Raw genomic sequence first — 71,089 nt, 5'->3', positions numbered from 1 at the left:
ATCATGCTCAGCCTCTAAGGGGAACATTTTCCAGTGTTGCTGTGTAAAAAAATCGGTTCCTCACATCTAACCTATGTCTCCCCTTTTTAATTTAAATCCATTTCCATTTGTCCTGTTATCAACAGACCATCCCATCCTTATTCTAGCGTTAGGCATCTCATCCTCAGATGGAAACCCTGGGGCTGAATTGGGATCAGTTTTTCAAAGAACCATGGGAGCTGCAAGTTCACCTAGCTGAGTTCAGATGTGCACAGTGAGGTGTCTGTGTGTGAGTCCCTCATCTGAATCCTTGGTTTTTATTCCACAGGGACTGCACTGCTCGTACACAGTCTCTCAGTGATGCCCAAGGTGCCTTGGGTGATTATAGTTTTGTGCTAGTGCTTGTAAACTGTGACGGAAAATCTATGAGATAGACACCTCCTTCTGGAGCATCAGCTGAGGGCCAGAAGGGAGGTATTCTTGGCCATCCTAAATACCACCTCAGCCCCGTGCTTAGGGCACCCAGTGTGTCTTTTGCACCTGACCCCATGGAGTACGTAGTGATATTCAGCTTATCAAAAGGATGAGCTCAGAACAGAAGAGGCAGATTTTCCTCTCTGCTCCATCTGTGGCATAGTCTGGATTTCAAGGCATTGCAAAGCTATGGCACATCTACGTTCTTGCACTGATGACACTTTAGCATGCTCTGGGCTCGCATTTCAATGGCATCTAATAAATCTAGGGTCATACCAGTTGACAGGAAGCTGGCAAATGTTGTCTCATTGTAAGGAAGAGCAAGAAAGATGACACGGGCAACTATGGACCTGTCAGTCTCACTACAGTGCTTGGTAAAATTATGGAGAAAATGATGGTGGGAGTTATGGAAAAACAACTGAAGGACAGGTCACAGACAACACAAGATACAGAGGGGAAGGTCCTATTTAATTTCAGGTCTTTTTATGATTCCTTTATCCATTGAGCTGAACAAGGGAAGGCAGTTGATGCAATCCTTGAAGATTTCAGTAGAGCTTTTGATACTATTTCTCCAGCACCCTTCTGGATAGAAATTCCTGCATACGGCTAGACAGAAACAGAACGTGGTGTGTTGTAATATAAGAAGAATTTTACAGAGCAGCAGCCATGGATTGAGATAAGGAGTTCACAGAGCAGCAGCTGCGGAGCAGGATGAACAGCATGAGAACAAAGGACATCTCTAGGAAAAGAATGAATGGCTCGTGGCTTTGAAGGGGGGTTATAGGGTTGTTATTGCAGTAGCTTTCCTCCAATTAGCGTGTGTGATTTTTGGACACCCTTGTCTGTCTCCTTTAAAATCATGGCTTTTTGGGCAATAAATTGATGCAGCTATATGTAACTATATTGGTGTTTGTCTGTTTGTCCCTGCACGCTGACATTTTGCCTTTCAGGTTCACCAGCAGTGGTGGGTGAACAGTTGGCCAGCAGTTCTGTCCCAAAGGATTATAGTCAGTGGGTTCCATCAGGCTGGTAGATGGTCACTTCCAGAGTTCCCCAGGGTTCCATTTTAGGGCCACTTTCCTTTCATGTTTATGCAGATGACTTGAATGCAGGACTAGAAGATGTTCTGAGCAAGTTTGCTGATAAGACCAGATGAGGAGGTGCTGTTGCCTCCACTGAGGGTGGAGAGGACTTGCAGAGAGATGTGGACAAGTGAGAGAAGTGGGTATCAGTTGGTACTAAGCACCAAGTGCATAACGTATAACAAGAACAAGTGCCTGATTGTGCACCTGGGTATGGGCAACCCTGGACATAAACACTGTCTGTATATTGGACACATGAGAGACGTCTGACTGAAAAGGATTGGGGGTCCTGCTCAACATAAAATTTTAAGTGAGTCAGCAGTGTGCCCAGCCAGCCAAGAAGGCCAACAGTCCCCTAAAGTGCATCAAGCAATTTATTGCCAGCTGGGTGGGAGAAAGGTTTGTCCCTCTCTGCTCTGCATTGCTACAGCCTCACCTGAAGCACTAGGTGCACTTCTGGGCAATGCAGAACATGAAGGACATCAAACTATGGGAGAGTGTGCACAGGAGGGCACTGGAACTGAGAGATCTGAAGTTCAGAGTTTCACTGGGATTGACTGCTTGTTCAGACTGGGCCCTTCTCACACCCCACATCCTGTGATGAGACACAGGGCGCATGTGGGATATGAACTTTAACAGCATCCTTGCACCACATGCAAATGCTTTTCCCAGTGCTTCAGTGTTCCACCACCCATTGCTTTCAACATAGTTTTCAACACCCCATTGTATCTTTTAATTTTACCAGAAGCTGGTGCATGGTAGGGGATATGATAAATCCACTCAATGCCGTGAACTTTGGCCCAAGTATTTATTAAGGGAATTTTTGAAATGTGTCCCATTATGAGACTCAGTTCTTTCTGAGGTGTCATGTCTCTATAGGACTTGTTTCTAACAACCCAATATTGTGTTTCTGGCAGCAGCATGGGGTACTGCGTATGTTTCAAGCCACCCAGTGGTTGCTTCCACCATGGTAAGCACAAAACGCTTATCATTATGAGATCCTGGTAAGGTGACATCATTCACCTGTCACTCCTCCCCATATTTATACTTTTGCCTTGGCCTTCCCCCCAGAGAGGCTTCATATTCTTGGCTTGTTTAATTATGGCACATGATTCACAGTCATGAATAACCAGTGCAATAGCATCCATAGTTAAGTCCACCCCTCAGTCTCTAGCCCAATTAAATGTTATGTCCATTCCTTGATGGCCTGAGGTCTCATGGAACCATCAAGCTTGAAATAATTCACTCTTGTTCTGCCAGTCCAAGTCTATCTGAGCCACCTCAATTCTGGCAGCTCGATCTACCCGATGGATGTTTTGTTGTTCTGCAATAGCCCGACTCTTGGGCAAGTGTGCATCCACGTGACACACCTTTACAATCATATCTTTTTTTTGAGCAGTTATGTTTTTCTACAGTTCAGCAGCCCAAATAGGTTTACACCTCCGTCGCCAGTTATTTTGTTCCCACTGCTGTAACCACCCCCATAAGGCATTTGCCACCATCCATGAGTCAGTATAAAGATAAAGCATTGGCCACCTCTCCCGTTCAGCCACATCTAAGGTCAGCTGGACAGCTTTTACCTCTGCAAACTGACTTGATTCTCCTTTACCTTCAGTGGCCTCTGTGACCTGTCGTGTGGGGCTCCAAACAGCAGCTTTCCATCTCCGATGCTTCCCTACAATATGAAATGATCCATCAGCGAAAAGAGCATATTTCTTTTCATTTTCTGGTAGTTCGATGTATGGTGGGGCCGCTTTAGCACATGACACCTCTTCTCCTGGTGATGTTCCAAACTTTTTATCTTCAGGCCAGTTCATGATCACTTCTAAAATTCCTGGACGATTGAGGTTCCCCATCCGCGCTTGTTGTCTAATCAGTGCAATCCACTTGCTCCAGGTGGCATCAGTAGCATGATGGGTGGAGGGAACCTCCCCTTTCAACATCCGGTTCATCACTGACAGTCGAGGTGCCAGAAAGAGCTGCATTTCAGTACCAGCTACTTCGGAAGCAGCCCGAGCCCCCTCATACGTGGCTAAGATCTCCTTCTCAGTTGGAGTGTAGCACTCTTCAGACCCCTTGTACGCTCAGCTCCAAAATCCCAGGGGTCAGCCTTGGGTCCCTCCTGAGGCTCTTTGCCACAAACTCCAAGTGGGACCTTTCTCCCCAGCAGCAGTATAGAGGATGTTCTTTACATCCTGTCCAGTCCGTACTGGCCCCAGGTCCACGGCACAGGCTATCTCCTGTTTAATCTGTTCAAAAGCCTGCTGCTGCTCTGGGCCCTATGCAAAATCATTCTTCTTCTGCATCACCTGATAAAGGGGGCTTACAATGAGGCTGTAGTTTGGAATGTGCATCCTCCAAAAGCCCACTGCACCCAGGAAAGATTGTGTCTCTTTCTTGCTAGTTGGTGGAGACATGGCAGTGATTTTGTCGATCACTGTTGGGATGTGATGACATCCATCCTGCCACTTTATACCTAAGAACTGAATTTCCTGGGCAGGCCCTTTTACTTTGCTTCACTTAATAGCAAAACTGGCTCATAGAAGAATTTGAATTATTTGCTCTCCAGCACAGCAGCACTCAGTGGGGGTGTGACCTCATTCAGGCCATGGTAGTCTACTGTCAGCCTCCATTCTCCACTGGCTTTACGCACTGGCCATATGGGACTGTTAAAAGGTGAGTGAGTTTTACTGATCACTCCCTGATTCTCCAACTGGCGAATCAAATCATGAATGGGGAGCAAGGAATCCCTGTTGGTGCGATACTGCCGTCTGTGCACTGTCTTTGTAGCAATCGGTACCTGCTGCTCTTTTATTTTTACTTGTAGCAGCCTCACAACAGACGGGTCCTCTGACAGGCCAGGTAAAACTGACAGCTGCTTAATGTTGTCCATATCTACAGCAGCGATTCCAAAGGCCCAGTGATACCCCTTAGTATCCTTGAAATGCCCTCTTCTGAGGTAATCAATATGATTACCTCATATTAATGTACATTAATATGTACATACATTAAAGTATGAAAGGAAACCCTGGGCCACTCACATAGGATGTTTTTTCCAGTCTTTACCAGTGAGGCTTATTTCAGCCTCCAACACAGTCAATTCTTGAGAGATATCCAGAAATATGGATTGATTCTGTCCCTTCATGACTGGAGGGCATTAGGGTGCACTGTGCACCGGTATCCACCAGTGCCTTATATTTCTGTGGTTCTGATGTGCCAGGCCATCAAATCCACACAGTCCAATAAACTCTATTATCCCTTCCACTCCCTTGACTGAGGGCAGGGCCCCTCTATTGGTTACCTGTGATAACTGGAGCAGCCGTACTGGTGGTTGGACTGTTTTGTAGTTCCCTCACCCGTGCTCATAGTACAGGAGTAGGCTGGTCATGCCACTTCCTCATGTCTTCTCTGTGGTCACGTAGGTAACGCCACAAGGAAACATGCAGTGCAATTTACTGTTGTTCCTTGCTCGAGCTCGAAAGCGCTTGTGTCTAATAGCTGAGATTTTTAATGATACACATGAAGGCTTTATGATCGTTAATTTCTTTACGATCTCTCGCCTTCAACTGAAGCAGCAGCTAGGCCAATTACCAAGTGACACCAAGGAGATGAAGTGGCAAAATGGCGATTTATTGAAACAGACACATCCCTATATATATCCTACGCCTTTTTGTCTACACCCAGTGTATTACACTAAGATTCTTCCAGAATATGGGGAAGGGCCTGTCACATCACAACAAGCTACCGTCCCAGCTGTCCCAACAGCGAAGCAACCAGGTAACAAGAGATTCATTCTGGTGCCGTGTGAACTCCTTTCTTACGCCTTCGATTTCAGTCATCTTCAGGGGTCGACAAACAGTAATAGAGATTTCCTCCTCATCACTCTCTTCTTCATGACACTTTTCCTTTTGCCTTTCTCGGTACTGATCCAGACCTGTCACCTGGATCTTCTGTTGCCTCCTCCTCCACTTCTTTTTTCCGTTCTAGACGTGAGGACATCCATTTCCATTTCTTGCCTTCCGCAGAGGCAACTGATATTGTTACTGGTGCCTCCTGTGACTGATCAAAATTGACTTGGGGATTTCCCTTTTTGGCTTGAACCTCAGCTCGGAAACTCTCTCTTTTCCGAACAGTGTTATATAGAGCACGGTAAGCACAATTCAAGCCCCAAATAAGTCATACCCCCTTAGATCTATCTAGGCTGCACCATCCCTGACTCAAATACTGGCTTAGTTTCTCGGGATCCCACAGGTGTTCAAGAGTTAAATCCCATGACATTGCAGGCCCCCACGTGTTGGGAACCTGAAGGTAAAGGTCAGCGTTCTAGGACAAACAACCACACACCAATATAGTTAAATATAGCTGTGTCCATCTATTGCCTGAAAAGCCGTACTTTTATAGCAAACAAACAAGGGTGTTCAAAAATCACACGCACTAATTGGAAGAAAGCTTCTGCAATAAGAACCCTAAAACCCCGCTTCAAATCCACGAGCCTTTCATTCTTTTCTTAAAGGTGTCCTTGGTTCTCATGCTGTTTATCCTGCTCCGCAGCTGCTGCTCTGTAAAGTGCTTATCTTGATCCATGGCAGCTGCTCTGTAAAATTCTTCTTGAATTACAACAGAATGGCAGTTCCCTGGGGTCTCCAACAAACCTCCAGCCAGCTGGCAAATGCCACTGAGGACCTTTAGGAAAGACATGCCCTGGGTAGTGACAATGTCCACTGGACAACTGTGAGCCCCACAATGGGTCTCGTACCTGTGTGCCATCTTCTGAACACCAGTAGCATGGTGTAGATGCAAGGCCCAGCAAGGCAAAATCAAAACATGCTTCTGGAAGGGGATGCTTTCTGAAGAGTCTTTACACTAATGAGAGGACCACAAACATTCACTCAGCTAACTCCAAATCTCTGTGCCTTTGCAGGCCTAGGGTCTTGTTTGGTTCACAGAGACATGGTGGGTTGATTCTCAGCTCTGTACTGTAGCAAATGGGGTACAGATTCTGCATGACGGATGGGCAAGGAAGAAGAGAAAAGGCTGCTGCCATCCATGAGAGGGCACTGAGCTCTGCCTGGGGATGGCAGAGGAGCCAGCTGAGAACTGATGGAAAGGGCTCAGAGAGGAGAGCAGCAGATTCTGTTTGCTTCCTGATCAGGAAGAACAAGAAGAGGGGACAGGCAGGAATCTGAGTTACAGCTGGGATGGAATTGTTTTCTTCAGACTGTCTGCTGTAGTGCAGTGTTTTGGTTCTTGGAGAAAACCATTGATAACACTCTGATGTTTACAGCTGCTGCTAAGCAGTGTTGTACGGAGCCAAGGCCATGGTCAGTGGAGGGCACATGGAGCTGGGAGGGAACAGAGTGAGGACACCTGACTGATAGTGGCCAAAGGGACGTTCTCTATCAGCTGACAGCAAGCAGAAATTGTATTGAAAGGGGTGGGAGTTCATCTCAGTCTCTTCACTGCCCAGGGTCCAGCTGAGCATCAGTCAGGTGGTGCTGAGCAAGTGCTTATGCATCAGTTGTTACATACAATTCCATATCAACGGATATATTGTGATAACTATTACTCCTCTCCTTTTATCTCTCTTAGTAAACTGCTTTGTTACAACCCAGAAGTTGTATTTTTTTTCCCAGTTCTCATCCCCATCCCACTGGGAATTGGGCAGTGCACAAAGCACTGTGTGCTGCTGAGCCACATGTTGGGTTCAACAACCACCATCATTTTGGTGCCTGATGTGAGACTACAAGGGTTGAGATAGCAGCACATCTGTCCAGAGCGGACAGGGCTTTGTGGGAGCTGGAGAAGTGCAGGCCATGGTGCTGATATGTGTGGATGTGCTCCCTATGTGTGGAGCTTGTTGAGTTTTCTCATGAAGCTTCACTGCCCAGCTCCTTACTTGGTGCTTGGATGCTGTATTAGGGTATTTATTTTGCTATGCTGTTTGACCTCAGTTTGTAGCATAATAAAATTGACAGCTGAGAAAGTGAAGTTTGATGCACATTCAGCTCTGTGGTCATCTTTGGGTTTTAGAAGTAATATTGTCGAAATAATAAGGAATTACACAATTTACGGCCTCTATGAGCCCGGGGGTGTTCAAGGAGTGACTGGATATTGTGTTGAGGGACATGGTTTAGTGGGAGCTCTTGGTAATAGGTGAACGGTTGGACTGGATGATCTTTTAGGCCTTTTCCAGCCTTGGTGATTCTATGATTCTAGGATTGAGGTTAAACAATTATTCAGGAATATCACTGAGATCTGCCCCAAGGTGAGAAGGCTCTGCATGGCAGGGGGTGTGGGACAGTCTGGGCAGCTGCCTGGAGCGGTGGGCACCCCCAGGGCTTTGGAACTTCATCTCTGAGCAACTGCAGGATCCTGAGAAACTGGTAGAATATTGGGGGCAGGTCTGCTGTGGCTCTGGTAATCCCCAAGATACACACATGACTGCAGTGTGCCATATCCAGAGAGCTGGATCTGCTGACAGTGCTGCAGCCTCTGCAACTCCTGGCACAGACCCTGCAGCAGATCCAAGGTTTTGCTACATGCCCTGCGGTTGCTCCAAGCTCTGGGACAGATCCCACTGTCACTCCACCCCTCATAATGAGCTCTGCAGTCACTCCTGCTACAGGTCCTGTAGCTGTTCCAAGTATTTTGATAAGAAAGTGAAACAAATGCCTCCCAAGGGAGCTGCACTGTGCCAGGAGGTTCAGCCCTGTGGTTACTCCAACCCCTCCAATGAGCACAGTGGCTGCTCCAACATAGTCACAGGTCCTGTGGTGATTCCAGCTCTGGCAATGAACTCTGAGGTCGCTTCAAGTCCAGCAACAGCCTGAAAGTCAGTACAGCTCCTACAGTGAACCCTATGGCTGTTAAAACCCCTGCAACTAGTCCTGGACTTGCAAACAGATGCACATAGGGATTAGTTCATATATGTTTGCAACTGCATATGTTGTATATGCGTGAAAATACACTAAGTATAATATATATATATATATGTATAAATACGTTTGTCATGATTATTATCTTTTTCTTTTTCTCTTTATCTCAACCCATAAACCTTAAACCACAGCACTGCCCGAAGTCACTTACTGATCACATTGGGATTATTCAGTCTGATCCGGTCATGCACTGAAGAGCACCAGAAGATCTTGAGGACTTCTCAGGGAGCAGCTCCTGAGGTATATTCCTTACACCAGCTTTGGAAGAGACATCCAGTTCTCTGGTCCTGACCTGAAGGGGCCCTCTTGTTATGGCAGTGCCAGCAAGGAGACCAGCTCTGACAGACCTGTTCATATTGCTAACAACTGACTGCAGCCCCAGAGTGCTGCTGTAGAGACAACAGGACTGTTGTGAGACACACAGGACCTTCAGGCCTGCACAAATGAGAGGACTTGAGAGCACTGTGGCAGTGTAAATGGAGCAGGAATGAAAAGAACATGTTGTGCTGCTATCTGCGGCTCTACCTCCCCCAGTCCCAGAGAAGGTAGGAAGACAGAAGAGCTAAGGAAAAGTTTACTTTGAAAGTATTTATTTATCTCTTAACCTATTGAGGGAATCTGGTTCCACATTTACACGAGTTATTGGAGTGCAAAAATGGAAAGGAGGTAGGAAGGAAGTGAAATAATTTGCAACATTTTTTTCAGAATGCTGTATAAAACACAATCAAACAATCAAAGATGCATAAAACATAAATAACCATCACTGGGAATCCTGTGAGAAAGTTGTGCATTTTATGGAAGCTGGAATAGTGCTTATTGCAACACCTTCCTGAGAGCGTGCTTGATCTCCTGGTTCCTCATGCTGTAGATAATAGGGTTCAGTGTTGGAGGCACCACCGAGTACAGAACTGCCATCATCAGGTCCATGGTTGGGGATGAGAGTGAGGGGGGCTTCAGGTAGGTAAAAGCAGCAGTGCTGACAAACATGGAGACCACAGCCAGGTGAGGGAGGCATGTGGAGAAGGCTTTGTGCCGTCCCTGCTCAGAGGGCATCCTCAGCACAGCAAGGAAGATCTGCACGTAGGACACAACAATGAAAACAAAGCACCCAAATACTAAACTGACACCTAAAAAGATAAACACAACTTCCCTGAGATTTGATTCTGAGCAGGAGAGCTTGAGGATCTGGGGGATTTCACAGAAAAACTGGTTCACAACATTGCCTTGGCAGAGAGGCAGTGAAAACGTACTGGCAGTGTGCAGCAGGGAATAGAGAACCCCAGTGCCCCAGGCAGCTGCTGCCATGGTGGCACAAGCTCTGCTGTCCATCAAGGTCCCGTAGTGCAGGGGCTTGCAGATGGCAACGTAGCGGTCATAGGACATGATGGTGAGAAGGGAATACTCTGCTGAGATGAAGAAGAGAAAGAAAAAGAGCTGTGCAGCACATCCTGCATAGGAGATGGCCCTGGTGTCCCAGAGGGCGTTGGCCATGGCTTTGGGGAGAGTGGTGGAGATGCAGCCCAGGTCGAGGAGGGCCAGGTTGAGGAGGAAGAAGTACATGGGGGTGTGCAGGCGGCGGTCGCAGGCTACGGCTGTGCTGATGAGGCCGTTGCCCAGGAGGGCAGCCAGGTAGATGCCCAGGAAGAGCCAGAAGTGCAGGAGCTGCAGCTGCCGCGTGTCTGCCAACGGCAGCAAGAGGAACTCACTGATGGAGCTGCTGTTGGGCATCTGCTGTTCCTGGGCTTGGAGTCCTGCTCAGAATACAGAAGATAATGACAAGTCCAGACCATTCTCAGACACACTCCTCCTGCTATACTATGAAATGTTTTTATTCTCTTACAACAGTGTACATTTAGCACCATTACTTGCATTTAATTTCATGTATTTCAACATTCCTTAAGCAGAAGCAGCATATGGAGCTCTAACCTTCCTCTTATTTTCTTATGCCTTCTCCCTGGATATTTTCATCTGTTTCATGTCTCATATCTTTACCCCAAGTGCTCTTAGAGCCCTTTACCCCAGCTTCTGTGGCATTCAGTTTCAGTTAGAAAATGCTGCCTGTTTGTAGGATAAGTGAATTATTCATGCCTACAGAAAATGATGATAATTCCATCCTTCGAGAAAGGGGAGACTGAAAGCATATCATGTGTGACTGTTCACAAAACAAGCAATTGATTGACGAAAAATTCTCAGAACTCTTATTGCCCCTTTTAGATTTCTGACTCCAAACCTCTTTGCCTCAGAACAGGAAATGGAAACCCCCTGCCTTGGCTCTCCTCTTGCAAAGTGCCCTCACAAACATTCAGTTGTGCAGTGGAGCTGTGATCCCCCTGCCCCAGGCAGCAGCTGTGGCAGCACAAGCCCTGCTGGGGGGCTCCTTTCCCCCACCCGTCTCCCCGCAGCGTCCTGGGCAGCTCCCCGGGCAGGCTGAGTGCTGAGCCTGGCAGGCGGCAGAGTCCCATACCCGGCACACAGCCCCTGGGACACAGCAGGGACCCTGCTCTGCAGGACAGCCCTGGGCACCCGTCGCAGCTGGAGCAGAAAGCTTTTTCCACAGTAAAGAAACATGCAGTGCCTGCAGTCAGATCTCCTATGGGATGTCCCAGTTATAGTTATCCCTTAATTAAAAGCAGCTCATGGTCAGCTGTGAGACTTACCCTGTCATGGTCTGTGAGCAATGCTCCTGCAGTGAGCTCACAGCCCGCTCACACCACACACATCCTGCAAGCTCTCTCCAATTTCTCTCCTCTCCTTCTGTCACCTGCAGGCTGTGCTGTGCACAAGAGCTGCTCCTGGGCACAGCTGTCTCTCTGCAGCCCTGCACACTTTTATGAGCTCCCTGTGTCCCAGGACCCTGGACAAGCAAGCAGCAGATTATGTCATTTTTATCTTTCCCACTTGTCTCCCCTGACATGTCCCTGGGTCCTCATGGCCAACAGCTCCTGAAAGAAAACAGCATCATGACTGTGCTTTGAAATCCACTCAATTAACCACCACATGTCCAGTGGTCAGTGACTGATTGGAGACATATGGGGAGTGCTCCCAGAGTTCGTTTGATGAAACAATAAGGGCACCCAGACAAGGAAGGCGAGGTTTGTACTTTCTCTGTGCAGGACAGTGATCCAGCTGAGGCAGTGCAGGAGTCTCATCCGTTGACAGAAATCCTGGAGCTGAAATGGGATTCAGCTCCCTACACACCCACAGGAGCTGGGATTCCTCTGGTTCAGTTCAGAAGTGCACAAGGAGTTGCCTGCATGTGAGCTCCTGCTCTGAGTCCTTGGTCCTTCAGCTGGGAGGCAGCTGCTCACACACAGACACTGGGTGATGCCCAAGGTGCCTGGGCTGCTCCTGATGTGTGCCAGTGCTTGTAAACTGTGTAGGAAATCCCTGAGATAGACACCTCCTTCCTGGGCTTCAGCTGAGGGCCAGAGAGGGGATAGCACCGGCTGTCTGGTGAATTCACATGCAGCTACAAGAGCAGTACAGGGCCTTCAGCAAAGCCATGCCCATGGTGTGTCCGTGCTGCTACGTCACCTCCAAGACCCACGATCGGTCTAATGTTTGTGTGCCACCTTCTGCACACTGATACCATAGATGAGCTATCCAGTCAGGCTATGTCCAGTGATGCTTTTCAATTAGGATGTTTACTTCTGTGCTTTTGCACTAATGCAAACACCAACACACAAGAAGCTCGAAATCTTGGTAGAGCTGCAGGCCTGAGCTCCTGTTTGGACCATGGGGACACAGTTTAATGGTTTCCACAACTGCACTGTAGCACAAGGGGGATACCGAGTCTTTAGGATGGATGGGCGAGGAGATAAAGAAGGGCGACTGCCCTCTGTGAGAGTGCACTGAGCTCTGCCTGGGGATGGAAGAGCAGACAGGTCAGAGCTTATGGAAATGGCAAACAGAGGAGACCATCAGTGTCTTTTCCTGTCTTCCTGATCAGGGACAGTCAATGGAAGGTGCCCTCTGCAGACAGATGGGAATCTGATGTTGTCTGTCCCTTGTCCCATTTGGTGGCCTTTGTCACTCCATTATCTGCGGCAGGGACAGCACAGCAGGGCATGTGGCATCCAGCAGATCCATGGAGAGCACAGATGGCAGCTTCTTGACCAAGCCATGGAGGAACCAAAGAGGAGAGGTGCTCTGCTGGATCTCATACTCTCCGGCATGGAAGGACTTGTGGGAACTGTGAAGGTGAAAGGGGCATCAGGCCATGTGCAAGATGCAAATGTATCTCTTTTAATTAATTTATTTATTTTGAGGCTGTAAGATTAATAGTTGATCATAAATGTCAATAACACTGAAACAAAGAATTGAAGACAAAGATGGAAATCAATGAAAATGTGTTAACCCTTCTCAACATGAGAAATTCTCATGAGTCTTGTTCCATTTTAAGTTGTATGTATGAATCTTTGAGGTGATTTGATGTCTTTTTTTTTTCTTTCTTTCTTTTTTTTTCTTTTACTGAAACTACAATGTTTTCCAGAACTGTGTTCGCTGGACACAAATGCCTTCAGGTTCAGAGACACAGACAGCGGTGCCAGTGCCAATGCCCTGTGACTATAGCCTGGTGCCCAGCACTACTCTTCCCTGCTGCCTATTTGATGTGTCTCATCCTCCAAGTGTTTTCAGCTCTCCTAAATAAATGGCCATGGTTAAGGGAATGTTTTCAGCAGGCCATTTGGGCACACACTACTCCCACTGCCCTCCAGATTTCTCCATCCCTTGCTCCTTGTTAAGTCAGATACCTCCCAATTATCTGTCCGATTTCTGACTTTCAGGGGGATTACTGGAATTTGTTCCATCTCCCCAAATTCTGAGAATCAGTGAGAATGTGTTAACCCGTCTCAATGTGTGAAATACTCAGAAGTCCTGATCAGTTTTAAGTTGATACCTCTCAACTACCTGGCTGATCTATGCCAGGAAGATTACTGGAATTTGCTCCATCTCCCAGAGTCTGATGGCCTCTGTTGTCAACTACTTCACTGTGATTCAATCTATCCTATCCTATCTCAGTCTAAATCATTTCTTTTAAAAGTATTCCATATGAAAGACAAACTTCAATAGATGCAGCTTGAACATGGCATGCAGTTGATCACTGTGTTTTACTGTTCATTCAATTGCATCACCTTTCTTTCCATTTGCTGGCCAGATAAAAAAGAGAAATCTTTCCTTTTCCACGTGCAGCTGGTTCTCTGAGGAAAGCCAGTGGGAGTTGGTGCAAAGCAGTTTTAACACTGAGCGGATGAATGCAGAGGAGAAGAGTGATGTGAAGAAAAGTGATGCAAGTCCCATAGGTCCATTGTGAGCAGAAATTGGGTGGGGAGGTTGAGAAGGACCTTTGTCAACACAGTAACAGTACAGAACTCATTGGGACATCCTGGATTGGTATCAGTTGCACAGTGCTGCTTTAAACCCAGCTATAAATAAAGAGACAATAAATTTATAATGGATTCTTTCTCTTTAAGCTCTCTCCAGATATCCCTCCTTTTTGCTGAACAAGTTCTGATAACCTGAAGAAGATAACAAGATGGCATAAGGCACAGGAGATTCTTTAGGTTATAATGGGCCACAGGGCACATTTGATGCTGAGTCGATCAACCTCCAGTGCAGAGAGAAGTTTGCACAGAGTGCTCAACAAGACAAAGTCAGAAGTAACAGTGAGTATTGACATGGAGTATTAATGGGCCCACTGAGGAACATTAACAAGCAAGCTTCCCAAGGGACTTGTTAGAGAAGATAACTGGAAGCCATGACTAAAGGCAGGCAAAGGCACTGGCATGCTAAGAAACCTCTCCTTTGCCTTACGAAGCAGACAGGTCAAGCCCTGATTGCAAGACCAGTGGTAGAGAGATCCTGTATCTCATGTTGGCTCCTGGCATTTCCTGGGGAAATGGGTTGGAGGTCTGTATGATGTTAAATGAAAGACGTGGGGACAGAAGATCCCAGGCTCTACATGTGGTGCAAGGACGCTGTGAGGTTCATGTCCCATATGAGACCTATGTTTCATTGCAGGATGTGAGAAGGGATGTGAGAAGGGCCCAGTCTGAACAAGCAGTCGATCCCTGTGAAACTCTGAACTTCAGATCTCTCAGTTCCAGTGCCCTCCTTTGCACACTCTCCCATAGTTTTATGTCCTTTATGTTCTGCGGTGCCCAGAAGTGCACCTAGTGCTGCTAGTGAGGCAGTAGCAATGCAGAGCAGAGGGATGATCCTTTCCCTCACCCAGCTGGCAATAAGTTGCTTCATGCACTCCAGGGGACCGTTGTCTTTCCTGGCTGCCTGGGCACACTGCTGACTCACATTCAGTGTGATGCTGACCAGCACCCCAATCCTTTCCAGTCAGACTCCTCTCCAGTGTCCCATATCCAGTCAGTGTGTATGTCCAGCGTTGCCCCTACCCAGGTGCACAATCAGGCACTTGTTCTTGTTATACTTTATGCACTTGGTGCTTAGTACCAACTGGTACCCAGTTCTCTGACTTGTCCACATCTCTCTGCAAGTCCTCTCCACCCTCAGTGGAGGCAACAGCACCTCCTCATCTGGTCTCATCAGCAAACTTGCTCAGAACGTCTTCTAGTCCTGCATTCAAGTCATCTGCATAAACATGAAAGGAAAGTGGCCCCCAAATGGAACCCTGGGGACCCCGACAGTGACCATCTACCAGCCTGATGGAAAAAACTGACTATAATCCTTTGGGACTGACCTACTGGCCAACTGCTCACCCACCACAATGTGTTTCTGTCTAGTCATATGCAGAACATTCTGTCCAGAAGGTTGTTGTGAGAAACAGTATCAAAATCTCCACTGAAATCCTCAAGGATTACATCAACTGGCTTCCCTTGGTCAACTAAACGGATAACTGTGTCACAAAATGAGCTTAAATTAAACAGGACCTTCGCCTCACAAACTTGTGTTGGCTGCGACCAATGACAGAATTGTCCTTCAGCTGTTTTTCCATAACTCCCACCATCATTTTCTCCATAATTTTACCAGGCTCTGGACTGACAGGTCCATAATTGCCCATGTCATCTTTCTTGCTCTTCCTTACAACGAGACAACATTTGCCAGCTTCCTGTCAGCTGGTATGACCCTAGACTTCTTTAGATGCAATTGAAATGAGAGCCCAGAGCACACTAAGGTGTCATCATTGAAAGAAAATAGATGTGCCATAGCTTTGCAATGCCTTGAACTCCAGAGTATGCCACAGATGGAGCAGAGGGAAAGATTTGCCTCTTCTGTAGTGAACTCATTCATTTGGTAAGCAGAATAACACTACCTGATACATGGGGACTGTGTCTCTGCTCTGCTCTGCTCAGCTCACAGGGCAGCGGTCTGGCAGGGTGTTGCTCTCATGTCAGTGCAGGTAAACTCGCTTTAACCCTTTTTCCTCTGTAAACGCTTCCTCTGTTTCTATGCTCAGATACACTTCCACATTCCCTCAAGTACACTTTCATATATATTTAACAATTACACTTTCTTATACCATCAAAACAGTTTGTCAAACAGTACAGTTCTTCAGTTCACATAAACTCCCTTAATACAGTCTGTATTCTTCAGCTATAAACACTGTGCCACAGAACCAGCACTGATTGAACCACCTCCCTCACACACTTCCTCACAAGCAGTACATAGTATTACATAAATGGGTTGACACTCATTGGTCGGGTGGAATGTACACCTCTCCTCAGGACCATCTTATTAATCTACAGAGTACAAACTCCTGTCTTCTTACATACAAGCAGAAAGTACATATGAGTGGACAGACAACACAGTCTTTCACTTTGTCCGTGTCTGGCCATTTCCCTCACAGGAGGAAGGAAACATGGATCGGGACTCGGCACTCACCCTGCAGATGTACTGTGTCTCACTCACACCACACTCACTCTGACATTTAGATCAAAAACCATGGTTTATTCATACTACACAATGCTGACAACGTTTTCTAGCTGGAATCTTAATAACACTCATACTCTGGTCGACCAGTAGCAAACAATGTTTTTCCCAGAGTCGGCTTGACACACGGTACCAAACACTTAAAGCAGATGATAATATTGAACATACAACCTATAAGCCCCATGATTACACCTTGGAGAACCCAGGCTACCATTTGACAGGCTATCCACTATATCCCATACCCGTAGGAGAGACCAACCTAGGTCCCTCCTATTGTCAACTACCTGGGAGAGAGTATTTGTTCTTGTTTCCATTCATATGACATACAGTTCCCTTTCATAGGAACTCACCCAAGGAGTCTTCCTACCCCAGCTGGCAACCAAAGCCATGAGCTCACCTCCCTGGGAGCAGCACGTATGGCTGTAAACTGTGTAGGATGTCTCCTCAAGACATATGGGCTCCACTTACCATACACATACCTGGTCCACCTATGGGTGGTCCTTGTCTGTCCCTGCAGTGATCAGGTGAGGAAGGGAGTCCTTCAGAGAAATCTCAGGGTGCGCCAAAAGTGTCTCCCTCTCAGCTGGTCCTGCAGCGAACAGAGCTGGTCCCACCTGGGCCGCCAAATTGACTACAGGAATTGAACTCTATAACCTCTATAACTGATACAGTCTCCCATGACATACTTATAGCAAAGTTGAGGAAGTATGGGATAGGTGAGTGGACAGTGAAGTGGGTCGAGAGGGACCTGGGCGTCCTGGAGGACGACACATTGGCCATGAGCCAGCAGTGTGCCCTTGTAGCCAAAAAAGCCAATGGCATCATGGGGTGCATTAAAAAGAGCGTGTCCAGCAGGTCCAGGGAGGTGATCCTCCCCCTCTACTCTGCCCTGGTGAGGCTTCATCTGGAATACTGTGTCCAGTTCTGGGCTCCCCAGTACAAAAAAGACAGGGATCTCTTGGAAAGAGTCCAGCGGAGGGCCACAAAGATGGTGAAGGGCCTGGAGCATCTCCCCTATGAGGAGAGACTTAGGGAACTGGGTCTGTTTAGCCTTGAGAAAAGAAGGCTGAGAGGGGACCTGATCCAGGTCTATAAATATTTGAGGTGTGGGGGCAAAGTGGTGAGGCCAGACTCTTTTCAGCAGTGTGTGGAGATGGGACAAGGGGAAACAGACAGAAACTGGACCATAGGAAGTTCTGCACTAATGTGTGCAATAACTTCTTTATGGTGAGAGTGACAGAGCACTGGAACAGGCTGCCCAGGGTGGTTGTGGAATCTCCTTCTCTGGAGATATTCAAGACCTGCCTGGATGCCGAGCTGTGCGACGTGGTGTAGGGAACCTGCTTTGGCAGGGGGGTTGGACTCAATGGTCTCTGGAGGTCCCTTCCAACCCCTACAATTCTGTGATTCTGTGAATATCATGGGGTGGTTTGGATGGGGAAAGACTACCCCTTTGAATGACCTTTTGTCAGGGCATGTCCTGGGATTCCTAGGATCCTCAAAATGCAGCACTGCTTCTGTCACTGAAAAATGGGGCCCTGTGTGGGACGGAGGGAGGGTCCATGAGTCCCTGGCCCACCTGACTGAGTATTTCCATGGTCTTAGCAAAGACATACTTACAACTTGAGAATGACAGTTAGCTGCGTCCATGGTGGCATGGCCACTGCTGATGGCCTTGAACTGTCTGAACATAACTGAAGAGGCTCAGGCTGATGCAAATCAGCTATTGAATGACAGTGTTGAAAAACTGGAAAGACAGGTGGCAGTTTTGATGGGAAAAATCCTAATTCAATCATTCTCCTATGGAAGATCAGTAACATCTCTATGGAGGACCATGGGGACCCTGTACAAGGGAATCTGTATAAAATGGACTCTGTAAATGAAGGCACTAAAAGGTCAGATTTTGAGGTTCCATTTGGACTACATCTATTTGAGATCTGACTGATTGTAACCCAAAAATGAAAAAAAAAATAAATAAATGCAGGATAGGCTGGTGGGAGTGCCCTGACCAGTGTCCAACCCCCCAAACCCTGCTGCCCATAATACAGCAGCTGAACTGATGGATGTAGTACAGTGGTTTAGACAGAAACCAAGAGAGCATGCCAGCATAGCTGCTCTGGTTATGGGACATGGAGGCAGAAAGCGCTGTGGTGAATGGACTGGAAATTTCAAAACTGACATCCATTACTACTCACCCTGCCCTCAGGCAAAGACTGTATGCTCAGTCCAACATAATGAGGATAGATGTGTGTCATATAACATGGCCAAATAAGAATGACATACCATTAAATATGAGCCTGTGGTCCTCTATGGAGGACTAACAAAATTATATTAGAGAATTAGGCATGAAAGAGGCAATCTATGAAGATGATTTTGAGAGCCCAGTCAATAAATTTTTCATCAGGAACGAGGGATCTCATCCTACAGCCATCACCTTTACATCAGTATGGGTCTATGTTATCCATACTGAACCCCCCAATGGCCCTCAGATGCTGTAATACAACAGGCTGCCCAATTGATGGGGAGACAAGAGTGCCTACGGCCAGATGCAGGCTCTGAATGGTGGTGAAAAGGTCAGAGAACCATCTGCTGCCATGACTTAGGCGTCCAGCCCCTAAGGTAATCCAGTCTGGACCCATTAGGGTCTTGAGACAACAAATGTTTAAAGACCAGATTAGAGCAGGAGTTCAGTTTAAAAAGATCGATGGACAGCATAATCAGGAAAAAATATCTGTTAAACAGGCCCAAGCACTGAGTATTTATAGTCCAACCTTTTCAGCCAAACTAGATGTGAATGTAACTCAAGAAGGGTCTGGATGGGGGCTCTGGCAGAGCCGGAGTTCTTTGTGAACCCCTATGAGGTTTTGGTCACAGGTTTAGCATGGAGCAGAATAAAGATACATCACAGTTGAAAAGCATTTATTGGCTACCTATTCTACACTACAGGTGGTAGAACCAGTAACTCAGATTTCAGAGGTTATCGTTAAACAACAAGGCCAGTCCAGGGGTGGGTAAAAGATCTAACACACATCTCTATGATGGGGGTGGCCAATCACAAGCAGTGGTGCGCTCAGTTGTTCTGCTTGCCTGCTCCTCAAGGAGTTACGAGAAATCTATGCCTGCTGCGTGTTCGAGTGCATGCGCGATGCCATGTGGAGGGCTTATCACAATAAAGATTGGCGGATTTGCTGCGTAGACCGGTCAGAACTCAGATCTGCGTTGTGCTTCCTGCGGCACCAAACGCCCAACAGTGGCAGTTCCGTGTATTGGCCAGCAGGTGGCAGCAGAGACCACGGAAAGAACGTCTGCGGGACAGACCCTGGGGATTCGTTCTCTTTTGATTATAGGGGAAGAACACAAAGATGGATTAAAAAAAAAAGGGGGGGAGGGGGGAGGAGGAGTGGGAAAAGAAAAAAAGAAAAAATCAAACCACAGCAAACAAATAAATCTTCTCCAAACGTAGCAAACGTGAATGTCTGTCAATAAATAAATGAGTAATTGAATTGATGTCTGTTTCCCCTCTCCCCCGCCCCCCCAACTTCCGAGATGAAAAAACACCTGGTATCAATTGGACAGATGCACACAGTGAAGCCAGGGATGGTCTGAAACGCAAAGCAGCTGAGCAGCTTTTAGAAGAAAACAGAGTAGTAACAACTTCTGTACCTACATTCACCACTCTGAGATCCTGTCTGGGTCACCCAAGGCTTGTAAATAACCACTGGGTCGGTTCTGATGTCGAGTGATTTGTTGTCAGTTCTCTCATGGTTCTCCGGTCAGTTCTCCGGTGCCAGGATCTGCCACAGGGCATTCTGACCACGGGCATCATGTTTCTACGCTGCCGCCTGCATTTAACAGGCAATGGGACTGCCCAGCATGTGCAAGGCAGCACCTCTTTCACACCACCAGAATGTTTAAGGCTGTTGGGATTGTTGTTAGCGTCCCATTAACACTGAGGCTAGAGATACCCTTAGGATTCACATTACTATTAGCATTACTTTGATGGTGCCCTATCTGGGTCATCTTCAGGGGATGTCAGGAGTAAGGCATAGTGTCAGGAGAAAAAGAACAGACTCTGTTACTTTATAAACATGATAATAGAGAGAGTTCATTGGAAAAAATACAACTCTTAAATAATACAAAGCATGCTTCTGATTGGATGCAGGCATCATCTGGGCTCTGATTAATATTACTCTTAAGGTAAAGATTATTGTTACCTTAATGATTGTTTTTTGGATTATGATCAGGGTTAAGGTTCCTTTTGCTACAAACTTCTAGCATCATTTTTGTTGTTACATTTGGAGTTAGAGACGATTTTAGAATCAGGGTAAGGGTTAGGATTAGAGTTACATTGCAGGTTAATGCTGTTATCTCTACAGCTCCTGTGAGGGTTGGGGTCTGGGTCAGGTGTTTAAAAAATGAAATGAAAAAAGAATAAAAAAAAAATATATTGAAAGCTTCAGATTTCATTAATCTTTGTGGGAATCATATAATGTGCAACTCAGATCTACCTCTTCGTGCAGTGACTGCCTGTAAATTTGCTAGAGCCTGATATAATATGGCCTTGTGCCATAGTCCTCCAGATTGTTGCTAGGATTCCTTTCCATATATTGAAATTGAATTGACCTAATATATAGGTCAGTTACCAACCTCTTGTTTTTAGGTCTGCCTTGTACTTTTCTGCGGACAGAGAAGGGCAATGGTTACAAAAGTCAGTACATTCATTCTGTGCTGTGCTGGTCTCTACCCACCCTGTGTATTTATCTTGTGCTTGTCTCAATTCTACCCATGTCAGAATGCCCCCAGTCTGAACTTAACTCTGTTCAGCAACTTTCTTGGTGGAAAAACTACTTATACAGCTGTTCTACAAGAGGGTTATACATTCAGTTAGGGCCTATACTATGTACTGAAAATACTGGAAACTTCCACTGCAAAAACACGATCTACCTCTCCCATCTGTGCAGCCTTGCAGACCCAGAGCATGCCAGGTTATTTCTGCTTTCATAGCATTTGCATGCTGTAGGGTGAGCAAAAGGTTCTGCTGCTTGATTCTTCTGCAAGAGCTGCCTACCGGCAAATGGTTGCAGGGATGAAGGATGTGACAGAAAGCATTTGTCTCCACAAGAGCAGAGTTACATTCAGTGCAGAGTGTGAGAGTCAGGTTGGTGTGGAAAAGCACTGACACGCTGGGGATGATGCAGTGCTCACATGTCTAACACTCACAGACATTACTGTCAGAAGGATGGTGCTGTGTTGTGCTTCTACCTTTGGCAGCCCCTGCAGAAATGCTGTGGCACACAGAACACCTTTGTATTGCACTGACTGCTGCCATGCAGCATGGATTTAACACACCAAATCCAGAGGAGCATGACTGCATCTAACTTCCCTGAGAAAAACTACTGTAGCTGAAGAGATGAGGAGGCAGCTGCTCATCTGCAGAACAAGCAGTACTGCCAGACATTGGGCCAGGTGAGCACCTCCTGCTGCAGCGTGATGATGACAGGGCTGGAGATGATCTGCAAAGCCAGCTTCAAAGTGGGAGACATGAGTCAACATGGCAGGAGGACAGAGGTGTTAGGGAGCAGCCAAGGCATCAAAGAGTATCAAAAGGCTTTGAAAGGTATCACAAAGCGACAGCCAGGAAGACTGGGATTATCATGAGCAGCAACCTGGATGCTAGAGATTATTTGCTGCCATACAAAATGGTAGAGATCTTGCTGCTGACATCCCAAAGCCAGGCAAAATGGGAACCCAGAGCTCTGCCTGCACGAACCCCACAGCCAGAGTGTTGCAAGCTGAGCTGCCTTGCTGTTTGTTGCATTCATCCCAATCCCTGTGAATGAAGACTCGGAATGCAGCCAAGGCGATGATTGAGCATGAGAGTGACTTTATTCAATAAAAGACAGGAGGGCTTGAGAGGTCAAGGGTGAAGATAGGACTCCTCTTGTCAAGATGAGAGTGGCTCAGAGCTGGTGCTGCTGCCTGGTGCCTGGGACTGGCAGCCTGACTCTAAGTCCCCATCTAAGATGCTCAGCTTCACCTCACTGATGCTGACCTGCTCCTGCATGGTGGTGCTGCTGTTGGGGCACTCGGGCTGTGCTTGGGATGGGCAGCACTGCAAAGGCGCTGGGTCACAATCCAGGCAGGTGACTGCTGTGTCTGGCAGGCTCAGGTCAGGAGCTTCAGCAGAGCCAGGAGATATGAGAGCATGAACGTGGATGAGCCCCTTGTGTCCATCACTGTTACCATGTGGAAGGCTGTCATCCGAATTGCAGCGATTTGTGCTTAATAAGAACTCTCCATTGATGGAAACACACTGCACGTCACTACTTGGTTTGGATCTTTGGGGTTGACAAGGGCTCGAATTATCTAGGAAGGCACAGAAACACAAGGGTTAGTGTCAAACGTTTGCAAGTTGAATCATGCAAGAGGTTGTTGATACTTGGTAATAGAGTGGCGGCAGGACGAGGCAAATAAGCTTGAAGCAACAGAGCCACTGTCTTGAAAGTGATCCTCATGCAGGTCCATAAGTTTTGACTCTGCCTGGACTTCATATGGGGCAGTATGACATCACAAAGGGGTGATATGATGTCACAAATGGGCATTATGACGTCACAAATAAGCATTATGATGTCACAAAGGGGCACTATAATGTCAAAAAGGGGCATTATGACATCACAAATAAGCATTATGACGTCACAAAGGGCATTATGACATCACAAAGGGGCATCGTGACGTCAGAAAGGGGCATCATGATGTCAGAAAGGAGCATTATGACATCACAAAGGGCATTATGACATCACAAAGGGGTGTTACCATCACCCTGCGCCCAACTCCTCTCTCCCTCCTATTGGCTCCCTCTCCCACCAATCCCCGATCTCCCCTCCCCTTAGGCATTGAATTCTCTTCTCACTACCTCCTCCCAGTCCTCCCCTAGGAACAGAAACCATTCAGATTCTACAGCAAACTACAGCATCTGCACTGCAAGAGCTCACTGAACCACCTGCAACAATGAAACACGGTTTTGGAGAGTGGGTTTGAAAACACACCTTTAGACAGCTGTCTCCCTGTAGCCAAAAGGAAACCAAGCAGCAAAAGAAGAGTCCAGCCTGAAACATGCCCATGCTACTAGCCCAGGTTTTTCACAGTCAATGCAGAATCCATCCTGTTCATGAGGTGACAAATGACCAGTGGGTCTCCCCTTGCTCCACCCCTTCTCCTTCAAAGCCAGAAAAAGAAAGAAAAAACAAGCTTCTGTACAGCTGCCGTTATTTCTGACAGCGAGTGTAATCACAGAATCATAGAATGGCCCGGGCTGGAAGGGACCTCAAGGATCATGAAGATCAATCACCTCCCTGTCCCTGCTGGCCATCCCCTCTTCTGATGGAGCCCAGGGGACCATTTGCTCTCTGAGCTGCAAGAGCACGCTGATGGCTCACGTTCTGTTTTTCATCCACCAGGACCCCCAGGTCCTTCTCTGCGGGGCTTCTCTTAAGGACTGCTCCTCCCAGGCTGTACAGATGCCTGGGATTCCTCCAGCCCAAGTGCAAAACCTTGCACTTTGCTGTCTTGAACCTCATTAGATTCACCTAGGCCAACCTCTCGGTTGAGCTCCCTCTGAATGGCATCCCTTCCTTCCACTGCATCAGCCGCACCACTCAGCAAACAGCAGAGGGTGCACTCCATTGCATCATTGGTGTCACTGATAACCATGTAAAAAAGCACTGGTCCCAAGACAGACTCCTGGATGACACCACTTGTTATTGGCCTCCACCTGGACACAGAACCATGAATCACCACCCTCTGTCTGTGGCCTTTCAACCAATCCCTTATCCACCAGGTGGTCCACCTGTCAAATCCACATCCCTCCAGTTTAGAGATAAGGATGTGGTGGAGGGCCATGTAAAAGATCTTGCTCAAGTCCAGGTCAATGACATCAGTTTCCTTCCTTTTGTCCACAAATGCCGTCACTCCATCATAGAAGAGCACCAGATTGGTTAGGCATGGCCTTCCCCTGCTAAAGCCACGCTGACTGTCTTGGATCACATGCTCATTCCTTATGTGATCAAGCATGTCTTTGAGGTGGATCTGTTCTTCACCATCTTCATCACAGTTCTACATTTGAATCAAATAATTGGTGTTGCTGTCACCAAGAAAACCTCTTTGTCTTCTACTCCTGCTGCACATCTGTGCTTTCACCAGAAGCAAAGGGAGAGGCCACCTCCTAGATCCAAATTTTAAGAAACCAACACCCAATAGGTGTCATCTGAAGTAAAATAGGACAGAAATTAAGATGACTCTTTTGCATCCAGCTTGGATCACTCCCTCACTCAGGCACACCACCATCAGATCAAGGAGATGCTGCCTTCAGCTTAGAGACTGTATGGGAAATCACAGCTTGAACCTCTGATTAATCAGCTGAGGCAAGTGTTGGGCCAGCTGCGGGAGCACAGGTGAGAGTAATCTAGCTGTGCTCCCAGAAGGGGTGGACCTCGACTCCACCTCCTCTGAGACCTCACCTCATTTAAACGCTGACCACCACTAAGGCAGAATCTCTTGGAGACTGCTCCCCAGTTGAGACTGCCTCAGCTTTCTGGTCAAGGCATCAACATTGGTCAGTTTTCCTTTGCTAATAATCTTTGACTATTTACCACCATCTTGGTTAACATCTTTTTACTAGCCACCCTTACAGAGACCATAAGGGCTTGGGCTTCCAAACTCTCAGCAAGCATTTGGATCAGACAGCTTCCTGCTGGGGAGCCCCCTGCATCACTGCTGCCTCCTTTCGTACTGGACCTGCAGATGCTTCAGAGCTCATTAGCATGGACTTCCTTCCTCCCCTCAGCAGCTGCTCCTGCACTCACCTTCATTCCTACTCAGATACCGGCCGCTTCCAGCACCAGCTGACCTGCAAGACACAGAAAGGAAAGGTGGGAGTCATGCAAACGCAGAAGCCCAAGGCTGCGTCACCACCACGTATGGCAGCCTCGGGAAGTCAGCTGCAACTACATCCTTTGTCAGAATGGAAACAGGCACCGTCAATTAAGTGTGACCTCTGAACTCATTGCCACCATCAGAAATAGGCACTGAAATTGCTCACTTCACTGCAGCTGGTTACCTCCTGATTTTGGGTAAATGCGGACACTGTCTTGAGGGCTACCAGAAAAACGACATCAACTTCATTGTAGGTGGTTAAGCTTGGAAGCTGGACTTGAGCAAGAAAAGTTTCTCAGCTCAGAATCACAGAATTATCAAGGTTGGAGAAGACCTACAAAATCATCTGGTCCAACCATTACCAATACTTCCCGGATAAATCATACCTCTCAACACAACATCCAAACGTTTCTTGAGCACTCCCATGGTCGGTGACTCCACCACCTCCCTGGGCAGTGCTATCCAATGCCTGAATACCCTTTAGGGGAAGTAATATTTCCTAATGTCCAGCCTGAATCTTTCCTGGCACAGCTTAAAACCATTCCCTCTAGATCTATAACTGATCACACGAGAGAAGAGGCCAAACCCCAGCTCACTACAACCTCCCTTCAGGACGTTATAGAGAGTTATAAGGTCTCCCCTGAGCCTGCTCTTTTCCAAGCTGAACAATCCTAGTTCCCTCAGCAGCTCCTCGTAAGGTTTGTGCTCCAGACCCCTCACTACCTTCGTAGCTGAAGACGTTCCAGAACCGCAAGGTTTTCTTGCAGGGAGGGGCCCAAAACTGAATAGGTCAAACATCCTTCTCTCCATCATTGCTGTCACGTGGAAGGCTGTCCTTGGAACTGCAGTGACTCATGCATCCTAACTGCACTCCATTGATGGAAGCACAACGTGCATCATTGCAACTTGCTGGTGGGTTCCTGTATTGGCAAGGGATCGATTCACCTGGAAAGAGTAGATACACAGCATTTAGCGTCAAACTTTCACTGTCCAAGGAGGCAAAGGCTTGGTGCTGCCTGTCAAGCAGGTTTCAAGCAGCTTGTGAGACTCATCTGGGAAAGACAGGAGTCAACCAAAGATGTCAGGCGCGGGCTTGAATGCCAGAAGGAGGTACAAGCCCACTGAAAGCATGAATTCTACCTGTGTTGCTGACAAGCAGTGTTTTGAAAGCTGGATTTGCACCCTTACCTGCCAGGACCACGACTTCTGCTTCAGAGGGCTCCCTGGCACTGCTCTGCAGTTGGTGTTTGGCCACAGGGGATGGTTTGCCCAGGCAGAAGCAGGAACGCCAACTGCCAGCTGCTGACTCTGCCCTCTTACTGGGAGAACTCAGTCTGGAGAGAAAACAGAGCATGCTGTCAGTCGTGGTGCAGGGTGAGGGAAGAGCTGCACCGAGCCCTGGCCAATAGTTGCCTGTTCCCGCCACTGCCTGCTTTCTGCTGAAACACAGCCTAGAAACACCCTCTGTTTCAAACAGCAGAGGATGCTTCCATTCCTACAGCTCAGCCCTCAAGTCCTGCTGGCTACATTCCTCTCAATGATTTCAAGCAAGATTCGGAGCATGTGAGCAAAGGCTCCACAGCCGGACAGGAAAGGAGCTGGCAGGCGTAACTGCTTTCTGAGGAACCGTACAGTTATAAGGGAAGTTCAAAAGCATCCCTGACTCTTACGTTAACACCTCCTCGGCCTCAGCTCACTGCCACCTTTAATTTCTAGTGCCAGCAAGTCTGACCAACAGCTCTGCTTACAGGAGAAGCACAATTGGTTTCAGGCACATGGCCCTGAAATCTGGAAAACCCCAAGATTTCCATGTACAGCCAGCACAGAACAGGATAGACGCCAGCATGGCTTTCTGCATCTTGTGACTGCCTGCCCAACCAGGAAGGAAAGGCACCTTGTGTGGCTCCACTGAGGCCATAGGGCAACTGTGTGTTAGTTGAATCCTCAAAGATATAATGGACAAAAAATAAACCAATAAAAATCATCCGAACAATGATGGTAGGGGCTGGAAAGGGAATTCCTCTTTCTTTATCTTTCAGATGGAAAATCAATGATTGCATCCAAGTTCCTCAGTACAGCTGCAGGCCCTTCCTCCACTTGTATCTTGCTGCTCCGTGTTGCAACAGGAGAGCTGCTCTGGCCTCTCCTCTCAGCCTGTGCCGCCTGCATGGTGAGCAGCTTTGTGGATGGAGAGACCCACACAGACTTGGGCCCAGGCAGAGAACTGTGCCCTGCAAGGGAAAAACACAGCTAAGACAGAAAACGAAGCAGCAGCACAGCCATCCCCATTCTGCATATCTCTCAGAATTGCTCATCCGAGCCACTGGAAGAAGAGGAGCTCAAAATAACTGTGTGCTCAGAGGTATGCTTGTGGCAAAGGACACAGCCACAATTAAGAGCAGCTCACTGTATCTTAAGAGGCAAACAAAAAGCCTAGAAAAACTAGGGGCCAGAGATCTCAGAAAGCATCACTGCCACACTTCAATCAAGTTTTACCTGCTTGCAAAACATCTTAAGAGCAGTGATGGTTTTCTCCATGTAAGGCTTGGACACTCTCAGGACCCATCAACAGGGCACCATATTCTAACCTAAGCCCAGAAGCCTGCTGTCTCCTCAACAGTAACAGAATTTTCAAAGGTCTTGGAGAAGCCCTGGATTGGATGAAGCTGTCAGATTTAGATCAAGCTAATGGAGGAAGATGCTCACCTACTCCCTCTCCCATGGCTGGTGTGGATTTGGAGCAGAAAAGGACGTCTGTGTAAATAGTACTGTTGAAATATCAACTGGTAGAGCAGTGTTGCACATTGTACAAATCACAGTTGGACATCCATGGACAGCTGATGATAAAAGTAATTGTAGGGGAAGTGCTGGATGAAATATTGTTAAAAACAAATAATCATTTTAGCTGCACGTTTGTAAGCATTTCTTTTCATCCTTCTCAAAACAGTTTCATGGCAGAATAAAGAGGACACGATCACACAGACTTTTCCACAGCCAGACTAGGGAATAATCAAAGAATATCAACCTAAACGTGTTTCCTACCAGTTACATGAATCTTGAAGGTGAGTTTCTAGCCAGCAGCCTCGCAGCTGTACTCCCCTTTGTTGCAGTAATTCATTCCTGGATGTAAATCACATGTAGAAAAGTGTTGCTATGATACTAGATGACCAAGAAAGTCCTATAGCCAAAATGTTTTGCACCAGAGAGGCTGTCAGTTGATCCTCCAAATGCAAGACACACCAAATGAAGCGTTCCTTTATCTCTGGGATTCCAAGCATTTTCTCACCTCTGACTTTCACTTGGAATGTTGCTTTGTCATCTTTTGTTTCACAGCTGTAGCTCCCTTGGTCTTTCAGGGTCACATTTTTGACCATGAGCTTGCGGTGCGTCCCCTGGGAGATGATGGTTGTCCTCTGGTCCTGCTTCACCTCTGTTTCATCTTTCTTCCATACGACAGCTCCGCTTGCAGCTGACACCTCACACACCAGCTCCAGGTCTTCAGAAGGACTGACTGATATTTCTGAAGTGGTTTTGGCCTTGCTGACAACATTAATGGCTTCATCTGAAGAAAAAAAGAGAAAGTGGTTTACATCCTGACTCAGGCTTATTCAGCACAGCATGAAGATACAGTTAGAACTGATTGTAATGTCTCTGCTCATTACATTTGGGTGATTGAGTTTCACCTCTGGAGGTACTCACATACAAACGTGTGCTTGATTCTCCTGTGTAAGGAAAGAGTAAGTTCTATGCAGACAGTTCTTATTTCTTTTAATCAATTCTGTATTCTGCACACGTTCTTCTCAAGCTAAAATGAAGGCAGATAAGTAACGTGTTTGCAATGCATGAACAAACCTATTCAACACTTTGTCTCTAAGCTAACAAGCAGCGTTTGAAGAGCACATCAGTATTTCATGCCCTTCATTCCATCCAGACAGAACCTGCCTGAGGAGCAAGCTGATGGCTGTCAGCTACAGGCAGACCTAGCTTAGCATTGCATTTCTTAGAGCAACAACTGTTGCTTTCAGTCACTGAATATACCAAGGCCAATTGCTATGCCAGGCACATTTATGGCATCAGTGAACAAATAATGAGTTAAAAATTGTAATAGACAGGAGTCATCTATTCTTGTAAAACTAGGTGACCAAAGAAGAACAGTCCCTCTAGAGTCAAGCTGTTTAGAACTAATAGCATCAATCAGTATCACATAGATAGATTACTTCCCTGCCCTAAGACCATCTTGTGACCATTTGGTGCTCCTAATTAAGCCCTCTTGATGGCATTTTGTCTGAGCCATGTGACATTTTGTGATAGGAGTTACTGCTAGTGTTCCCTTCACCCTACACCAAAGTAGGAGGTATCCATTCTCAGGGAATCATGCAGGCTTCCTCTGTATTTGATGCTCAGAGACAGCCCCAGAACTTTTTAAATCTTAGCTTAGCTCTCATCCAATAATGTTCATCAAACAGTGCAACTTGTCCTTTGGGGATGCCTTTGTTCTGCATCCACCAGTTCCAACGGAGTCTTCTCGGCTTGTTTTAGATCAGTTTTTTAACAGATAAAGAAAGGGGCTTTGAATTACAAAGTGAAATTGCAGAATGCATGATTCTCAACCAAACAGAACGGGAGGTGGGATGCAGGGTGAATACCTGAGCCAACACCACCTGCAAGCAATCCTTCAATATCATAGGAATCTCTAGCCATCCCAAATCCAGTGTTGTGCTTGATCTATCATCTCTGCTGAGTTTTTAGCTAGCTGATGGTGAGCATCTTGGTGGAGATGGGTGAGCAGTCGGACTAGAGGGTCTTAATCAACCTTAAGGATCCTGTGATCAGAGGAACTTGAATGTGCTGTTAAAGGTCACAAGAGCTGCACTGCAGCATGAGCATACACAGCGAAAGGTTTTCAGTAGAGCTTCGGTTCATAAATGAGGACTGGGTTATGGAAAATAGGCTCAAGAAATAAACCAGAAAACAGATCTTAACGCCAGGTTCTGTGAATGCAGCCAGCTGAATTTCACAGATATTGAATTTCAATGACAATTTCTTGTGTTATTTTACCCTCCAGCTCCACCCTGAACAGGAACAGGTCAGTGACAAGCATTACTCCTCCAGGCTTGACCTGACAGTGCTTTACTTGTACTATGAGCTAATGCCAGGAAGAGCAGGAAAAGAGTTTCATCCACGTGCCTTCTCCTTCCTTAGTAAAACCAGTGTGAAACTGCAGCCACGTCAGGCTGAAGGAGACGTCTCAGATGTCCTGCCTGGATGCAGGAGCTCACGTGTCAGAGGATGTCTGGCACGTCAAGTCTCATGGCAGTGCAGTGCATGACAAACTGCAACAACACTTTCCTGTGGGCTCCTTTGGGCACGAGGCCCAGCGGGTGACACACCTCTGGCTGCAGCTCTTCAGAGCCTCCCAGCAGCCACGTGATGCCCATGGGAGAGACACAGCTGACCCGCACAGCAGATGATTTACCAGCTCGCTCTGATTTACAGCAAGAGAAGATACAACTGGTGATGCTGAATGGTGAAATACTGCGAGTGTGTGGCATGGGTATAAGATTGGTGAGCCTGAGGATGTTCAAAGTCAGGATGGACAGGGCTCAGAGCACCTGATGGAGCTGTGGTGCCCCTGTTCATTGCAGGGGAGTCCAACTAGCTGACCCTTAAGGGTCTCTTCCCTATCTATGAGATACACGAAAGCTGATTCTGCAGTAACCAAGCTACCAACAGCAGCTGTTTGTCTTACAGCTTGCCAACACAGATTTTAAAATAACAGCATTGATTACTCATTTGATAGTCACATTACAGTGCAAAGCACATGGAAACGTCCATCAGCTAATTCATTTAATTCTTTGGGCAGACCTGCCAGTATGAAATATTATGCTAACATGACAGAGAGAAGAAAAGCAAAATTAAGACTAGCTGACAAGCCGTGGCAGGAAGTTCTGCTCTCCATCAATTTAGTCCCATTATTCAATTCTGTTTGGAGATGTCTCCATGACTCTCTGGAGTTTGTTCTTTGAGAAGAAGCAATTAAGTAAGCTCTCCAATGCCAAAGTGCATACACTACTCTAGGCCTTTCTTGTTTCTCCATGGATCAACAAGGGTGACAAGCCAGCAGAAGATGATGAAGAGCCTCATCATGCAAACTCATGCATTTTATCCCCCTCACAGATGCACTGACAACTTACAGCATCATCCATTGAGACGTTGTGAATTTTCAGGGTGTGTTTCTTCCCCACAATGTGCAGTTCATATTTTTCACTGGCCTTGAGCTCCTTCCCATCCTTCATCCACTCCACAGTAGCGCCTGTGTCTGAAAGCTCAGCCTGCAGTTTGGCTTCCTCACGCAGCCGAGCGGAGATCTTTTCTACATCTTTGCTCTTCTTGGTAAATCTCACTGCAGCACCTGTCAGGAGCAAAGGCCTCGTTAGTTCAATTGATATCAGGCTAACGTGGTAAATGTTTGCTGCAACATCTCTGAAAAAGTATCACCTTCTGTTCCTGCACTCATCATTGTGTCAGTGCTGAGCAATTCAAGATATTTCATTTGGTCTTCTTGCCGGATTTACTAAGTAAAAATCAACCAAACATCTCCTTCTACTGATTAAGAATGCTCTAAACATGCTTCTGCAGAGGTTTCCACCCAATGACAAACAGGTCCTCCCATCATGAATGTTTATTTGTTCTATTTTGTCATGCAAAGCTGATTGATAGAGATATTATTGGAATGATTGCTCCCCTACTTCTAAACTATTCCAGTGCAATCAGAAAGGCTGTCTGAACCTGGAGCTGAAAGTACTGCTCTATGGTGATGCAGTGGTAAACCTGGTGACTGAATGCACTGGCCAAGAGCTGTGAACTGCAGACATTCATCAGCTGGCATGAAGCAATCTGGTTCAGATACCAAGCAGCTGGGTAGACTGGCTTACCCTACACTCAGTGCTATCATGTTTAGGTCATTACCAGGACTCACATCAGTCCATGGGATGCAATTTCAGGTATTTGGTACAGGCAGTGAATGCCTGCAGCCCCAGTTCTAATCATCAGATCACAGCAACTATGCCTTGACTGTAAGAGGAAAGGAGAAGGATCAAAGCAAATACCTCTCACTCTCATCTTGGTGCTGACATCAACATTTTCGGCAACAAATTTCACTTCTGCTCCACCATCATTCTTGGTGATGTTCTTTATGATTAGGCTGTGAGTAGTTTGGGTTCTCTTGATGATGCAGGTCTCGCTTTCCTGTAAGACTTTACCACTGAGGTACCAAGTGCTGCAACACATTGTTGTAAGATCAGTAGTAAACATGGCATCCCCTCCAGGTACAGCTTCACCAGCTGTTAGGGGGGATTTCACAGCCAGGACTGGTTCCGAGGAAGAACAACATGGATGTCTTAATGCTCTTTAGATGCAAGTCTGGTATCTCATTTAGAGATGGAAGATTAAATCATAGGTACATTTCTACTTCTCCCTTTGCATGAGTGCTGGAAGAAGCACTTCTATGCTTAAGATCTGTTACAGAAAGTTCTGCCTCTTGCACATGTGTGATATCAAAAGATAAGGATATTCATGTCTCTGTCACAGAAACAGAACTTGTATCACTTTAGTGGTAGCTGGAGGTTGACAGGAGAACTAGTAATAAAGGAAAGCCTTTGGTGTGTTAATGCACTACTATCCTTAAAGTCAAAGGAAACATCTTTAGGGAACCAACACAGCTGCTCAGCTCACACTGACCCATTTCCATTGGGGTTTTTGTGCTTACCAAGGTGCACGCTCCCTGGGAATTCCAGAGACGGGCTCTGTCCATGCGCATTGACTGCAGACACTCGGAACTGATCATCAGCCTCTTCAGACAGATTGCTCACCGTGAACTCTGGGACGGGGACATGAGACTCGTGGCACCTCACCCACGTGAAGCCAGTTAGTTTATTGCCTTCCACAATGTAGCCATCGATTGGAATGGGGCGTTGCATCTTCGGAGGGGACCATGCCAGCGTCACTGAGGTTTCTGTTTTACTTTTCACCACGGGGTCAGCTGGGGGCTGGGTGGGAGGTTTTCGGGGAGCTGAACAGAAATAAATACAGAAATATTAGCATAAGGTCATGTAGGCTGGAAAAGACCTTCAAGATCAGCAGACTCAACTTTCAGCATGACCTACTGAGTCCCACCATTAACTACTGTGGTACCTGAGGACATACATGACAAGCTTATTCCTGCAGGTATTTGCATAGTGAATATATTCACCCTCTGGTTGCTTTGGAACATTTTAGAGGTTAAAATCCCATCAGACTTTTTCTGGTTTAAGTCATCCATCTAGACTCCAATTATAATCATATGGAGAACAGCGCATTTAGGAGAACTCATCTCATCTTAATAAACCTGAATGAAATCACAGAATCATAGGATCACGGGAGGGCTTGGGTTGGAAGAAACCTTCAAGATCATCCAGTTCTAAACACCCTGCCATGGGCTGGCTGCCCACTAACCAGCTCAGGCTGCCCATCACCCATCCAGCCTCGCCTTCAACACCAAGGACAGGCACCCACAGCTTCTCTGGGCAGCCTGAAATGGAAGCAATGAGCCACATGTTGAAGATACTCAAACATTCATGACTGTAGAGAGAGCCAAATACTCCATACATATTGCCTGCCTGGTCAATGGTATTAAAATGCCAACAACAGACTCATCCAGCTCATTGAAAATGGTGTGAACATGGCGTACAGGATTCTTCCAGCAGCTAGTTAGATCTTAAAAGAGTAAAAATAGGAATTCTCAATGCAATGCAATTTTCCCTCATAACATAAATAGACACATAACTGTTTTGGGGTGCACTGTTACCAGCCTGTCAGTTGCTGTTGGTCAGTGCTAGATGCCAAAGGTCCCACTAACATAGCATGAAGCCGAAAGCTAGACGCTGGAATCAGATCTCCTGACCTTACCATCAGAAATCGAGATGTCATATTTTGCTCAGAGGTGCCTGCTTGTAGGAGGGACAGTTTCCGAGCTTTTTCTACTCCAGGATCCAGCTCAAGATTCAGAATTTAAACAGCAGTCAGAAATTAAACTGAGCTTTGTCACCTCCATCAAATAGAAGGAGTGGTTGGGTTCTACAGCTTTCCAAATCACTTAGAAACTGGCACAACAATCAGATGCCTACCTTTTCTTTTTGAACTTGTTAATACATAGAGCTTAATAGCATCAGAATGCCCCAAGCACTTCAGATGACAGCTGTAAACCCTTCTTTAAGGATTCCTTTGTTTAACCACTGAGTAACTGTAATTCAGTGGTGCTGGTGGGAGAAGGGAAGTCCTAATCTTCCCAGATGGTGAATAGAGTTGATGTTCACATGCAGACTGGTGCTGCAGCAGAGCCAGAAACCACTCATTTGGGAAACACAGCACCAAGAAAATAATGGGAATAGCTTCATAAAATCAGGCAGCTTCACCCAAATTTCCCTCTGATCATCACAGTGGCCCTCCTTTGGACCCACCCCAACAGCTCCACATCCTTCCCAGGCCTGGACACAGTGCTGCAAATAGGGCCTCACAAGAGCTGAGCAGGAGGGGACAATCACCTCCCTCCTCTGCTGGCCACCCCTTTTTCAGTGCAGCCCAGAATACACATGGATCTATCTTTTTCATACAGATATTCCCATAGATGTACATATATATACCACACCTACACCCCCTTAATCTGCTACAACTCCATTCTCCTGCTCCTGGGATAACGCAGAAGGGCTGAGACCTTCCAGCTGCTTCCACCCAGGGTCACACAGCAAAGCCGAACCTGCAGGAGTCTGCATCATTCTTTGCATGGCATTGCTAAGAGGAAGATCCCCCCCCTACCCTTGGCTCTACACTCCAGCTGCTGTCTGCCATCTGTAAAGCCACCACAGCTCTCCTACTGGAGTTCCCATCTGCACAGTTACAGCTTGGTTTCTTCTTACTGTCCAAACAGCCACAGCCTCAGTGCTTCTCAAATCTCCCCTTTTCAGCTGATTTCCTCTTTCTAGTGGCTGGGCAATTCCTCCCTCTCACAGTCATCCCTCTGCCCCACTCTATACCCACAGACCCACAGAGGGCACACAGAGCCAGCCCTGTCCCAGCTGCTGCTGCTTCACATCTGACAGTCTCAGGAGCTGAGATCCAGGCCGAGACAGCACTGCCCAGACATGGTTTGTAGGACGTTTGTGAGAGGAAATAGAGACTCCCTAGAGACCCCCACAGCCCCTGCACAGCTCTATATAACAGTCTTACAGAACTACCTCTAGTAGAAGCAATCTCCACACAGAGATCCTTTCCCAGTGGCACTCAGCCCTTCAGTGGGGTCTAAGAGAGCTGCAGCCAGACTCAAACACAACTGCTCACACAGCTCAGCTGCCTTCACCTGTGCTCCTGACGCTGACACATTGCAGCCCCACATCCCCCTCTGCCCCCCCACAGCCCCACACCCCCCTGTCCTCCCCGCACTCCCCATCAGCCCATCCCACCTCAGTGCTGCCTCTGTCTCTTCTCTCCTCTCCCCGTCCCAGCGCCGGCCTCCCCCGGCCTCCCATTGGGCAGCGGCAGCTCCGCCGGCTCCGATTGGCTGAGCCGCAGTGCGCGGGAGTGGCCGTTGTGGGGGGGGCAGAGGGGGGTGTGGGGCTGCAATGTGTCAGCGTCAGGAGCACAGGTGAAGGCAGCTGAGCTGTGTGAGCAGTTGTGTTTGAGTCTGGCTGCAGCTCTCTTAGACCCCACTGAAGGGCTGAGTGCCACTGGGAAAGGATCTCTGTGTGGAGATTGCTTCTACTAGAGGTAGTTCTATCAGACTGTTCTATAGAGCTGTGCAGGGGCTGTAAAGGGAGCTGAGGGGGACTGTAGGGGGGATATGGGGCTGTGGTGGGCCATAGGAGGACTAGGGGCTCTAGGGGGCTCTGAGGGTGTGTAGGGGTTGTGGGGAGCCATTGGAGGATATGGGCAGGTATGGGGCTTTAAGGGGTGGTGTATGGAGAGATAGAGGGTTGTGGGGGCCTTAGGGTGATATGGGGCTACTGGGGGCTGTCGGGGACTGTGGGGAGGAATATGAAGTTGTAGCAGATTGTGGGGGTGTAGGTGTGGTATATATATGTACATCTATGGGAATATACATATGAAAAAGATAGATCCATGTGTGTTCTGGGCTGCACTGAAAAAGGGGTGGCCAGCAGGAGAGGGAGGTGATTGTCCCCTCCTGCTCAGCTCTTGTGAGGCCCTATTTGCAGCACTGTGTCCAGGCCTGGGAAGGATGTGGAGCTGTTGGGGTGGGTCCAAAGGAGGGCCACTGTGATGATCAGACGGAAATTTGGGTGAAGCTGCCTGATTTTATGAAGCTATTCCTGTTATTTTCTTGGTGCTGTGTTTCCCAAATGAGTGGTTTCTGGCTGTGCTGCAGCACCAGTCTGCATGTGAAAATCAACTCTATTCACCATCTGGGAAGATCACGACTTCCCTTCTCCCACCAGCACCACTGAATTACAGTTACTCTAAGGAATCCTTAAAGAAGGGTTTATAGCTGTCATGTTATCTGAAGTGCTTGGGGCATTCTGATGCTATTAAGCTCTATGTATTAACAAGTTCAAAAAGAAAAGGTAGGCATCTGATTGTTGTGCCAGTTTCTAAGTGATTTGGAAAGCTGTAGAACCCAACCACTCCTTCTATTTGATGGAGGTGACAAAGCTCAGTTTAATTTCTGACTGCTGTTTAAATTCTGGAGCTCAAGCTGGTTCCTGGAGCAGAAAAAGCTCGGTAGCTGTCCATCCTAAAAGCAGGAACCTCTGAGCAAAATATGACATCTCAATTTCTGATGGTAAGGTCAGGAGATCTGATTCCAGCGTCTAGCTTTTGGCTTCATGCTATGTTAGTGGGACCTTTGGCATCCAGCACTGACTAACAGCAACTGACAGGCTGGTAACAGTGCACATCAAAGCAGTTATGTGTCAGGATGGGTCAGGAAAATTGTATGGCATTGAGATTTCCTGTCTTTGCTCTTTGCAGATCTAACTAGCTGCTGGAAGAATACTGTACGCCATGTTCACACCATTTTCAATGAGCTGGATGAGTCTGTTGTTGGCATTTTAATGCAATTGACCAGGCAGGCAATATGTATGGAGTATTTGGCTCTCTCTACAGTAATGAATATTTCAGTGTCTTCAACGTGTGGCTCATTGCTTCCATTTCAGGCTGCCCAGAGAAGCTGTGGATGCCTGTCCTTGGTGTTGAAGGCGAGGTTGGATGGGTGATGGGCAGCCTGAGCTGGTTAGTGGGCAGCCAGCCCATGGCAGGGTGTTTAGAACTGGATGATCTTGAAGGTTTCTTCCAACCCAAGCCCTCCCGTGATCCTATGATTCTGTGATTTCATTCAGGTTTATTGAGATGAGATGAGTTCTCCTAAATGCGCTGTTCTCCATATGATTATAATTGGAGTCTTAAATTATAATTGGGTGACTTAAAGCAGGCACCATACCTTCTGATGGCCAAAATGAAATGAAATCAATCCTTTACTGTGTCAGTAGTCTGTAACTAGAGCCCATCAGGTAATTCCGAGCCTCCTGCCTGTATCAGTGGCTGCACACAGTGAAAAAGTCTGATGGGAATTTAACCTCTAAAATGTTCAGAAGCAACCAGAGGGTGAATATATTCACTATGCAAATACCTGCAGGAATAAGCTTGTCATGTATGTCCTCAGGTACCACAGTAGTTAATGGTGGGACTCAGTAGGTCATGCTGAAAGTTGAGTCTGCTGATCTTGAAGGCCTTTTCCAGCCTAAATGACCTTATGCTAATATTTCTGTATTTCTTTCTGTTCAGCTCCCAGAAAACCTCCCACCCAGCCCCCAACTGACCCCGTGGTGAAAAATAAAACAGAAACCTCAGTGACGCTGGCATGGTCCACTCCGAAGATGCAACCCCCATTCCAATCGATGGCTACATTGTGGAACCCAATAAACTAACTGGCTTCACCTGGGTGAGGTGCCACGAGTCTCATGTCCCCGTCCCAGAGTTCATGGTGAGCAATCTTTCTGAAGAGGCTGATGATCAGTTCCGAGTGTCTGCAGTCAATGCGCATGGACAGAGCCCGTCTCTGGAATTCCCAGGGAGCGTGCACCTTGGTAAGCACAAAAGCCCCAATGGAAATGGGTCAGTGTGTGCTGAGCAGCTGTGTTGGTTCCCTAAAGTTGTTTTCTTTGACTTGAAGGATAGTAGTGCATTAACACACCAAAGGCTTTCCCTTATTCCTAGTTCTCCTATCTCCTATCAACGTCCAGCTACCACTAAAGTGATACAAGTTCTGTTTCTGTGACAGAGACATGAATATTATTATCTTTTGATATCTCACATGTGCAAGAGGCAGAACTTTCTGTAACAGATCTGAAGCATAGAAGTGCTTCTTCCAGCACTCATGCAAAGGGAGAAGTAGAAATGTACCTATGATTTAATCTTCCATCTCTAAATGAGATACCAGACTTGCATCTAAAGAGCATTAAGACATCCATGTTGTTCTTCCTCAGAACCAGTCCTGGCTGTGAAATCCCCACTAACAACTGGTGAAGCTGTACCTGGAAGGAATGCCATGTTTACTATTGACCTTACAACAACGTGTTGCGGCACTTGGTACATCAATGGTAAAGTCTTACAGGAAAGCGAGACCTGCATCATCAAGAGAACCCAAACTACTCACAGCCTAATGATAAAGAACGTCACCAAGAACGATGATGGAGCAGAAGTGAAATTTGTTGCCAAAAATGTTGATGTCAGCACCAAGATGAAAGTGAGAGGTATTTGCTTTGATCCTTCTCCTTTCCTCTTCCAGTCAAGGCATAGTTGCTGTGATCTGCTGATTAGAACTGGGGCTGCAGGCATTCACTGACTGTACCAAATACCTGAAATTGCATCCCATGGACTGATGTGAGTCCTGGTAATGACCTAAACATGATAGCGCAGAGTGTAGGGTAAGCCAATCTACCCAGCTGCTTGGTATCTGAACCAGATTGCTTGATGCCAGCTGATGAATGTCTGCAGTTCACAGCTATTGGCCAGTGCATTCAGTCACCAGGTTTACCACTGCATCACCATAGAGCAGTACTTTCAGCTCCAGGTTCAGACAGCCTTTTTGATTGCACTGGAATAGTTTAGAAGTAGGGAAGCAATCATTCCAATAATATCAATCAGCGTTGCATGACCAAATATAACAAATAAACATTCGTGATGGGAGGAGCTGTTTGTCACTGGGTGGAAACCTCTGCAGAAGCATGTTTAGAGCATTCTTAATCAGTTGAAGGAGATGTTTGGTTGATTTTTACTTAGTAAATCTGGCAAGAAGACCAAATTAAATATCTTGAATTGCTCAGCACTGACATGTAGAAGAGACCTGTGACGAGTCACAGGGATGTTTACTTAGCTGTCATTCCATGGTGGTCCATTTTCTTACACAGATGTAGGGAGAAACTGAACTTTCCCACGCAGGTCTCTGTTTTGCTGCAGGGTGTAGGTCTGATCTCTGAGATCCACACGCTGGGCCTTGATTGCAATAAATGAGAGCCCTTTGTTTGCTCCAGTGGAAGACTTTCCATTTCTGCAGTACTCTCTGCAGAAGACACAAATGCAAATGCACCTTCTTCCCAGCAACAATTGCCTTGTTCTTTTTTACACTGAGTATGCATGAGGCTCTTCATCATATTCTTCTGGCTTGTCACCCTTGTTGATCCATGGAGAAACAACAAAGCCCTAGAGTAGTGTATGCACTTTGGCATTGGAGAGCTTACTTAATTGCTTCTTCTCAATGAACAAACTCCAGAGAGGCATGGAGACAGCTCCAAACAGAATTGAATAACGGGACTAAACTTATGGAGAGCAGAACTTCCTGCCAAGGCTTGTCAGCTAGTCTTAATTTTGCTTTTCTTCTCCTTCTTTGTCACGTTAGCATAATATTTCATACTGGCAGGTCTGCCCTCAGAATTAACTGGCACAGGCTACCCAGGGAGGTGGTGGGATCCCTGGAGGTGTTCAGGAACTATGGAGATGTGGCCCTGATGGATGTTATCAGGGGGCATGGTGGGGTGGGTTGGGGTTGGAATCAAAGGAGGACCCCCATGTATTTCATCAGGAAGCACTACTGGTAATAAGACTTTTGGAGCAAATCCTGGTAGGGCCACGCTCAGCTGGTCCAGTCCGGAGGCTGTTCCTCCTTCCTGCTATATCTGCAGTGAAAACCAGCAGCTGCTTTAGTGTGTCTGGGCTCACATCCAGCAGTGGTGAGGTTACTACAATTATTCCACTGTGTGTTAATAGAGGCCAGTTTCATCATCTAACTTTTGCGCTCCAATTAACTTCCATAAAGGAATTCTGTTTTTCTTTTCAGTCCTAAGTGTTGTCTCCATCTTTTAGGCTCGATTTGTTTTCCAGGGGGTTACAATGCAGTAATAGAACACCCTCCATTTATTTCCTTCTAGTTTGCTTGTTCCAATTCTTTCCTCAGTTTTCCGAGTTTAGACATTTTCTTTAAGCCCTGGGCTTCTTCCTTTGGCTCTGTCCCCTGTACAGTGTATGTCTTTCAACTTGTGGAGATAAGGTAATCTGGTACGTGGTTTATAAAAGCTGCCAATTTGCCAGCTTCTGAATTAGAATCTAGCAATTAGAACTAGGATTAAACGTGTATGTTTGGCCTTATGATAAATGAATGCCTCATGGTCAGCAATGTCCCTGCAGTTCTTTACCATCGTACATATTTTGTGTGCCCATATTTTGTTTCAGCACTGGCAAACTTCATAAACAAAGAGACAACTGGAGTCACGACTTGAGCCCTGACATCTGGGCTTCATTCTTCTAGTTCATGAATTGCCTCAGCAATTACATCATCTTTAAACCTATGACTGAAACGGTCCTAAGTTCTTAGCATGGGAATCCAGTCTCCTCTTTTGACAAATTAAACTCCACATTTGGAGAGTTGAGTGTCTCCTGCTGTACCCGAAGGACGTTGTGATCTCTGAGGTGTCTCCCTGAGGTGCTGTAAGCACAGCCATTAGCTCATAGTGCAAGTAAAGCACTGTCAGGTCAAGCCTGGAGGAGTAATGCTTGTCACTGACATGTTCCTGTTCAGGGTGGAGCTGGAGGATAAAATAACACAAGAAATTGTCATTGAAAGTCAATATCTGTGAAATTCAGCTGGCTGCATTCACAGAACCTGGCGTTAAGATCTGGTTTCTGGTTTCTATCTTGAACCTCTTTTCCATAACCCAGTCCTCATTTATGAACTGAAGCTCTACTGAAAGCCTTTTGCTGTGTATGCTCATGCTGCAGTGCAGCGCTTGTGACCTTTAACAGCACATTCACATTCCTCTGATCACAGGCTCCTTAAGGTTGATTAATACCCTCTAGTCCAACTGCTCACCCATCACCACCATTATGCTCACCATCAGCAGGCTAAAAACTCAGCAGAGATGATAGATCAAGCACAACACTGGATTTGGGATGGCTAGAGATTCCTAAGATATTGAAGGGTTGCTTGCAGGTGGTGTTGGCTCAGGTATTCACCCTGCATCCCACCTCCCGTTCTGTTTGGTTGAGAATCATGCATTCTGCAATTTCACTTTGTAATTCAAAGCCCCTGGCTTTATCTGTTGAAAAACTGATCTAAAACAAGCCGAGAAGACTCCGTTGGAACTGGTGGATGCAGAACAAAGGCATCCCCAAAGGACAAGTTGCACTGTTTGATGAACATTATTGGATGAGAGTTAAGCTAAGATTTAAAAAGTTCTGGGGCTGTCTCTGAGCATCAAATCCAGAGGAAGCCTGCATGATTCCCTGAGAATGGATACCTCCTACTTTGGTGTAGGGTGAAGGGAACACTAGCAGTAACTCCTATCACAAAATGTCACGTGGCTCAGACAAAAATGCCATCAAGAGGGGGCTTAATTAGGAGCAACAAATGGTCACAAGATGGTCTTAGGGCAGGGAAGTAATCTATCTATGTGATACTGATTGATGCTATTAGTTCTTAACAGCTTGACTCTAGAGGGGCTGTTCTTCTTTGGTCACCTAGTTTTAAAAGAATAGATGGCTCCTGTCTATTACAATTTTTAATGCATTATTTGTTCACTGATGCCATAAATGTGCCTGGCATAGCAATTGGCCTTGGTATATCCAGTGACTGAAAGCAACAGTTGTTGCTGTAAGAAATGCAATACTAAGCTTGGTCTGCCTGTAGCTGACAGCCATCAGCTTGCTCCTCAGGCAGGTTCTGTCTGGATGGAATGAAGGGCATGAAATACTGATGTGCTCATCAAACGCTGCTTGTTAGCTTAGAGACAAAGTGTTGAATAGGTTTGTTCATGCATTGAAAACACGTTACTTAGCTGCCTTCATTTTAGCTACAGAAGAACACGTGCAGAATACAGAATTGATTAAAAGAAATAAGAACTGTCTGCATAGAACTTACTCTTTCCTTACACAGGAGAATCAAGCACACGTTTGTATGTGAGTATCTCCAGAGGTGAAACTCGATCACCCAAATGTAATGAGCAGAGACATTACAATCAGTTCTAACTGTATCTTCATGCTGTGCTGAATAAGCCTGAGTCAGGATGTAAACCACTTTCTCTTTTTTTCTTCAGATGAAGCCATTAATGTTGTCAACAAGCCCAAAATGACTCCAGAAATATCAGTCAGTCCTTCTGAAGACCTGGAGCTGGTGTGTGAGGTGTCAGCTGCAAGCGGAGCTGTCGTATGGAAGAAAGATGAAACAGAGGTGAAGCAGGACCAGAAGACAACCATCATCTCCCAGGGGACGCACCGCAAGCTCATGGTCAAAAATGTGACCCTGAAAGACCAAGGGAGCTACAGCTGTGAAACAAAAGATGACAAAGCAACATTCCAAGTGAAAGTCAGAGGTGAGAAAATGCTTGGAATCCCAGAGATAAAGGAACGCTTCATTTGGTGTGTCTTGCATTTGGAGGATCAACTGACAGCCTCTCTGGTGCAAAACATTTTGGCTATAGGACATTCTTTGTCATGTAGTGTCATAGCTACACATTTCTACATGTGCTTTTACATCCAGGAATGAATTACTGCAACAAACCATAGGCAAGGAGGGTAACTTGTGCAGCTCTTGTAGTCAGCTGGTGTCTGCAGGGTTACAGTGCAAGAGCACACCAGGCATGCAAGGAGTGAGAAAAGGGGAGGTGTTTGAAGAGATCTGGTTACAAAATTTGAGTGACACAATTAGGTGGAAAATGCCAATAATCAGACTCATAAATGGCCTGGGTTGCAAAGGCCCACAGTGCTCATCCAGTTCCAACCCCCTTCTTTCTATGTGCAGGGTTGCCAAGCAGCAGCCCAGGCTGCCCAGAACCACATCCAGCCTGGCCTTGAATGCCTGCAGGGATGGAGCATCCACAGTCTCCTTGGGCAACCTGTTCTAGAGGGCTGTTCCCTTCTGATTTACTGGAAATGTAGAGAGACATCAGAAGAAAAAAAGATAAGATAGGAGGTTCAGCAGTGCATGCAGGTGTTCTAAATCTCATGTCCAAATCTGCTATCAGACTGCAAAATGTTTAGCTTTGTGATATGATGTGATATGATATGATATGACATGAAATGATATGTCTATCATTTCCCAAGGGAAAATAGAGGGGAAAGTATTTTCCTGTCTTAGTGAGGCATCACGATGCTCCCTGTGAAGTGCAAGTATAATGAAAACGGGCAACTGGAGTAAGCTCTGCAGCAGACTACAGCAAAACTGTGTGACTCTTGTGATGTCCCTGCAGAGAAAGAAGACGTGTTTACAGAGAAGAACAAGATACAAAAGGAGATGAAGGCTGCACCAACAGAAAATGCCACGCTGAGCTGCGAGGTGGCCCAGGAGAAGATGGAGGTGAAGTGGTACAAGGAGGGGAAACTGATCACCTGGAGCAAGAAGTTCAAGGTGGAGTCAGAGGGCAAACAGCGTCGGCTGGTGGTGAGCCAGGTGGAGAAGAAAGATGCAGGGGAGTACAGCTGCGAGGCTGCTGGCCAGAAACTCACCTTCAAGATTCATGTCACAGGTGAGACAGGTGTTGTCTGAAATACAGCAGAGAACAGTAAAGTAAAATCTAGTTTCTATTATACAGTGATCCAGTTGCAGTAGTCTGTGCTGAGGTTTTTTCCCTAGACTTGATTGCCTGGGTTTGTAGAAAGTATTTGGTTTTAGTATGGCACAAAGACCTGTTTCAGTCTGTCTGTAGAATAATAATTACTGATATATGTACAATGGAAGCAATATTCAAGATATTATTCAAATCTCTCCTGTGCCTGAGATCCCAAACTGTAATTCTTGTTCACCGAAACATTTGACTAAGATAAGTATGTGCAGTGAGGCTGGAGTGCATGTTGTACGTGCAGGCTTTCATGGTAGGAGAAGCAGGAACTTCTCCTAGTAGTACACTGCCTTTTTCCTATGCCTTTATGTTGGAGGCTGCATCTGGATAGGTGAGTCTGCTCCTCACAGTAAGAGACCTGGTAGAGCTGACTATTCCCAGAGCTCAAAGTAAAATAGATATCTGCAAATCACACACAAAGAACAAAGGACTGCGTTGGTGAGCATATTTCCTTTGTGTCTTTGACAGTCACAGTTGTGGCAATGGTAGATGCCATGAGGAGTCTGTTCAGGAAGCCAGGAGTACTGTTCTGGGTCATGAAAAGGCAGCCAGTGGTTTGACTATCACACGTTTATGTGTTTTGATGTTTCACAGTGGGTCTGAAGTAAAAGGAACTCAGGTTTTGGTTGCCTGCAGGACAGATGTTCTTTTGGGTTCAATATGTTTGCATAGTGACTTGCAACCATGGGACTGGTGTTCAAGGACCCTCTTGGTTCCTTCAGTTCCTAGGTTCTTTCTTGCCTAGATTTGACACTTAGTTTCAACAGAAGAGCTGATATTCTCTAGTGAAGGCTATTAGTTTGGGCACAAGTGGTAACCTAAACCTGTTCCAAGCTGTACATACAAACCTGCAAGATGGTCTCATTTCAGTCCCTCAGTCAATACTTTTTCTTTTCTTCCCTCAGAGCCAAAACCTGTGTTTATAAACCAGGAGAAGGTGCAGAAAGAGCTGAGTGCTGCCCTGGCAGCAAGTGCCTCCCTCAGCTGTGAAGTAGCACAGGATCCAACCTAAGTAAAATGATCCAAGGATGGAAGACTGCTTGCCTCCTCCAGAAAGTTCAGAATGGAATCTGTGGGCAAAACACGGCGTCTGGTTGTGGAGCAGCTGGAGAAGAAAGATGCTGGAGAATACATCTGCGAGGCTGCTGGCCAGAAGATGACCTTCAAGTTGGAAACAACTGGTGAGCATTTGCTTTGGGAACACTAAGCAGCTTTGGTGGGATGTGGATGTGGGGGAATGGCTGGTTTCATTGACATGAGAGAACAGGCAGTGATGCTGTGAAACCAGATGGATGATGCTCAGCCTGGCCATGTGCCTCAGAGCTGTTTGCTCAAGGAAGCCAAGTGTAGTTGTGGGTTTGCTCTCAAGAGCACAGTTTGGTAGGGATGAGTTGGCGGTTGGACTAGATGACCTTAGTGGTCTTTTCCAGCCTTAGTGACTCTGTGGTTCTCTGCTTCAGGAAAGACCTACTCGCTGACTTACACACGTGTCCAAGTCAAGGATGCCGCAGAAATAAAATCTGTAGCAGAAAAGGCAGAATCTCGTGCCCATCTTACAGTGAAAGGTAATTATGCTTCTGATGACGATTTTGCTTAAATTATCTTATGTTATAAACCAGCTAACATCCTTTGCTTTAATGTCAAGGAAGTTAAACACCACCATGACCTTTCACAGAAATAAAAGCTCCAACCTACCTGCCTTTCTGCCCACAAAATATCCAGCTTGTCTTTTGGGATTTACTTTGCTAAGTAAAACAGGCGATTTTCTTAGGAAGTTGATTTTCTACCTTTAGACTTCAGATTTGTGTTTGAACGTTGAGGGATAAAAACATAGCTTGAATTTTTCTTCATCTTCTCTGTATGTTTGAAATGAGCACAGGTTGTGTTTTTTTTTTAATATATACAATGTTAGGGTATATATATGATGTTAAGTGTGGTAAAGAAAAGGGAGACATTTGAGTTAGCACAGTACTCAAGAGTTCAGTCCCCAGCTTTGCCACTGTTACAATTATAAGGGCAAGAACATCCTGGAAAATGAATTTCTCCTAAGTAGAGTCATTACATTTGAGCTACAGAGACCTTTACTAGGAGAAAACTTGTTGTTCAGAGCTACGTTGCTGTATTTAACCAAAGTAATTATCAATGTCTGTGTTTCACTGATCCTCTATTCCATTTCGTAATGCGAGGAGTTTGATATCGAGATGGGAAGGTCATGATTTGATTTGGATGTTGGACTGGGAATCAGAAGATCTGGGCTCTCTTCAGGTTGTCAGTGTTATTGTCTGACTTCTTAACAACTTTCCTTTCTTTCTACTACTTTTTTAATGATGTTTTAAGGCATTTTGAGCTGATAGGTGTAGTGTTCATGTGCAGTAATGCTGACATGAGTAAGTAGGGTGATAATGTATGGGTTTTTTATATTCCTTCTAAATCTCTGCTTTCTCTTGTTCCATCCTTCTTAAAGAGCAATCCATTAATCTAGTAAAGGAGCTGTGTGATGAGGATGTGACTGAGCCTGAAGAAGCCAAATTTGAATGCGAGATATCCATTCCTTCTATGAAACCTCCCAAGTGGTATCTGCGTGAAGAAATCTTACAGGCTGGCAGAAACTTGATTATGCAGCAAGAAGGCACCATCCACCGGCTGACCATACCGAAAACCACCACTGATATGACAGGCACCATTCAGTTCTCAATTGGCAAATCCAAATCCACAGCCAATCTGCTCATCAGAGGTAACGTATCCTGGCTTGATTTACATCATGAAGATGAAGAATTAATTAACGTACAGTCTTCCTTCACTGGAGTCTTTGAAATATTGTGTGTTTTCTGGAGGGTCTGCTCCATTTCCTTTTAGAAGTCGTTGGACACTAAATAAGACACCTGCATCTCAGTAAAAGATCTGTTTGAATAGTAGTGATGTGCTTACTATTCAGACCTACAGAGCTGAGGTTTTGTCCTTGGCTATACCAAAGAAGTCAAATAAGGTGGAATTAATTGTATTTCTGAACTAGACAAGTTTAAGTTTGGTAGCACCTAAATTTGATGCAGTTTGTCATTGATTTCATCTGAAGGAAACTTCCAGGCTTCTTATCTGCTGTTGTCCCCAGCGTAAGAGTCTCCATTCACATCCTAAAGTACTTGTTATATTTTCAACTCACTCTTATTTGAAAAAAAGCCTCGACTGGGAGCAATTTAATAAGCACAGAACAAGAGCTGGACCTTGCATTTAGTAGATAATATACAGTATTACTTTATAGAAATGTAGTCAATGGCATTCCCTATAGGCAATCGTTTGTTTTATCTTTAGAGTGGTTCAAAGAACAATTGTGAACATGGAATTAATTGGAATGGAATACACGCAAGAGACTTTCCTCTGCTTCCAATTGTCCTCATCCTTTCTTCTCTTCCACCCCTGTTTTGCAGATTACCATTTACAAATCACCAGGAAGTTGGAGGACAAGACAGCTTTGGAACGTCATTCTGTCATCCTGTCCTGTGACTTCAGGCCTTCTCCAAAGGTTGTGAAATGGTTCAAGGGCCACCCACCCATCGAGCCCTCTGAGAAGTACAAGATCAAGAGGGATAAGCATTCAGCAGAGCTCAAGATTCTGAAGCTGAAGCCCGATGATGCTGGTGTGTACAAGTGCAAGGCAGAAATTGCAGAGACTTAGGCCACGCTGACAGCTGAAGGTATGAGCATGGAGGGTGGCCTCTTCCATGTCCTATTTCACCTCAGATTTCTCTTCTTAAGGTTCTTATTTTTGTAACAGTTCACCTTGTTTCCCCACAGCTCGCAATGTAGAAGTGACGAAGCACCTGCATGATGTGGAAACTGAAGAAGAGAGCTCTGCTGTCTTCTCCTGCGAGCTGTCCCATGATGACGAGGACGTGGAATGGTTCCTGAATGGCAACCTCCTTTACACCAACAATTACAATGACATCAAGAACGTTGGCAGTTGCTGCACACTGACAATGAGTCAGGTTAAGCCTGAAGATGCTGGCACAGTGACAGTGAAGTCAGACAAGGTGTCAGAAAGCGCGCGCCTGAAGGTGATAGGTGGGTCTGGTCACAACCCTCCTGGATGTAAGAGATGCTAAGGAGCTCCAGTTCATTCTATTGTGAAGCAATCCTGCTTCTAAAGCTCACCTCTCTGGGGTGAAAAGTTATCAGGGGCTTTCTTCCAGTGGAAGGTTCCATTGCAGCAGATATCAACGAAGGAGGATGGTTTTGGTGTCCTGCCAAAGCATTCCATTGCTTTTTATCATCATTTTACTTAACACAAGAAGAGTTACAGGAGCAATTTTTTTACTGCTTCAGTGCCATGCAGTGTCAATGCTGTTGTCTCCAAGGATTTATGACTGCAGGGAGAGATCAGCTTATCCTCTTAATCCTGTGGCCTGCTGTATGAGCTCTGCTCCATGTGAGGGCAATGCCAGCTCTCCAGCTTTAGAAGAGCTGCATCCCAATAACTTCATATGATATCAGTCCCACCCACAGCAATGCAGGCTGTCCCTCCTGTTCCCTGTATTCTCCTACTGATTAGTTCAGAATTCCTTAAAGCGCATTCTGTCAAGAGACATGAAACCGCTTTAGGTTCTATATTGGTGTTGTCAGTACTGGTAAAGATTTATTGATCTCTCCTTAAAAAGCTGAAAGCAACTGGAAATGTCTCAACTTCTGTATCACGTTGTTCTGTTTTGCCTGTTTAATTGCAGAGAAGCCTGCTGTCTTCATGAAGTCCTTGGATGATGTTTTTGGTGAGGAGCGGGGTGTGATTAAATTGGAATGTGAAGTCTCTAAAGAGAAGGTCAAACCAGTGAGGAAAAAGGACGGTGATGTGCTCACTTCTGGCAACAAGTATGAGCTGGTACAGTCTGGGAAGACCCTATGTCTCCTTCTCCATGACCTCGAGAAGCCAGATGCAGGTTTCTATACCTGTGATATTGGCACTGATGTTGCCAAGTCAAATGTCGGCGTTCAGGGTAAGTACTGTGGAAAGTGAAGGAGTGCTAAAAGCACATTCAGTGTGGTCACTATGTCTTACACCTATTCCCCCACGAGCCTTAATAGTTTCTACAATAGAACTGTATTTCTGCAATTTAGCGCAGTGATGTCTGGAAAATTCCCATTGCTTTTGAAGTAAATGTATCTCCTTTTGCCATGAAAATCACAAAAAACGTCAAGAATGTCCTGGAAATGTTTCCTTTCTAAACATCCCTAAAATGAAGAAATGGTTTGAACACCAGTAGGGGTAGGATGGTAACAAATTAGCTAATAGAAACATTTAATGTCTTGTCGTAGGCAAAACCCTTTTTCTCACGCAGCATCCTAGAGTTGTCCTCTCTGTTAGGTTTTTCCCTCTGTAGCTCATTGAATCTTCATTGTGCTCCATGGACTGAGCTGCTCTCCTTGTAGTTCTTCCAGAGCAAAGCCAAGAGATTCACGTCTCTTTTTTTTATAGCTTTCTGGTAATTCTGAGTGGAGAATGTCTTAGAGAATACATCAGTGAGGAACGCAGCCATGATCTGCAAATCCTGAGTTCAAACACCAGTACTGCTACTCACATTGGTCACGAATGCCTTTTCTCCATCTAAACCTCATACTAACCTATCTCTTATCTTCCAGAGCTGAATATTGGCATTAGCAAATGGCTGAAAAACACTGAAATCCAGGAGGTAGAAGATGGCACTTTTGAATGCATTCTGTCCCATGAAAGCATTGATGAGTTCAAGTGGACACTGAATGGAAGCAGAGTGGAAAGTGGTGGGCGATTTAAAGCTTCTAACGTGGGTTGGTAAGAGACTCTCCTTATCAAAAGTGTGACTCCTACTGACTCTGGGGAAGTCGTTTTTATTGCCCGTGGTCTAACCTCCAAAGCCTCTCTGTCTGTGAAAGGTAATGAGATGGGAGAGATTCTGGGGTCTGATTCCTTCAACTGTCTTCTGATAAGATTGTCATGAGAGCTAACTCATAATATGGTTAAAGTGAATAGCAACCTTCTACTTGAACCTTGAAGCACTGAGAATTTCTCTTAAAAATAAGTAAAAGGAGGAACCATTTGACACAAATGTGAGAACTACCCAAAGCACTGGGGTAGTGTTGGAAATGGGCATCTCACTACAGCTTGTTCCATTAACAGTAAATCAGGAATGATCTGTTGAGGGAACTGTGGGAGCAATTATCCTCTAAGTATAAGCTGAAGGGATGGCCTTCACATCATCTAGCTGTACAACAAATTCCTATCTAGAACATGTGCATCTGAGAGCATCATCTGAGGCTCCCAGTGTGATCAGTGGAGAGAAGGAAGAGGCAGTTTTCAGACATGGTTCATCATCCTCAATGGGGTAGATTTAAGAGAGAATTAATGGTGCCTGGAATTCTATTGTCTGTACTTTACAGATTACTGCTAGCTGTAGGATGGCGTCTGTTGCAAGTGCCTCTCTAACTTATCTCCAGCATGTAGATGCATGTATTTTGAGAGAGGCATCCTACCCTAAGTGTATGTTACTCAAAAAGCATGTTTTCTTTCAGAAAAACCTACTGAGGTAACAAAACAGCTGGAGGATAAGACAGCAGCAGCAGGGCAGGACATCAGCCTGAGCCGTGAGCTGTCGAAACCAGATGTGAACATCAGGTGGTACAAGGATGGCAAAGCAATCAGAAAAAGCCAGAAGTACGACTTGCAGCAGGAGGGAACTGGGGCCATTCTGATCATCCATGACTCTACCACCAAGGACAGCGGGGAGTACACCTGTGAGACAGAGGACTCTGAAACAAAAGCCAGGGTCACTGTGCAAGGTGAGTTGAAAAGCACACTGGGGATGGCATGTAGAGAAGTCGAGGTAAATATCTGCAGCCTGTGGGTGATGTTTTTCTCTTCTGTTTCCTTGAGCAGGATCAATTCTTAGTTTTCAGAAAATATGGTGGATTAAAATATTTTAGTTAAAATAATCTCTAAACTGAATGATAAATGGCATGAGAAAGCAAAGCTGAGAACTAAGCTCCAGAAGAGAAAACAAAGTCCAGTAGGGCATATTTAGAGACAGGTGAAGAACCCTTGAGCGCACTGAGGAGTACTAGGGTGCTCTGGAATGTCTCTTGGGCTCCCTACAACACACATACTTGCTCTGGGGCATGTCTGGATGTCTGTAGAGCTAATTGCAGGGCCCTGAGAAACCTCTGGGGCACATTAGGGGGCACTGGTTTCCATGTGAGTGCTTCCAGGTTCCCAGAAGTCAACAGGGAAGCCTTTGGAGACCCCTTGGGAAGACTCAGTGGGGCCCTAGAGTGATGTAGCAGCTTGTGTTGGTTGCATCTGCTTGGCAGGGAAGCGAGTTCCCTGGTGGGAGCTGACTGACTGGGAGGTGATTCCCTTGGTTTAATTAATTTAATTACCTGGATTATAATTAAATAACACTGTTCAGCGTTCAATCAAGATTATATTTTTCCAAAGTACTGCAGTCGTGCATCTGTAGCAGCTTTCCTAAAATATATCGAGTTTATTCAAAATTCCAGTGATGCTCCTAAAGCACTTGAAGTGCATTTGAGGTGGCGAGTGACAAAACAGCTCTGAGAGAATCATCATCAAATCAGAACATTGGAACGGTAACTAATAGCAGAGATTCTGATAAGAATATTTAAATTTTCAAATTACTTTTTTCTAAAGTTGTATTTCACCAAGTTTCATCAATATGCACACTGAAGAGCTGACTTGCTATGTTTCTTTTTATAAAAAATCATGTGTTACAATTGAGAAAAGAAGGTATAGCATGTAACATCCTCCAAGTAAAGTGCAAAAAACATTTCTTCACAGTTCCAATTAATGTCTTATGTTTTGTTCAGACTCACTAAATGATGTATTTCAGGGTACATCACATGGGAATATAAGAAGACTATTCAGAACAGGAGCTGCAGAGCAAGATGAACAGCATGTGAAGGTAAGGCCGGGAACCAAGGACACAGCTTTTGTGTCACTCAGCCACCTGTGGCAGAGGTCAGGATTTCAGCAGGGATTTCTGCAGACGTTCCTTGAACACCCCCAGGGTGGGTGACTCCACCACCTCCCTGGGCAGTCCATTCCAGTGCCTGGCCACCCTTTCTGAGAAGTAATATTTCCTAATGTCCAGCCTGAACCTCTCCTGCCGCAGCTTGAAAACATTCCCTCTAGTTCTATCAGTAATGACACGAGAGAAGAGGCCGACCCCCAGCTCACTGCAACCTCCCTTCAGGAAGTTATAGAGAGCAATGAGGTTTCCCCTGAGCCACCTCTTCTCCAGGCTGGACATTCCCATCTCCTGCAGCCTCTCCTCATATGGCCCCATTGTGCTCCAGACCCCTCACCAGCTTTGTTGCCCTTCTTTGAACACGTTCCAATGCCTCAGTGTCTTTTTCTCAGTGAGGGGCCACAAACTGGACGCAGAATTCGAGTTGTGGCCTCACCAGTGCTGAGTACAGGGGGACAGTCACCTCTCTGCTCCTGCTGGCGTCACTGTTTCTGATGCAAAATATATGTAAGTGTCACATGTGTGACATCCTTCTTGATGGAGTTCTGTGACTGGAGTTCAACGGATTTGAGAGCTGACTTGAAGCCTGTGGGCATCACCCAGGAGTTGGGGTGAGAGGATGAGGCGTAGGAACAGGAACCTCTTTGGTCATTACTAACTCCCAACTTTTTGGTCAGGAATCTCTGTGTGTTTCTTTATCATGTAAAGAACAGAGTCATTGTGCAGCTTGTGAATGAATTGATTCACGCCTGCTGATTGGTGCTGTTCTCTACAGGGAGCTGCAATGGAAATGGACACTTGTGGTCCACTGTCCAGCCCCCTCCCGTGTTGGATTTTCTGGGCTTTGAGACACGTCTTCCAGATGCACTTTGTGTTATTTCTGATGTGTTGACCTGTTGAGCTCCAGCCCCAAAGGAGGATTTAAGTACTACCATTGGGAATGTAGTATTTCTTGCTAAACAGAATTCGTGTGCACCCCTGTCTTTCGTCTGCACAAAGGATCTTGTAATCATCTCTGTCAGTGTTTCTTTTAGAGCCAGAGATGGAGCAGAGAGGAACACAGACTTGGGTGAATCTTCATTCAGGAGCAGGGACACGTCATGCTCATCTGAGGTGTCTGGCTGACAGCAAGAGCAGAGAGGTAAGTTTCATAGGGTCGCGTGCCCATTTTATTTTATTTTTCATTCATGATGCATAGAGGCGTTCCCCAGACAAAGTGAGCATTTCTCAACTGGACTTTCTAGAAATGAGCTAGGCAGTGAAAATGGGTTTGAAGCATTCCTAAGAGCCCCGCAAGAGAATGCTGAGAGTTAATCTGGCACCCTCCTTTGGAAACGTCCGTTGTCTGTCAGCTCTTCAGCTGTGCCCTAACACCTCCCATTGCGCTGCCACACCAGGATAGAATTCCAAGCCCACACTGAGTCCTGGAATGTTGTGGTGCCATGTTGGAATCAGATGTGACCACGTGGTCTTGGCTCCCCGCCTTGTGGGGGGTCATGGTGGACCAGGCTGTTGGCCGTTGGTGATGTCATAAGCGGCTGGAATGAGGGGAGGAGCGGTGCGTTCTGTGTTCCTTTGTGGGTGAGCTAGTGGTCGGAGTGGTTGGTTGTCTTGTTGTTCTTGTGCCTTTTGTGCCGTTAGTTAGTTAGTTTTGTTAGTTAGTTTTGTTAGTTAGTTAGTGTTGTTAGTTAGCGTGTTTAGTTAGTTACTGTTGTTAGTTAGTTACTGTTGTTAGTTAGTGCCGTTAGTTAGTTAGTGCCTTTATTTAGTGGCTTTAGTTAGTATTCTTCAGTGCTTTTTCTTCTCACCGTCGTGTGCAGCAGCCTGTAGGTAAGCTGAGCTGACGTGGGATGGATGGGTGGGCAGTGAGGTGTTGAGAACTGCTGGCTGTTTGAGCTCACAGCACCGTATTGCTTACTCTTGACCATCAGACGTAATTTTCCCCGGTACACACGTTCCAAAGGGGGTATCAGTAAAGTTGGCACCTGTCCCGTGCTTCTTCCATTGTCTTTGCTCAGTAGTGGAAGCATTGTAAAGTTGCTGGGCGGACAGGCATCACGTAGCCTGAGACTCAGCATGTCTTGCAGCAAGTGGGTGGGACAGTTGTGCTGTGTGTGTTATTCCATGACTGTCTTAGCCCTGCTCACTGACCTGCTCTTTCTCTCTCCTCTCCTCACCCTCCGCCCACTGCCTCGGTGCAGCTTTTGCTCTCATTTCATCCGAGCAAAGCGACAAGGAACTGCTGCAGATAGCTTGAGGTGATCTCACTGCCAGGTACGTGCCATGTTTTGTCCCCCCGCATGGTTTTGCCGCAGGGTATGCGCGGGTAGCTCTGAAGAAGTCTGTCCATACTGTGCTGTGTGAATAGAGAAAACAGAAGTGTGTTTCTGCTCTGTTCCAGCTGTTCACACTTGCTGTGATGGGTGCTGCGTGCAGTGGGATCAGCCGTGAGCCTGAGTTGGCGGCGACGGAGGTACAGTATGAAGCTCTGGCCGGTTTTTTTTCTTTGTGTTGAGCCATTAGAAGGAGCTGCAGGTGTACTCTCCTGCAGGAAAGAATTGGCCAAAAAGGGCCTGGCCACCTGTCTGTGCCAGTGCCATTGCTGATTAGTCTGGGTAGAGAGAGATGCATCTTTGCATGGCCTGGCAATGCACGCCAGAAAGGGAAATAACTGTGATGAGACGTGCAGCTCCTTCTGAAGTGCTCCTGATAAGGACGGAGCGCATTTGCTGCAGCTTTCTTTGCAGATGTGCTCCTCACCTTGAAATCCTCCTGGTTTGTCCTCATCTCCTGACCACGGCCTGTGCTCTGTTTTGCAGGCTGATAACATGCGGGAGCCGCAGCTGGTGCGTGCTATGTCATCTTTAAACGTACCAGCGATTGCGGCAGCCCATGTTATTAGGAGCCACATCGCCCAGGGGCCGGATGAGCTCTCTCTGGAGGTAAGCAGTTCCAGGCGTTCCTTGTTGTTGTGCACAGAATTAGTATAGAGTGTGAACGTCTTGGGAATACTCTCACATTTTGTGTCATAGAAGAAGGCTTTTGTTTTAGCTGTGCTGAAGCTGGGATTGATGTTTCAATCTTTTGCAGGTTGGAGACATCGTGTGCATTGTTGATATGCCACCAAAGGAGATGAGCCCCTTTTGGAGAGGCAAGCGTGGCTTTGAGGTAGGCACACATTTTTGACTAGAGAGCACAGCTTCAGTAGAGTCGGGAATCTCCGGTTGGAGCTGCTCTGCCTGCACAGGATGGCTTCTGGATGCAAACAGTTGCCCTGTGTCGGTGTCAGAGGACCTTCCCTTTGGCTCTGGGCTTGGGCTAATGCCCACCTGTCTTTTTGTTCTTATTACAGGTTGGTTTTTTCCCTGGTGAGTGCGTGGAACTCATCAGGGGAAAACTGCCCGAGCCCATCCTACATTCATTGCCAAAGCCAGGTGCGTATTTTACATTTGACAATGCGGGTTAGTAAAATGGGGTCTGAACGTGGCTTCACTTTTCATTAATGCCCGAGTTGAGCAAGCTTAGAAAGAGAACTGCATTAAGCTCCTTGGGCCCCTCCAGGGATGGGGAAAATCCGTTCTTGCGTGTCTTTGTTGGGAACATGCTTTCTGTTGTTACGTGTTCTGTTGAATGTGTTGCACTCGGCCTCGTCCAACCGAGCCAGGGCTGAAATGAACTTGTTTTTTTGTTTTGTTGCGCAGAGCCAAAGAAACGGGGCAAGTTCATCTCCTGCCTTCGTTCCCTGTTGAAGGCCTGCCCCAGGAGAGCGAAGCAGCCTGAGCCTCCAACATTCTCGGGATCCATGTCCCTGCTTGACATCGTTGAGAGGTATTTAGCCAACAGGACTTGAGGGCTGAGCTGTAGGAATGGAAGCATCCTCTGCTGTTTGAAACAGAGCGCTTTTCTAAGCTGTGTTTCAGCAGAAACCAGGCATTGCCCGGAACAGGCAACTATTGGCAAGGGTTCGGTGCAGCTCTTCCCTCACCCTGCACCACGACTGACAGCATGCTCTGTTTTCTCTGCAGAATGAGTTCTTCCAGTAAGAGGGCAGAGTCAGCAGCTTGCAGTTGGCGTTCCTGCTTCTGCCTGGGCAAACCATCCCCTGTGGCCAAACGCCAACTGCAGAGCAGTGCCAGGGAGCCCTCTGAAGCAGAAGTCTTGGTCCTGGCAGGTAAGCATGCAAATCCAGCTTTCAAATCACTGCTTGTCAGCAACACAGGTAGAATTCATGCTTTCAGTGGGCTTGTACATCCTTCTGGCATTCAAGCCTGTGCCTGACATCTTCAGTTGACCCCTGTCTTTCCCAAATGAGTCTCTTGTCAACACAAGAGCTGGACCTGCACGAGGATCACTTTCAAGACAGTGACACTGTTGCTAGAAGCCTATTTGCTTCTGCCCACCATCACTGCATAGCCAAATGTCAAGAACCTGTTTCATGATTCATCTTGTGAAACTTTGACACTAACTGCTGTGCGTCTACTCCTTCCTAGGTGACCCGAGCCCTTGTATATCTCCAAGACGCCAGGCATGTTACGATGCAGCATCCTGTGATTCCATCAATGAAGAACTGTTACTAAGCACAGGATGCTGCAGTTCAGATGAAAGCCTTCCGTATAACATCAGTTATAAAGAGAAGAATGCCATCATCGTTGAAGCTCTCGTTCATCCCATACCTGTTGAAGCTGCTGACCTGAGCCTGCCAGACTCCTCAGGCACCAGCCTGAACCGAGTGCCTTTCGAGGACAGCCCAGCCCAAGCACAGCACGAGTGCCCCGACAGCAGCACAACCATGCAGGCTCAGGTCAGCATTACAGAGGAGAAGCCAAACATCTTGGAGGGGGAGGTAGAATCAGGCCAAGAGTCCCAGGCTCCGGGCAACAGCACGACTTCTGAGACACTCTCGTCAGACAACAGAGAATGAGTCCCATCTTTCCTCCAGACCTCACACCCCCTCCTTTTTCCTATTGAATAAAGGCACGCTCGTGCTCAATCAAAGCCTTGACTGAATTCTGAGTTTTCATTCGCAGAGATTGGGATGAGTACAAGAAACAGCAAGACAGCTCAGCTTGCAACGCTCTGGCTGTGGGGTGCGTGCAGGGACACCGTAACCATACAGGGAAAGGCTTCCACTGCTTTCTCAAGCTGTAGTCCAGCCCTGCTACTGCTCTGTGGCACAAAGCCCTGAGGGATGTTCCATATTGTTAACCTAAGTGAAGCCAGCTTCATGCACTGTGTTTTGTTGTTGCTGGGTGAGAGGGGGATGCACGTTGGTGAGAAGATGAGCATTGCTGGATCTGCCACGAGTGTCCCTTCTGCCTCTAAGAATATGTCCTAAGTAGGATGTGAACACTGCTGGCACTTCCTCATTGCACGTGCTTGGAGGATCTTCAGTTCTTGCACATTTCAGGATGTCTGTCAGTGACTACGAGGAAATTCTCAAGTACTAGGAATTCCATGAAACAGTTGGAACGGGTAAGTGTCATCTTTGTACAGAAACAGCACGCCTAACAGTCTGTCTCACCACTCTAGAATTAATCTGAGAATAGATTAACAGCTCTTGTCAGTTCTCTAAGTCAGGTTTCATTTGTATAAATTTGAAATTCGTTTTTTAAACCAGTTGGAAATTGTAATGTTATATTAGAGAAGAATTCACACTCAACTTTAAGCATCTGTGTTTTTATTTGTAGGTGGTTTTGCCAAGGTAAAACTCGGGCGGCATCTTCTGTCTGGTGAAAAAGTTGCACTAAAAATCATGGAGAAAGTTACTGTAGGGGTAAGCCAAAAGGCATTTAAATATGATAATATCTTCTGTTGGAGTTGTGGAGTTCTCAAGAACACGGGGGCAGGTGGGATGGTACATACGAATGCAGCCTACTGGTCCCATTGCCTTTTGAAAGATGCTGTAGAGCTGGAAAAAGTTTAACAGAGCACCACAAATCTTGTTGCTGGTTGTTCAGAGGGCAGAATTCTCTGGCTTTAAAATGGAGGAAGTTATTACATCATTACATTACATTACATTATTGTTACATTATTACAGCAACTTTACCAAAATGCCAATGAAAATGCTGAATGTTTTACTTTTCATTTTTCACAGCTCTGTTTCAGAATTTCTATGGGAGTGATGTCAGTCATTGCTGAGTTGATGTTGAATTGTGTACTGTCCCATATGTGCTTGTTCTGTTCCACAGCAGTCAGATGTGGTACCTGGTATGTCACAGTAGTTAGCGATTTCATCGCTTGCTTTTATGGTCTCTTAAGGATGACTTGCCTCATGCTAAAACAGAAATTGATGCCATGAAGAACTGAAGTCATCAACGTGTTTGCCCATTGGATCACGTAAGAGAGACATCAAAGAAATATTTATAGTCATAGAGGTAAGAAATAGTTTCTGCTTTCTGTGCTGTCTTTCTTACTTATCTTTCTCTGATACTCTCTAAATGCATTTTCAGATAACCTTATCTTACAGGGAAGCTGTTTGATTGCATTGTTTCTAAGGACCGCCTTTTGGAAGAGGAAGCTCCAGTCCTTTTTTGACAGACTGTTTCAGCAATTGCTTCTGTTCACAGTCAGGGTTATGCCCAGAGACCTCAAACCAGTGAGCCTGAACTGCAGTCAGTCTTCCATAAATAATAATGAATGTGTTTTTATTTTTCTGTTGGCAGAGAGAGTTACAGTACTCCACTCCATTCCAGTGGATTGCAGGAGAGAACTGAAGGGGGGAGAAGTAACACAAAGTAGAACTCATGGGTTGAGATAGAATTATGTACTGAGATAGAGAAAAGGATAATAGTTATGATGAATGCAAAAGCAATTGCTCACCACCTACCAATCAGTGTCCAGTTAGCCTCCTAGTAGTGGAAGAGATTTACATGAAGTTATACCCCCTTCAAAACTCCTTCCACAATATGTCATATAGTATGGAATATCCTTTGGCCAGTTTAAGTCAGCTGTCCTAGTTCTGTTCCTTCTCACTTCCTTGGGCTCTCAGCTGAGATTGACTGTGGCTCTGTACAACGCTGCCTGGCAGCAGCTGTAAGCATCACTGCGCTATCTCCATTGTTTCTCTAGAATGAAAACGTAGTATTATATCAGACACTGAAGAAAATAATTCAGTCCCAGCTGAAGCTCAGACATCCTTCATTATCTTGTGCTTAGGATTCTTTCCCTACAGGAAATGTGAGATAATTATTGCTATTTGGTACTATGTTCTGTAGCTGAGCTGGATTTTGTTATCCTTGAAGAAGTATCTTCCTCTGAAAGGGGAGTAAAACATGATGCTCCTAATGAGCGGAGCAGAGACACAGATCTGATCTGAGTGTTGGTTTCACATTTTTGTGATGCTCTTTGCTGCAGTTTGTATCTCGAGAGAAGCCCTTGTGGTGTCAAGTCTGTTGTGTAACCTGCTCTAGTTTTGTGCCTCAAGGAAGAGTGATCCTTTAAACAAATGGTGGCTGTACAGAGGGTATGGGGTGAGATGCATTCCTCTGGCCCCATCCAATGGATTTTCTGTCACAAAGATCATTCTCCCCAGCTTCTCTTCTCTGAGTGGGAGCTTCAGCCCCCTGCACAGGCTGGAGGTCATCCATAGAACTTGCTTCAGAGTTTGTTTCAGGTTGTTATCCTTCCTGGCCAAAAACCTGATACAGTATTGTAGATGTGGTGCAATGAGTGTTGAAGCAGGAATGACTTGTCCTGGTCTGGTTGTGCTGCTTTTTAATGCAGCTGATGATCTTGTTGTACTTCTTTTCTGTCAGAGCACACTGCTGGCTTGCATTCAGCCTGTGGTCTCTCACCACTTGTCCTCCTAGTCCCCAGGTCCTTTCCAACAGATACAAGCTAGTATTTCCCACCTGGGATATTGGAAGATGGGAACTTGCCAGCAGTCAGTGAAGATCTCTGAGACAGCGAGAGCGAGTGAGCTTTGAGTAGACTGGGAACCACTGTCCACAGCACGAAATAAGAGAAGAGAAAAGATGTTTCCTTGGGCATTTGGGTGGAAATCATTCCTGACTGCTTTCTCATCCACCGGGAAAATCTGCTGATTGACAATTTGAAGCTGATAGACTTTGGACTCTGTGCAAAGCCAAAGGTAAGAGTATCTGTTAAATCAAATACAATGTGCCCCCAAGTAATGCATGTTTGACCACCGTATGCAACAGGGGCTTGTCCAAACAAACTCCTTAAAATCAAGCTGTTTCTGTGGCTGACATGTCATTGCATCTTGTTTGGATTGGCCTGAACTGTATGAGAGTGGTTAACAGATTGCTCAGAAGCACAGGTAGATAATTTTCTCTAGCTAGACTCCCTGTTTACATAGTCTAAGCTGTAGATAATCTTGTAGGTATATCACCTGTCTTATGCAAGGGTCTGTAATAGGAGCATGGGGTTGGTGTGCCTAAGGAACCCTCTAAGGAACTGCATGTAGGATGAGATTGTGGATAGAATAAAATGACTTTTGCAGGTGACGTACAAATCCTGTGATTGCATATGCTTGAACTGAATTGTTTCTTGATCTTCAAACTGATTTCCAGAATCCTTTATTAACATGTAAGATGGGTGCTGGTAAGAAAGAATGGGAAGACTGCCTTACTGATTCCAAGAGAATTACTTGTCCTCAAATGATTTTTCCTGGCCAAAGTTAGAGCCTCTCACAGGTAATCGAGACCAACAGGCTGTTGTTGCACAATCAACAGGCACAATCTAGATGATCAGCTGAGGAAAATAAAGCATCATGCCAAGGGTACTAGATAAGTGAGCAGCTTGAGATCTGCACATTTATGTGATACTCATGGTCTTAGACAATATTTGTTTAGTGAGGTCACATTGAATGAAAACAAAATCTAAGATTAATGAAAATATACAAAGGAGAAGAAGCCTCTGAGGCTTCTGAAGGCTTCTGACCAGAAGACATAAACTCTGTTTTTGAAAGAGCAATTTGCTCTGTTAATTATCCATCATTTTTGTGCAGTCTGTTTTGTCAGACTTGTCTTTAGCTTCCAAGTTGTATGTGAAGACTTGTTTGCACTGTAATGCACAATGTACGAAAAATTGAGAGATGAAAATGTGAAGAGTTTTTCTATCTTTGATTTCATGTCTGGAATTTTGGAACCCACTACTTGCAGTTGTTAATCTGTCCAAACTGGTCTGGTTTGCAATGCCCTCATACTTCTTGAAAAGCTCTGCTGTTAAAGGCAGAACAATTCCTACAAGTGCCATGGCCCCACTGTTGTTCTAATTCTTGTTTCTTTGTTTTCCACACGCTGCTTTTCAAGCCTCCTTTTTCTTTACAGTCCAAGTGAGAATTGCACTGTGAGGTGTCTGAACCTTGTTGTGCCTCTACATAAAGAGAACAGCAGCAAAGCCTGACAGGTGACTGTGCTGACAGCTCTCGTAGCCAGTAACACGTAACTGTGCTAAATCCCTTGTGATGGCTTTGATTTAATTTTTGCCAGTGAAATCCTTGTAAAAGGAACTGCAGCAGTGTGATGAGCTAAGGTGAAGATGCTGGTTTTAGTAGTGCTCTAAGCTGAGTGGAAGGGCAATTGAATGAGGGTTATATGCTTTCTGTGGACAATAAGGTTGTGGTGCTGTTGGGGTGGGTCCAGAGGAGGGGCCACTGTGATGATCAGAGGGTTGGAGCAGCTCTCCTATGAGGAAAGGCTGGATTGTGGCTCTGGGCAGCCTGGTCTGGTGGTTGGCGACCCTGCACATAGCAGGGGGTTGGAACTGGATGATCTTTGAGATCCTTTTCAACCCAGGCCATTCTATGGCTGTACAGTTCCATACTGGAACAAATATAAAATGCTAACTATGTAAAACATGGAGTCAAACCTGTGTGATTTGTCCACACCAGGAGGTGATTAGAAAACAATTTTTTAAGCTACAAAGCTGCTTGCATGAAAGGAAAAGAAAATAAAACTACAAGAAAAAGGGAAAACCTTTCTTCCTGAAAATAGGAAGAATAATGGATCTGACATGAAATTTGGGTGAAGCTGCCTGATTTTATGAAGCTATTCCCATTATTTTCTTGGTGCTGTGTTTCCCAAATGAGTGGTTTCTGGCTGTGCTGCAGCACCAGTCTGCATGTGAACATCAGCTCTATTCACCATCTGGGAAGATTAGGACTTCCCTTCTCCCACCAGCACCACTGAATTACAGTTACTCAGTGGTTAAACAAAGGAATCCTTAAAGAAGGGTTTACAGCTGTCGTGTTATCTGAAGTGCTTGGGGCATTCTGATGCTATTAAGCTCTATGTATTAACAAGTTCAAAAAGAAAAGGTAGGCATCTGATTGTTGTGACAGTTTCTAAGTGATTTGGAAAGCTGTACCACCCAACCACTCCTTCTATTTGATGGAGGTGACAAAGCTCAGTTTAATTTCTGACTGCTGTTTAAATCCTGAAGCTGGAGCTGGTTCCTGGAGCAGAAAAAGCTCGGAAGCTGTCCCTCCTACAAGCAGGCACCTCTGAGCAAAATATGACATCTCGATTTCTGATGGTAAGGTCAGGAGATCTGATTCCAGCGTCTAGCTTTCAGCTTCATGCTATGTTAGTGGGACCTTTGGCATCTAGCACTGACCAACAGCAACTGACAGGCTGGTAACAGTGCACCCCAAAACAGTTATGTGTCTATTTATGTTATGAGGGAAAATTGCATTGTATTGAGATTTCCTATTTTTACACTTTGCAGATCTAACTCGATGCTGGAAGAATCCTGTACGCCTTGTTCACACCATTTTCCATGAGCTGGATGAGTCTGTTGTTGGCATTTTAATACCATTGACCAGGCAGGCAATATGTATGGAGTATTTGGCTCTCTCTACAGTCATGAATGTTTGAGTATCTTCAACATGTGGCTCATTGCTTCCATTTCAGGCTGCCCAGAGAAGCTGTGGGTGCCTGTCCTTGGTGTTGAAGGCGAGGTTGGATGGGTGATGGGCAGCCTGAGCTGGTTAGTGGGCAGCCAGCCCATGGCAGGGTGTTTAGAACTTAATGATCTTGAAGGTTTCTTCCAACCCAAGCCCTCCCGTGATCCTATGATTCTGTGATTTCATTCAGGTTTATTAAGATGAGATGAGTTCTCCTAAATGCGCTGATCTCCATATGATTATAATTGGAGTCTAGATGGATGACTTAAACCAGACTCCAAACTTTTTGATGGCCAAAATGAAATTAAATCAATCCTTTACTGTGTCAGTAGTCTGTAACTAGAGCCCATCAGGTAATTCCCAGCCTCCTGCCTGTATCAGTGGCTGCACGCAGTGAAAAAGTCTGATGGGATTTTAACCTCTAAAATGTTCCAAAGCAACCAGAGGGTGAATATATTCACTATGCAAATACCTGCAGGAATAAGCTTGTCATGTATGTCCTCAGGTAGCACAGTAGTTAATGGTGGGACTCAGTAGGTCATGCTGAAAGTTGAGTCTGCTGATCTTGAAGGTCTTTTCCAGCCTACATGACCTTATGCTAATATTTCTGTATTTCTTTCTGTTCAGCTCCCAGAAAACCTCCCACCCAGCCTCCAGCTGACCCCGTGGTGAAAAATAAAACAGAAACCTCAGTGACGCTGGCATGGTCCCCTCCGAAGATGCAACCCCCATTCCAATCGATGGCTACATTGTGGAACCCAATAAACTAACTGGCTTCACCTGGGTGAGGTGCCACGAGTCTCATGTCCCCGTCCCAGAGTTCACGGTGAGTAATCTGTCTGAAGAGGCTGATGATCAGTTCCGAGTGTCTGCAGTCAATGCGCATGGACAGAGCCCGTCTCTGGAATTCCCAGGGAGCGTGCACCTTGGTAAGCACAAAAACCCCAATGGAAATGGGTCAGTGTGAGCTGAGCAGCTGTGTTGGTTCCCTAAAGATGTTTCATTTGACTTTAAGGATAGTAGTGCATTAACACACCAAAGGCTTTCCCTTATTCCTAGTTCTCCTGTCAACCTCCAGCTACCACTAAAGTGATACAAGTTCTGTTTCTGTGACAGAGACATGAATATTATTATCTTTTGATATCTCACATGTGCAAGAGGCAGAACTTTCTGTAACAGATCTTAAGCATAGAAGTGCTTCTTCCAGCACTCATGCAAAGGGAGAAGTAGAAATGTACCTATGATTTAATCTTCCATCTCTAAATGAGATACCAGACTTGCATCTAAAGAGCATTAAGACATCCATGTTGTTCTTCCTCAGAACCAGTCCTGGCTGTGAAATCCCCCCTAACAGCTGGTGAAGCTGTACCTGGAGGGGATGCCATGTTTACTACTGATCTTACAACAATGTGTTGCAGCACTTGGTACCTCAGTGGTAAAGTCTTACAGGAAAGCGAGACCTGCATCATCAAGAGAACCCAAACTACTCACAGCCTAATCATAAAGAACATCACCAAGAATGATGGTGGAGCAGAAGTGAAATTTGTTGCCGAAAATGTTGATGTCAGCACCAAGATGAGAGTGAGAGGTATTTGCTTTGATCCTTCTCCTTTCCTCTTACAGTCAAGGCATAGTTGCTGTGATCTGATGATTAGAACTGGGGCTGCAGGCATTCACTGCCTGTACCAAATACCTGAAATTGCATCCCATGGACTGATGTGAGTCCTGGTAATGACCTAAACATGATAGCACTGAGTGTAGGGTAAGCCAGTCTACCCAGCTGCTTGGTATCTGAACCAGATTGCTTCATGCCAGCTGATGAATGTCTGCAGTTCACAGCTATTGGCCAGTGCATTCAGTCACCAGGTTTACCACTGCATCACCATAGAGCAGTACTTTCAGCTCCAGGTTCAGACAGCCTTTCTGATTGCACTGGAATAGTTTAGAAGTAGGGGAGCAATCATTCCAATAATATCTCTATCAATCAGCTTTGCATGACAAAATAGAACAAATATACATTCATGATGGGAGGACCTGTTTGTCATTGGGTGGAAACCTCTGCAGAAGCATGTTTAGAGCATTCTTAATCAGTAGAAGGAGATGTTTGGTTGATTTTTACTTAGTAAATCCGGCAAGAAGACCAAATGAAATATCTTGAATTGCTCAGCACTGACACAATGATGAGTGCAGGAACAGAAGGTGATACTTTTTCAGAGATGTTGCAGCAAACATTGACCACGTTAGCCTGATATCAATTGAACTAACGAGGCCTTTGCTCCTGACAGGTGCTGCAGTGAGATTTACCAAGAAGAGCAAAGATGTAGAAAAGATCTCCGCTCGGCTGCGTGAGGAAGCCAAACTGCAGGCTGAGCTTTCAGACACAGGCGCTACTGTGGAGTGGATGAAGGATGGGAAGGAGCTCAAGGCCAGTGAAAAATATGAACTGTACATTGTGGGGAAGAAACACACCCTGAAAATTCACAACGTCTCAATGGATGATGCTGTAAGTTGTCAGTGCATCTGTGAGGGGGATAAAATGCATGAGTTTGCATGATGAGGCTCTTCATCATCTTCTGCTGGCTTGTCACCCTTGTTGATCCATGGAGAAACAAGAAAGGCCTAGAGTAGTGTATGCACTTTGGCATTGGAGAGCTTACTTAATTGCTTCTTCTCAAAGAACAAACTCCAGAGAGTCATGGAGACATCTCCAAACAGAATTGAATAATGGGACTAAATTGATGGAGAGCAGAACTTCCTGCCACGGCTTGTCAGCTAGTCTTAATTTTGCTTTTCTTCTCTCTGTCATGTTAGCATAATATTTCATACTGGCAGGTCTGCCCAAAGAATTAAATGAATTAGCTGATGGACGTTTCCATGTGCTTTGCACTGTAATGTGACTATCAAATGAGTAATCAATGCTGTTATTTTAAAATCTGTGTTGGCAAGCTGTAAGACAAACAGCTGCTGTTGGTAGCTTGGTTACTGCAGAATCAGCTTTTGTGTATCTCATAGATAGGGAAGAGACCCTTAAGGGTCAGCTAGTTGGACTCCCTTGCAATGAACAGGGGCACCGCAGCTCCATCAGGTGCTCTGAGCCCTGTCCATCCTGACTTTGAACATCCTCAGGCTCACAAATCTTATACCTATGCCACACACTCGCAGTATTTCACCATTCAGCATCACCACTTGTATCTTCTCTTGCTGTAAATCAGAGCTAGCTGGTAAATCATCTGCTGTGCGGGTCAGCTGTGTCTCTCCCATGGGCATCACGTTGCTGCTGGGAGGCTCTGAAGAGCTGCAGCCAGAGGTGTGTCACCCGCTGGGCCTCGTGCCCAAAGGAGCCCACAGGAAAGTGTTGTTGCAGTTTGTCAGTTTAACAGCACATTCAAGTTCCTCTGATCACAGGATCCTTAAGGTTGATTAAGACCCTCTAGTCCGACTGCTCACCCATCTCCACCAAGATGCTCACCATCAGCTAGCTAAAAACTCAGCAGAGATGATAGATCAAGCACAACACTGGATTTGGGATGGCTAGAGATTCCTAAGATATTGAAGGATTGCTTGCAGGTGGTGTTGGCTCAGGTATTCACCCTGCATCCCACCTCCCGTTCTGTTTGGTTGAGAATCATGCATTCTGCAATTTCACTTTGTAATTCAAAGCCCCTTTCTTTATCTGTTAAAAAACTGATCTAAAACAAGCCGAGAAGACTCCGTTGGAACTGGTTGATGCAGAACAAAGGCATCCCCAAAGGACAAGTTGCACTGTTTGATGAACATTATTGGATGAGAGCTAAGCTAAGATTTAAAAAGTTCTGGGGCTGTCTCTGAGCATCAAATACAGAGGAAGCCTGCATGATTCCCTGAGAATGGATACCTCCTACTTTGGTGTAGGGTGAAGGGAACACTAGCAGTAACTCCTATCACAAAATGTCACATGGCTCAGACAAAAAAGCCATCAAGAGGGCTTAATTAGGAGCACCAAATGGTCACAAGATGGTCTTAGGGCAGGGAAGTAATCTATCTACGTGACATTGATTGATGCTATTAGTTCTAAACAGCTTGACTCTAGAGGGGCTGTTCTTCTTTGGTCACCTAGTTTTACAAGAATAGATGACTCCTGTCTATTACAATTTTTAACTCATTATTTGTTCACTGATGCCATAAATGTGCCTGGCATAGCAATTGGCCTTGGTATATTCAGTGACTGAAAGCAACAGTTGTTGCTCTAAGAAATGCAATGCTAAGCTAGGTCTGCCTGTAGCTGACAGCCATCAGCTTGCTCCTCAGGCAGGTTCTGTCTGGATGGAATGAAGGGCATGAAATACTGATGTGCTCTTCAAACACTGCTTGTTAGCTTAGAGACAAAGTGTTGAATAGGTTTGTTCATGCATTGCAAACACGTTACTTATCTGCCTTCATTTTAGCTTCAGAAGAACACGTGCAGAATACAGAATTGATTAAAAGAAATAAGAACTGTCTGCATAGAACTTACTCTTTCCTTACACAGGAGAATCAAGCACACGTTTGTATGTGAGTACCTCCAGAGGTGAAACTCAATCACCCAAATGTAATGAGCAGAGACATTACAATCAGTTCTAACTGTATCTTCATGCTGTGCTGAATAAGCCTGAGTCAGGATGTAAACCACTTTCTCTTTTTTTCTTCAGATGAAGCCATTAAGATTGTCAGCAAGCCCAAAACCACTTCAGAAATATCAGTCAGTCCTTCTGAAGACCTGGAGCTGGTGTGTGAGGTGTCAGCTGCAAGCGGAGCTGTCGTATGGAAGAAAGATGAAACAGAGGTGAAGCAGGACCAGAGGACAAGCATCATCTCCAAGGGGACGCACCGCAAGCTCATGGTCAAAAATGTGACCCTGAAAGACCGAGGGAGCTACAGCTGTGAAACAAAAGATGACAAAGCAACATTCCAAGTGAAAGTCAGAGGTGAGAAAATGCTTGGAATCCCAGAGATAAAGGAACGCTTCATTTTGTGTGTCTTGCATTTGGAGGATCAACTGACAGCCTCTCTGGTGCAAAACATTTTGGCTATAGGACTTTCTTGGTCATCTAGTATCATAGCAACACTTTTCTACATGTGATTTACATCCAGGAATGAATTACTGCAACAAAGGGGAGTACAGCTGCGAGGCTGCTGGCTAGAAACTCACCTTCAAGATTCATGTAACTGGTAGGAAACACGTTTTGGTTGGTATTCTTTGATTATTCCCTAGTCTGGCTGTGGAAATGTCTGTGTGAACGTGTCCTCTTTATTCTGCCATGAAACTGTTTTGAGAAGGATGAAAAGAAATGCTTACAAACGTGCAGCTAAAATGATTATTTGTTTTTAACAATATTTCATCCAGCTCTTCCCCTACAATTACTTTTATCATCAGCTGTCCATGGATGTCCAACTGTGATTTGTACAATGTGCAACACTGCTCTACCAGTTGATATTTCAACAGTACTATTTACACAGACGTCCTTTTCTGCTCCAAATCCACACCAGCCATGGGAGAGGGAGTAGGTGAGCATCTTCCTCCATTAGCTTGATCTAAATCTGACAGCTTCATCCAATCCAGGGCTTCTCCAAGACCTTTGAAAATTCTGTTACTGTTGAGGAGACAGCAGGCTTCTGGGCTTAGGTTAGAATATGGTGCCCTGTTGATGGGTCCTGAGAGTGTCCAAGCCTTACATGGAGAAAACCATCACTGCTCTTAAGATGTTTTGCAAGCAGGTGAAACTTGATTGAAGTGTGGCAGTGATGCTTTCTGAGATCTCTGGCCCCTAGTTTTTCTAGGCTTTTTGTTTGCCTCTTAAGATACAGTGAGCTGCTCTTAATTGTGGCTGTGTCCTTTGCCACGAGCATACCTCTGAGCACACAGTTATTTTGAGCTCCTCTTCTTCCAGTGGCTCGGATGAGCAATTCTGAGAGATATGCAGAATGGGGATGGCTGTGCTGCTGCTTCGTTTTCTGTCTTAGCTGTGGTTTTCCCTTGCAGGGCACAGTTCTCTGCCTGGGCCCAAGTCTGTGTGGGTCTCTCCATCCACAAAGCTGCTCACCATGCAGGCGGCACAGGCTGAGAGGAGAGGCCAGAGCAGCTCTCCTGTTGCAACACGGAGCAGCAAGATACAAGTGGAGGAAGGGCCTGCAGCTGTACTGAGGAACTTGGATGCAATCATTGATTTTCCATCTGAAAGATAAAGAAAGAGGAATTCCCTTTCCAGCCCCTACCATCATTGTTCAGATGATTTTTATTGGTTTATTTTTTGTCCATTATATCTTTGAGGATTCAACTAACACACAGTTGCCCTATGGCCTCAGTGGAGCCACACAAGGTGCCTTTCCTTCCTGGTTGGGCAGGCAGTCACAAGATGCAGAAAGCCATGCTGGCGTCTATCCTGTTCTGTGCTGGCTGTACATGGAAATCTTGGGGTTTTCCAGATTTCAGGGCCATGTGCCTGAAACCAATTGTGCTTCTCCTGTAAGCAGAGCTGTTGGTCAGACTTGCTGGCACTAGAAATTAAAGGTGGCAGTGAGCTGAGGCCGAGGAGGTGTTAACGTAAGAGTCAGGGATGCTTTTGAGCTTCCCTTATAACTGTACGGTTCCTCAGAAAGCAGTTACGCCTGCCAGCTCCTTTCCTGTCCGGCTGTGGAGCCTTTGCTCACATGCTCCGAATCTTGCTTGAAATCATTGAGAGGAATGTAGCCAGCAGGACTTGAGGGCTGAGCTGTAGGAATGGAAGCATCCTCTGCTGTTTGAAACAGAGGGTGTTTCTAGGCTGTGTTTCAGCAGAAAGCAGGCAGTAGCGGGAACAGGCAACTATTGGCAAGGGCTCGGTGCAGCTCTTCCCTCATCCTGCACCACGACTGACAGCATGCTCTGTTTTCTCTCCAGACTGTGTTCTCTCAGTAAGAGGGCAGAGTCACCAGCTGGCAGTTGGCGTTCCTGCTTCTGCCTGGGCAAACCATCCCCTGTGGCCAAACACCAACTGCAGAGCAGTGCCAGGGAGCCCTCTGAAGCTGAAGTCTTGGTCCTGGCAGGTAAGGGTGCAAATCCAGCTTTCAAAACACTGCTTGTCAGCAACACAGGTAGAATTCATGCTTTCAGTGGGCTTGTACCTCCTTCTGGCATTCAAGCCCGTGCCTGACATCTTTGGTTGACTCCTGTCTTTCCCAAATGAGTCTCACAAGCTGCTTGAAACCTGCTTGACAGGCAGCACCAAGCCTTTGCCTCCTTGGACAGTGAAAGTTTGACGCTAAATGCTGTGTATCTACTCTTTCCAGGTGAATCGATCCCTTGCCAATACAGGAACCCACCAGCAAGTTGCAATGATGCACGTTGTGCTTCCATCAATGGAGTGCAGTTAGGATGCATGAGTCACTGCAGTTCCAAGGACAGCCTTCCACGTGACAGCAATGACGGAGAGAAGGATGTTTGACCTATTCAGTTTTGGGCCCCTCCCTGCAAGAAAACCTTGCGGTTCTGGAACGTCTTCAGCTAGGAAGGTAGTGAGGGGTCTGGAGCACAAACCTTACGAGGAGCTGCTGAGGGAACTAGGATTGTTCAGCTTGGAAAAGAGCAGGCTCGGGGGAGACCTTATAACTCTCTATAACGTCCTGAAGGGAGGTTGTAGTGAGCTGGGGTTTGGCCTCTTCTCTCGTGTGATCAGTTATAGATCTAGAGGGAATGGTTTTAAGCTGTGCCAGGAAAGATTCAGGCTGGACATTAGGAAATATTACTTCCCCTAGAGGGTATTCA

General features: G+C 46.0%; 3 protein-coding genes across 3 annotated transcripts; 2 read left to right on the top strand and 1 right to left on the bottom strand.

Annotated features, from left to right (window-relative positions):
• Positions 1-31,362: 31,362 nt before the first annotated feature.
• LOC146754251 (myosin-binding protein C, slow-type-like) lies at positions 31,363-32,610 on the bottom strand. The gene is made up of 2 exons (XM_085527594.1): positions 32,413-32,610; positions 31,363-31,715 (listed from the first exon to the last, which is right to left on the bottom strand). Exons 1-2 carry the CDS (start codon positions 32,591-32,593, stop codon positions 31,447-31,449), a joined length of 450 nt encoding a protein of 149 aa, XP_085383720.1. The 5' UTR covers positions 32,594-32,610; the 3' UTR covers positions 31,363-31,446.
• A 4,658-nt stretch (positions 32,611-37,268) lies between these two features.
• LOC146754250 (myosin-binding protein C, fast-type-like) lies at positions 37,269-47,789 on the top strand. The gene is made up of 4 exons (XM_085527495.1): positions 37,269-37,272; positions 45,888-46,022; positions 46,922-47,191; positions 47,767-47,789. Exons 1-4 carry the CDS (start codon positions 37,269-37,271, stop codon positions 47,787-47,789), a joined length of 432 nt encoding a protein of 143 aa, XP_085383621.1.
• Positions 47,790-47,893: 104 nt separating this feature from the next.
• LOC146754249 (obscurin-like) lies at positions 47,894-50,258 on the top strand. Its single transcript, XM_085527494.1, has 4 exons — positions 47,894-48,149; positions 48,250-48,516; positions 49,176-49,442; positions 50,086-50,258. The coding sequence occupies exons 2-4, from the start codon at positions 48,432-48,434 to the stop codon at positions 50,256-50,258; spliced, it is 525 nt and encodes a 174-aa protein (XP_085383620.1). The 5' UTR covers positions 47,894-48,149; positions 48,250-48,431.
• Positions 50,259-71,089: the final 20,831 nt, after the last annotated feature.

The sequence above is a fragment of the Coturnix japonica genome, chromosome W (assembly GCF_054131305.1).
Source record: "Coturnix japonica strain WE chromosome W, WE-NBRP24, whole genome shotgun sequence".
NCBI classification, from domain to species: Eukaryota; Metazoa; Chordata; class Aves; order Galliformes; family Phasianidae; genus Coturnix; species Coturnix japonica.
This window is presented reverse-complemented; position numbering and strand designations above follow the sequence as displayed.

Excerpts from the sequence above, each read along its gene's own strand:
- LOC146754250 (XM_085527495.1), top strand. Across the intron at positions 46,023-46,921 it reads TGCCCATCTTACAGTGAAAG|AGCAATCCATTAATCTAGTA; the intron begins GTAATTATGCTT and ends TCCTTCTTAAAG. Across the intron at positions 47,192-47,766 it reads AGCCAATCTGCTCATCAGAG|AGTGGTTCAAAGAACAATTG; the intron begins GTAACGTATCCT and ends TTTTATCTTTAG.
- LOC146754249 (XM_085527494.1), top strand. The coding sequence starts at position 48,432 with ATGAGTCAGGTTAAGCCTGAAGATGCTGGCACAGTGACAGTGAAGTCA. Across the intron at positions 48,517-49,175 it reads CGCGCGCCTGAAGGTGATAG|AGAAGCCTGCTGTCTTCATG; the intron begins GTGGGTCTGGTC and ends GTTTAATTGCAG. Across the intron at positions 49,443-50,085 it reads GTCAAATGTCGGCGTTCAGG|AGCTGAATATTGGCATTAGC; the intron begins GTAAGTACTGTG and ends CTTATCTTCCAG.
- LOC146754251 (XM_085527594.1), bottom strand. The coding sequence starts at position 32,593 with ATGTGTTGCAGCACTTGGTACCTCAGTGGTAAAGTCTTACAGGAAAGC. Across the intron at positions 31,716-32,412 it reads CACCAAGATGAGAGTGAGAG|GTGCTGCAGTGAGATTTACC; the intron begins GTATTTGCTTTG and ends TGCTCCTGACAG.